Genomic DNA, 72,089 nt, shown 5'->3' with positions numbered 1-72,089 from the left:
TAAACAACAACAATTCTCTGAATACCTAAATCATCACTAAGAACATTCCCACTGGAAAAGTGCCGGCCAGAGCTCTGATTTTGTTGTGCAAAAATTATACCCTTCATGAATACATTTGCATTCAGTTAGAGAGCTATTTCATTTGCCTCACAATCTTGCCTATGGCATTATTTTATACTTACGCTTCCAGAGTGATATTCAGACTTTAGAAGTGAATTGGTTTTACATCCTAGGGACAGCAAAGCAACAGTTTGCAGTTAAGTAGATTTGAATGGCAAAGTAATTGCCAAGCATTCTTAAAAAAATTACTCTGCCTGAAAATTACCTTCATTATTCAACTGTGAGGAAAGGATATAATGTAGGGTAAATGAAAATACATACATATTCACCTTTGTGTGTAATATAAACAGAGAATCAGAATCACAGCAATAATATTACATTTCATGAATACTACTTCCCTGACTTTGAGCAAGAACTCATAAATGGAGAAATATATGTATGTATTATTAAAAAACAAAACAAAACCTGAGACAAAAAAAAAAAAAAAAAAAAACCTTATTATAAATCAGTTGTCTTCTTGCTAAACTTTCAATGTAAGAAAATGCCCTGGTGTCTTGAGTCTAAAGGAAAGGGCACTGTGACTCACAAAGGCAGTGCTTATGGACAGCAGGAAAAGAGTGAATCAGAAAATCAAAATCAGAAGTGGGGTAGAGTTGCTCTGGCTTCCTTTTCCTAGTAACCATGAATGGTACCTTCCTTCCTTCAATGGCATTAACTCACCATATGACAAAGTGACAGTCAAACTAAATGGTACCAGAAATAATGAATTTCAGGAAATTTGTGATAAAATATAAACTACTTGGGGGCTTCCCTGATGGCTCAGCAGGTAAAGAATCCACCTGCAATGTAGAAGACACAGGAGATAAGGATTTAATCCCTAAGTCAGGGAGATCCCCTGGAGGAAGGCAAGGTAACTCACTCCAGTATTCTCGCCTGAAAAATTCCTTGGACAGAGGAGCTGGTGGGCTACAGTCCATTTCAGTTCAGTTGCTCAGTCGTGTTCTACTCTTTGTGACCCCATGGACTGCAGCACACCAGGCTTCTCTGTCCATCACCAACTCCCAGAGTTTGCTCAAACTCATGTCCGTCGAGTAGGTGATGCCATCCAACCATTTCATCTTCTGTCATCCCCTTCTCCTCCTGCCTTCAATCATTCCCAGCATCAAGGATTTTTCAAATGAGTCAGTTCTTCCCATCAGGTGGCCAAAGTATTGGAGTTTCAGCTTCAGCATCAGGCCTTCCAGTGAATATTCAAGACTGATCTCCTTTAGGATGGACTGGTTGGATCTCCTTGCAGTCCAAGGGACTCTCAAGAGTCTTCTCCAACACCACAGTTCAAAAGCATCAATTCTTTGGTGCTCAGCTTCTTTACAGTCCAACCCTCATATCCATAAATGACCACTGGGCTACAGTCCAGAGGGTCACAAAGAGTTGGACACAACTGAGCATGATCACAAGACAAGATGAACTACTTGGCTTCTCTCTGGAAGAGAGGAAAGTTTTAATGATGGATAACTTCAGTCTCTTTATTCATTTTTCTGCTATCCGTAAAGCCTCCCCAAATAGCCACTTTGCCTTCTTGCTTTTCTTTTCCTTTGGGATGGTTTTGTTCACCATCTCCTATACAATATTATGGAAGAGAAGCAGAAAGCAAGGGAGAGAGGGAAAGGTACATCCAATTAAATGCAGAGCTTCAAAGAATAGCTAGAAGAGACAAGAAGGTCTTCTTCAATGAACAATATTTAATAATAGAAGAAAAGACTAGAGATCTCTTCAGGAAAATTGGAAACATCAAGGGAGCATTCTGCCCAAGCCAAGGATGGGCATAATAAAGGATTAAAATCATAGAGACCTAGTAAATGCTGAAGAGATCAAGAAGTGGTGAAAAGAATATACAGAAGAACTGTATAAAAAAAAAAAGATCTTAATGAACTGGATTACTGAGTTGGTGTGGTTAGTCACCCAGAGCCAGATACTCTGGAGTGTGAAGTCAAGTGGGCCTTCTTTAGAAGCACTGCTGGTGGATGTGATGAAATTCCAGCAGAACTATTCAAATTCCTAAAGGAGGAAGCCATCGAGGTTTTGCATTCATCATGCCTGCACATCTGGAAGACTGAGCAGTGGCCACAGGACTGGAAAAGATTAATCCTTATCCCAATTCCCAAGAAGGGTAGTACCAAAGAATGCGCTAACCGTCAGACAGTTATACTGATCTCCCATTCTAGTAAGGTCATACTTAAAATCTTGTATGCTAGGCTTCAACATTATGTGAAGCAAGAACTTCCAGATGTCCAAGCGGAGTTCAGAAAAGGAAGAGGAACCAGAGATCAAATTGTCAACATTTGCTGGATTATAGAAAAAGCAAGGGAATTTCAGGAAAACATCTATCTCTGTTTCATCGACTACATTAAAGCCTTTGACTGTGTAGATCATGACAAACTGTGGAAAGCTCTTACAGAGATGGAAATACCAGACCATCTTACCTGTCTCTTGAGAAACCTGTGTGTGGGTCAAGAAGCAACAGTTACAACCATGTATGGAACAACTGATTGGTTCAGGATTGAGAAAGGAGAGCAGTAGGGCTATCTGCTGTCACTCTGTTTAATCTATACACTGAGCACATCGTAAGAAATGCCGGGGCTGGATGAGTTTAAGCTGGAATCAAGAGAAGCAGGAGAAACATCAACAACCTCAGATATGTTGATTGTGCTTAGACACTCAGTAGTGTCTAACTCTTTGAGACCCTATGGACTGTAGCCTGCCAGGCTTCCCTGTCCATGGGATTCTCCAGTCAAGAATACTGGAGTGGGTAGCCATTCCCTTCTCCAGGGGATCTTCCCAACCCAGAGATTAAACCCAGGTCTCCCACACTGCAGGCAGATTTTTTACTGTCTGAACCACCAGGGAAGCCCAATATGCGGATGATACCATTCTAATGGCAGAAAGCGAAGAGGAACTAAAGAGCCTCTTGATGAGGGTAAAAGAGGAGAGGGAAAGAGCCGACTTAAGACTAAATATTAAAAAAGCTAAGACTATGGCATCTGGCCCCATTACTGCATGGCAAATAGAAGGGGAAAATGTGGAAGTAGTGACAGATTTCCTCTTCTTGGCTCCAAAATCACCACAGACAGTGATTGCAGCCATGAAATCAGAAGATGATTGCCTCTTGTCAGGAAAGTGATGACAAACCTAGATAGTGTGTTGAAAAGCAGAAACGTTACTCTGCTGACAAAGGTCTGTACAGTTAAGGCTATGGTCTTCCCAGTGGTCAGGTACAGCTGTGAGAACTCAACCATAAAGAAGGCTGAGTGCCAAAGAATCGATGCCTTCCAACTGTGGTGCTGAAGACTCCTGAAAGTCCCTTGGATAGCAAGGAGATCAAATCAGTCAACCTTAAGGGAGATCAACCCTGAATACTCGCTGGAAGGGCTGATGCTGAAGCTCCAGTATTTTGGCCATCTGATGAGAAGAGATGACTCATTGCAAAAGTCCCTGATGCTTGGAAAGTTTGAGGGCAGAAGGAGAAGAGGGCGTCAGAGCCTTAAGTGACTGAACAGCATCACCAATACAATGAACATGAACTTGGGCAAATTCTGGGAGATGGTGGACAGGGATGCCCGGTGTGCTGCAGTCCATGGGGTTGCAAAGAGAGAGAAATAACTGGGCAACTGAACAACGAACAACAACAAACTTGGAGTCCCAATAATGATGTTGTTAGTTTTTTGATGAATTTTGAGTTACATTCAAGTCCAAAAGAAAAGTAAAATGACCTAGAAGGTATTTGTATGTGTTTATAAAACTATCTTCAGATAAAGAATGCTGGTGACTTGAGTTAGCATTTGAATTGGGTACTTGGACATTAGAAACTAATAAATTAATATTTTACCTGTTTTAGCTTGTACCATTACAGTTGACCCTTGAACAATATGAGTTTGAACTACATGGGTCTACTTACATGGGGATTTTTTTTCAGTAAGCATATGCCACTGCACTACACTATCTGTAGTTGGTTGAATCTGTGGGTTTGGAACCTCAGTATAGACGACTGACTATAAAGTTACACACTAGTTTTTGAGGAGATGATGGGTTTGGCACCCATAACCCCCATGTTGTTCAAGGGTCAACTGTATTTTAGTATTATTTTACATAATAGTCTATGAGTAATTGAATAAATGGGTGGTTGTATGAGATGAATTGAATCCCTCCCAAAATTTGTATGCTGAAGTCCTAACTCCCAAGACCTCAGAATACGCGAATATTTGCACATAACGTCTTTAAAGAGGTAATTAGGTTAAAATGAGGTCATTAGGGTGGGCTCTAATCCAATATGACTAGTGTCCTCATTAGAAGAGGAAATTTGGACACAGAAATGTAGATAGAGATAATAATATGAAAATACAGGGGAAAGAGCTATCTATAAGCCAAGGAGAGAGAATTCAGAATAAATAATCCTGCCAACACATTGATCTAAGACTTTTAGCCTCCAGAATTGTAAAAAAGTTAATTTCTGTTCTTAAACTATCTAGTCTCTAGTACTTTGCTGTGGCAGCCCTAGCCTCCAAATGATGACTTTTAAAATAAATTTTTTTTTAAAAAGTTACAAATGAACTTATTTACAAAACAGATAGTGACCTACAGACACAGAAAACAAATTTATGGTTACCAAAGGGGGAAAAGAGTTGAGGGATAAGTTAGGAGCTTGGAATTAACATATACACACTTCTATATGAAATAGATGGGCTTCCCAGGTGACACTAGTGCTAAAGAACCTGCCTGACGATGCAGGAGACATTAGAGATGCCGGTTCAATCCCTCAGCCAAGAAGATCCCCTAGAAGAGGGCATGGCAATCCACTCCAGTATTATTGCCTGCAGAATCCCATGAATAGTGGAAACTGGTAGGCTATAGTCCATAGTGTCACAAAGAGTTGGACACAGTGGAAGCAATTTAGCACAGTTCACACATAAAAAACAAAAAACCAACAAGCACCTACTGTATAGCATGCTGCTGCTGCTGCTGTTGCTAAGTCGCTTCAGTCGTGTCCAACTCTGTACGACCCCATAGACAGCAGCCCACCAGGCTCCACCATCCCTGGGATTCTCCAGACAGGAACACTGGAGTGGGTTGCCATTTCCTTCTCCAATGCATGAAAGTGAAAAGTGAAAGTGAAGTTGCTCAGTCCTCTCTGACTCTTAGCAACCCCATGGACTGCAGTCCACCAGGCTCCTCCATCCATGGGATTTTCCAGGCAAGAGTACTAGAGTGGGGTGCCCTCGCCTTCTCCAACTGTATAGCATAGGGAACTACAATCAATAATTTGTAATAACCTGTAAGGGAAAAGAACCTGGAAAAGAACTGAATCACTGTGCTGTACACCTGGAACTAACACAATATTTTAAATCAATTATAGTGCAATAAAAAGTGTCATAAAATTTCAATTAACACAGTGCATTTATTCTCAAAAACTTAAAAAATTTCTCAATTGTTATTTTTGAATCCAGAGGGCCAGGTGAGTTTAAATTAAGATTTACATTTATACATAGTCAATTTTATTTTTGCAGTGTACAGTTCCATGAGTTGTGATTGGTTTAATTCCAGAAACTGGGCAAGGGAATAGAGCTTTTTATCAGGATGGCTGCCTTTTGACCTTTTGAGCATCCATGATGATTTCTTTTAGTTTATAAATTAAACTCCACATTTGTTGGACTTCATTGTATAATTTGCTCCTGGTTTCATTCTATTAACTACCTGAATAGTCTCCGTAGGTCAGACCTCTTTGATCTACTACTTGCCAATGATAATAATTGCACCCACGTTGCTTCTGGTAGTTAAAAGCTGTAACTTGACTTTATTTTCTACTTTCCTGGTGCCTCAGATGGTAAAGAATCTGCCTGCAATGAGGGAGACTTGGGTTCAATCCCTGGGTTGGGAAGATCCCCTGAGGAGGGCATGGCAACCCACTCCCGTATTCTTGCCTGAAGAATCTCCATGGACAGAGGAGCCTGGTGGGCTGTATTCCATGGGTACTTTATGTTCCTATCTTCATAATTATTATCAGGGAGTCTATTACTACCACTAGTCCTGAACACAAGAGGACAACCCACCTCAACGATAAAGGCAATCCTCTTGCCAGTGCCTTTCTTATGGCTTTAGTTAAAAGAGTCTTACCATCAGTTCTCTCACAGAACATAGGTGGCTCCTCCTACTATGATAATTTTATGAGCTTTTCTATCTTCCACCATCTGCCATAGTAATTCTGGTAAATAGACTTTACTTAATGTGAGCTATTGACTTTTCATTTTTTTCTAATAATTATAAGAGGCATTGCAACAGCCAAGGACAATCCCTTCTATGTGTTATCTCATCCCAATTTGTACTCAGTAAAGATTTCAGCAATTGTACCACTATAGCATTCCAGGAGCTGTCAGCTACAATAAGTGATGAATCTTTATTTCCAACTGGCATTCCATTTATAAAATCTCATTTTATAGCCTGTTTTAGGAGCATTCCTGATATAATATATTTTACATTTCCTGGAATCAGATCTGAGATGGATATTTGAGGAATTCACCCAGAAACATAATACAAATGGATGAGGGAGGTAGGGTTAGGCAGAAGAAGTTGAACCACAATACCACTGCATCAGAGGCATTGTTTGATACCATAAGGAACTCTAAACCTGAGATGACCTTTAGAATTAAGGAAAGGCTGCCAAGTCTTTGTATCCCATGGTCAATTAGCTATTGGATATAGATTAGCTCCAAGAAGGGGCATAAGCTTGGGCAAGGCAGCTCCTTTGAGTGTAGGTCCTGAAGAGGGTCTTGGCTTTTAAGCCATCTGTAGTGAACACTTTTTTCACTACTCGGGATATCAGTGCCTCTGAACTGAAAATATTGTGGGCAGCTCATCACAACATCCATTTAGAATATAGTTTTTTTTTTTTTTTTTTTTTTTAACTTTACAATACTGTATTAGTTTTGCCAAATATCGAAATGAATCCGCCACAGGTATACCCGCATTCCCCATCCTGAACACTCCACCCTCCTCCCTCCCCTACCCTCCCTCTGGGTCATCCCAGTGCACCAGCCCCAAGCATCCAGTACCGTGCATCGAACCTGGACTGGCGACTCGTTTCATACATGATATTATACATGTTTCAATGCCATTCTCCCAAATCTCCCCACCCTCTCCCTCTCCCACAGAGTCCATAAGACTGATCTATACATCGGTGTCTCTTTTGCTGTCTCGTACACAGGGTTATTGTTACCATCTTTCTAAATTCCATATATATGCGTTAGTATACTGTATTGGTGTTTTTCTTTCTGGCTTACTTCACTCTGTATAATAGGTTCCAGTTTCATCCATCTCATTAGAACTGATTCAAATGTATTATTTTTAATGGCTGAGTAATACTCCATTGTGTATATGTACCACTGATTTCTTATCCATTCATCTGCTGAGGGACATCTAGGTTGCTTCCATGTCCTGGCTATTATAAACAGTGCTGCAATGAACATTGGGGTACACGTGTCTCTTTCCCTTCTGGTTTCCTCAGTGTGTATGCCCAGCAGTGGGATTGCTGGATCATAAGGCAGTTCTATTTCCAGTTTTTTTAAGGAATCTCCACACTGTTCTCCATAGTGGCTGTACTAGTTTGCATTCCCACCAACAGTGTAAGAGAGTTCCCTTTTCTCCACACCCTCACCAGCATTTATTGCTTGTAGACTTATGGATCGCAGCCATTCTGACTGGTGTGAAATGGTACCTCATAGTGGTTTTGATTTGCATTTCTCTGATAATGAGTGATGTTGAGCATCTTTTCATGTGTTTGTTAGCCATCTATATGCCTTCTTTGGAGAAATGTCTATTTAGTTCTTTGGCCCATTTTTTGATTGGGTCATTTATTTTTCTGGAGTTGAGCTGTAGGAGTTGCTTGTATATTTTTGAGATTAGTTGTTTGTCCATTGCTTCATTTGCTATTATTTTCTCCCATTCTGAAGGCTGCCTTTTCACCTTGCTAATAGTTTCCTTTGTTGTGCAGAAGCTTTTAAGTTTAATTAGGTCCCATTTGTTTATTTTTGCTTTTATTTCCAATATTCTGGGAGGTGGGTCATAGAGGATCATGCTATGATGTATGTCGGAGAGTGTTTTGCCTATGTTCTCCTCTAGGAGTTTTATAGTTTCTGGTCTTATGTTGAGATCTTTAATCCATTTTGAGTTTATTTTTGTGTATGGTGTTAGAAAGTGTTCTAGTTTCATTCTTTTACAAGTGGTTGACCAGTTTTCCCAGCACCACTTGTTAAAAGCAGCAAGGGAAAAACAACAAATAACACACAAGGGAATTCCCATTAGGATAACAGCTGATCTTTCAATAGAAACTCTTCAAGCCAGGAGGGAATGGCAAAACATACTTAAAGTGATGAAAGAAAGTAACCTAGAATATAGTTTAAAATGATGTGAACCATCATCACAGAATCCCTAAAGTTTTCAATGAAATAGAATACAGTTGTATCTCTTAATTTATTTAATGAAAATGTGGCAATTCATTATTTGTTTACTAATTACTATGCCAGATACTACAAATATTTTAGCTTTGATATGAGAATTAGATTTCACATAGAGATTCATTTTCACAGAGTGAAAGTAATTAAGATAAAGCATCTTTATTTTCTAAAAAACAAAGTTAAAATTGTTTCTAGAAACAGAAATTAATATTTTTAAATTGATGCTATTTAAATCATTTTTAAAATGCCCCAAACCATTATTTATTAACTATGAGTATGAACATTGTTGTTGTTGTTTCATCATTCAGTCATGTTCAACTCTTTGTGACCCCGTGAACTGCAGCATGCCAGGCTTCCCTGTCCTTCACCATCTCCCATAGCTTGTCATGTATAAACATTACAACCCTCTTATTAAGATTGCTGTAATCATTAGTAATATAATACAAATCTAACAATTCAAACAGAGAAGGCAATGGCAACCCACTCCAGTACTCTTGCCTGGAAAACCCCATGGATGGAGGAGCCTGGAAGGCTGCAGTCCATGGGGTCACTGAGGGTCGGACAAGACTGAGCAACTTCACTTTCACTTTTCACTTTCATGCATTGGAGAAGGAAATGGCAACCCACTCCAGTGTTCTTGCCTGGAGAATCCCAGGGACAGCAGAGCCTGGTGGGCTGCCATCTATGGGGTCACACAGAGTCGGACATGACTGAAGTGACTTAGCAGCAGTAGCAGCAGCCACAATTCAAAAGGCCTGAGGTTTGGTACCAGTTAAATTTATGGTGATTCTAACATTTATATCAATATAATCTTTGGTCCATGATTAATTAGCTGTGCAAAAGTTATTTAAGCATTCAGGCACTGTGGTAAAATCACCTTTTTAGATCAGAGAGATTTGATTTTGAGGAGAAGGGTTGTTGATGTCTATATTTTTACTTGAAAATGATTATTTTTATGACATTTTATAATCAATATCAAACTCATCTTGTTCAATTAACCTTTGAATATTATAGACTATGGACTAGATTGTCTGTCATAAGTAAAATTCATGATCTTTCATCTATTATAATGGTGAACATGCATTCCTTTCATTCAAAGATGTTTATAATCCTCACGGTTTCATCACCTGTGATAGATATGCCTTTCAAATGGCAACATTTCTGTGTGCTTCTGTATCTATTTATAGACTATGAGGAACCATTGAAAGCACGCTTTATCCACTCATTAACCCTACCACTATCAAAATAAAGCAAAAGAAAATGACATAAGCTAAAATATTAAAAGCCAAAATTGTTCTGATCATTATGCACACATTGGTTTCCCTGGTGGCTCAGCTGGTAAAGAATCCATCTGCAATGCAAGAGACCTGGGTTCAATTCCTGGGTTGGGAAGATATTCTGAAGAAGGAAATGGCAACCACTCCAGTATCCTTGCTGGAGAATTCCATGGACAGAGGAGCCTGGTGGGCTACAGCCCATGGGATTGCAAATAGTTAGACATGACTGAACAACTGAGCACAATGAGCATTCACACATTAAAGATAATTTTTATTACTCAACTGTGGTTTAAATTATGGTCAGCAACTGAACATTTGATAAAAAAAACTTGCTTACTTTAGGTCTGTTAGTTCCACTGCTAGCTAATCTGTAATGGCAAACCTACATTCAAACTGCAAACATTTCTTATGCTTATTACAATTTGTCTTGGAACTAATGGTATTTATATTGAGTATTTATATATTTTGCATATTTACAATACAATAGGCAGTTTCAATACATGGTATATGGTGTGTGACATACGATATGACATGGCATAGTATATGTTTTTTTTTTTTTTCAGTTGCTAAGTCAGTTCTGACTCTTTTTGACCCCATGAACTTCAGCATGACAGGTTTCCCTGTCCTTCACTGTCTTCCAGAGTTTGCTCAAACTCATGCCCGTTAGGTCAGTACATAGTATACACCATATTGTAAATTAATTACATATAATGATAAATAATAATAGATTAGATATTTATATATGAATATATATGGGCTTCCCTGATATCTCAGTTGGTGAAGAATCTGCCTGTAAGCATGAGACCCCAGTTTGATTCCTAGGTCAGGAAGATCTGCTGGAGAAGTGTTAGGCTACCCACTCCAGTCTTCTTGGGCTTCGCTTGTGGCTCAGCTGGTAAAGAATCCACCTGCAATGTGGGATCTTGGGTTCAATAATTAGTCATAGATTATATATGATTATATATATTAAATTCAGTAATCACAAAGCTATAGCTGGTTAGCACTGTTTTACAAGATTGTATAGTTCTCAGAGAGGCTTTTTAAATTGCCTTAATCATAAGTGATAGAACAAGAATTTGAACCAACATGTGTCCAACTTGAAAGCTTTTGTTATGGTGTATGATTCACAAGTAAGTTCTACTTCCTTGGTATTTGAGCCTTGTCATCTTCCCTTGGACATAAATCTTTCTAGTCATCTACAATGTGCTTAAAATTTCTGATACATATGGCATCAGTTCAGTTCAGTTCAGTTGCTCAGTCATGTCCAACTCTTTGCGACCTCATGGACTGCAGCACGCCAGGCCTCCCTGTCCATCATCAGCTCCCGGAGTTCACTCAAACTCATGTCCCTTGAGTTAGTGATGCCATCTAACCATCTCATCCTCTGTCGTCCCCTTCTCCTCTTGCCTTCAATCTTTCCCAGCATCAAGGTCTTTTCAAATGCATCAGCTCTTCTCATCAGGGGGCCAAAGTATTGGAGTTTCAGCTTCAACATCAGTCCTTCCAATGAATATTCAGGACTGATATCCTTTAGGATGGACTGGTTGGATCTCCTTGCAGTCCAAGGGACTCTCAAGAGTCTACTCCAATACCACAGTTCAAAAGCATCAATTCTTTGGCATTCAGCTTTCTTTATAGTTCAACTCTCACATCCATACATGACTACTGGAAAGTATTTATCATTTTTTGGAAATTTATCATTTTTGGAAAACAGATCATTGGAAGAAAAAGAGAAGTTTGACAACTTTGATCCTCCCATTAAATGCTCCAGGGCAATGGTGAAATATTAATATAAAACTTCATTTCATCCAAAGAGGATAGCTAGAGAAGGATGATAAACAGAAAAATTATATACATAGTGAGAGATTCTTATGGATATATACAAAATTAAGAAAGTATGTGATATGAACTCTCAAGAATTATTTTCTGAAGCTAAAACCAGTAAATGCAAGTAATTGGATAGAAAGTAAGTCAAATAATCACTGACTCTATTAAAACAAAATTCCCACAGCATCTTCCCTGATATGTAAGCTATTAAGTTGATGATTGGTTGACTGACAAGCATCCAGTTTAGTTTTTTGTACACACTGCTGTATCAGAGTCAAGAGAAATATAATGTATATTTCTGTTTTTATACACCCCATACAAAACCATTTCTGCATTTGAGAAAGTAATGCATTATTTGCACAGGAAAAACAATCTTAGAATTTAAAGCAATATGCAGTTTGGCATCCATTTGCCAGAGTAATGTTTTGTCTATAAACATTTATTAATATTGTGCTAACTTTCAAAGAAGAAGCCTCCCCACTTGTTATAAATAGCAAATAAATGTATTTGGTGACATAGGAAAAAATGAGTGAATATAAATAACCTCATAGCATTTATATCAATATAAACATTCCTCATAAAGTTATTTTCCCTTGGTAAAATTTTATAACACTTTTAATTTAAGAACATATTTGAACTATATATATATAAATCATTATAAGAAGGTTTGCTGCTGCTAAGTCGCTTCAGTCGTGTCTGACTCTGTGCAACCCCATAGATGGCAGCCCACCAGGCTCCCCCGTCCCTGGGATTCTCCAAGCAAGAACACTGGAGTGGGTTTCCATTTTCTTCTCCAATGCATGAAAGTGAAAAGTGAAAGTGAAGTCCTTCAGTCGTGTCCAACTCTTCGAGACCCCATGGACTGCAGCCTAGCAGGCTCCTCTGTCCATGGGATTTCTAGGCAAGAATACTGGAGTGGGGTGCCGTTGCCTTCTCCAATAAGAAGGTTTGCTTCCCCATAATTCAATCAATCAGATCAGATCAGATCAGTTGCTCAGTCGTGTCCGACTCTTTGCGACCCCATGAATCTCAGCACGCCAGGCCTCCCTGTCCATCACCAACTCCCGGAGTTCACTCAGACTCATGTCCATCGAGTCAGTGAGGCCATCCAGCCATCTCATCCTCTGTCGTCCCCTTCTCCTCCTGCCCCCAATCCCTCCCAGCATCAGAGTCTTTTCCAATGAGTCAACTCTTCACATGAGGTGGCCAAAGTACTGGAGTTTCAGCTTTAGCATCATTCCTTCCAAGGAAATCCCAGGGCTGATCTCCTTCAGAATGGACTGGTTGGATCTCCTTGCAGTCCAAGGGACTCTCAAGAGTCTTCTCCAACACCACAGTTCAAAAGCATCAATTCTTTGGTGCTCAGCCTTCTTCACAGTCCAACTCTCACATCCATTCATGACCACAGGAAAAACCACAGCTTTGACTAGACAGACCTTTGTTGGCAAAGTAATGTCTCTGCTTTTGAATATGCTATCTAGGCTGGCCATAACTTTCCTTCCAAGGAGCAATGAAACCCATCAAAATGAGATTTGTTTATTCATGTTTTTAAAGGCCTTCCAAAGTGAACTTTACTCATTTAATTGACAATTATTGAGCATTACTATACATTTCAGCATGACTATGAGGGTGGGTTCAACCTGAAATCCATTGCTTATTAACATTGGCAACTTGGGTAAATTACTCATCATCTTGGAGGATCTTACACTTATTTTCATAAAACCTAGACAATATATTTACCTGATAGCATTGTTATGAGGGTTAAATGAGAACACATAGAAAGACCTGAGAACAGTAAAAGCTATTTCTTGGCAAAGTGAGGGGAAAGAGAAAACTTTTCAGAAATGTTAACTACCATCTTCCAGCCATTGTACTAAATGCTAGGCTGCACATATGTGGGCCATAGAAAGGAGGAATGTGGCATCTTCCCCCAGGGAGCTTGTGGGATAGCAGGGTGTTCAGAAAAGGAACAGAGTGACAAGTAGCCTGACAGAGATGCTCTTAAAGTAGTTGAAAGGCTGTCTGACTCTATATATGAGAAATATCTGAGTTAGACCCACAGCTTCAAGAATTGTGCATGCTAGTGTCATTTTTAAAGTAGCACAGCATCCGTGTCTTTTTTGCTGTCTCGCATACAGGGTTATTGTTACCATCTTTTTAAATTCCATATATATGCACTAGCATACTGTATTGGTCTATGGGAGATGGGGGATGATTTAGGAGAATGGCATTAAAACATGTATAATATCATATAAGAAATGAATCGCCAGCCTGGTTTTGATGCAGGATACAGGAAGCTTGGGGCTGGTGCATTGGGATGACCCAGAGGGATGGTATGGGGAGGGAAGTGGGAGGGGGGTTCAGGATGGGGAACACATGTACACTCATGGCGGATGCATGTTGATGTATGGCAAAACCAATACAATATTGTAAAGTAAAAAAAAAAATAATAATAATAATAAAATAGCACATAATAATAAATATAATAATAATAAAATAAAAAATAATAATAAAGTAAAAAAATATAAAAAAGTAAAAAAAGCACAGCTATTTTTTTAAAAAAGTTAAAAAAAAGCACAGCATAATAATAATAAATATAATAATAAATAGTAATAAATTAATAATAATAATAAAGCACAGCATACTGGGAAGAAGTCAGTCTTAGCTCTCTCAATAATTAAATGAGTATAAGTCATTTAAACTTTCCAGATTTTCTGAACTTGCCTCTAAACTATGATTTTCCATTAATTGAGAAGTTTTGTTTTTAAAGTTCTGACACACACTGTTCTTCCTTACTCTCCAGGGTTTGTGTTTAGGTCATGGCATGGCATCTGAAAATGCTTGCTATTTAATTGCATTTCTCATATGTTGGTGGTATTAATAATTATTACAGTTGGAAAAGACTCTGATGCTGGGAGGGATTGGGGGCAGGAGGAGAAGGGGACGACAGAGGATGAGATGGCTGGATGGCATCACTGACTCGATGGACGTGAGTCTGAGTGAACTCCGGGAGTTGGTGATGGACAGGGAGGCCTGGCGTGCTGAGATTCATGGGGTCGCAAAGAGTCGGACACGACTGAGCGACTGAACTGAATTGAACTGAAGCTTCTTATGTTTATATTGTCATATTTATTCTGATTTTCCAAAGCACTTCAGATATTAGTTCTCAAACTGTGGTTCTCAGAGCCTTTCAGGTTCCAGAGAAATTTTCAGAGGATCCACAAAGTCAAAGCTATTTTTAACATTATTAAGACACTGTTCTTTCTTAACATTATTAAGAAAGAAAAAAGTGAAAAATAAAGTATTTTAAGTTTTAAAAACTGTTGATGTATCAAAAGTACAATGGCTAAGAATTAGTTTTTGGATTGAATAATGATCAGTGGTGATGCTGGTTATTGTAGTTCTGATCTAGTACTAGGGGTAAAGACCTGAAGTAGTCCAAGAAGAAATGGAAGAGGATGAACTGGTGGTAAGTGTAGAAAAATGCCTTTATGGAAGTGTTACTTTAAAGACCAGGAGGAAAATGGGGTGGTATTTACAAAGAGAAATGGGAGTAATATAAGTTTTGTACTTTTTGAGAAGACAGAGATATAACAACACACTAATAAGTTGATGTAAAAGATCAAGTAGGGATGGAAAAATTTCTATGCAAGGAATTATTTACCATTCACCATGGAATTTAAGCCTGGTAAAAAGGAGATGGGACTTCCTGGTGATACAGTGGTAAAGAATCTGCCTTCCAGTGTAGGAAATGTGGGTCTCCTCCAACAAGAATGTAAACTAGGTTTCTGAATTAGAAAGCAGCAAGTAAAACATGGCCCTGGTACTGACCTGCTGCACACTTTCAATTTATTGTAACTCAAACTCCTCAGCTATAGAATAAGTAATAATAAATCTAGGTCCTAGTGGTTTTTGAATAATAACTGAATAAAGCATACAAACTGTTTTGTCCAGTACATGTAACCTGGTATACACTTAATTAAGAAGGGCTATTAATATTGTTATGCTACTCTTACATTTTGGCACCTTAACTGATATGGATACACTATGGAAAAGAGTGAAACTCACTGAGATTAAATTTCTTTCTTTTGACAGACTTTCCCATTCTTCTTATCTGTATTTTATGTAGAAAGATAAAACTTAAAAAGCATGATATTCACCAGAGAATGAAAGAATTTGGGTCATAATGACAGCAACAGACTTCTTAGTCCAAAAATGATCATTATCAGTAATGGATGCTATAATATTTCTGGTTCTGGCAAGTGGACTGGCATGCAGTCAAACCATTTATTGCTAACAAAACTGTACTGTTTAGTAATTTTTGCATGTTTGTTCAGTGAGGTTTATATTTGTTGAATCAAACGTCTCTAAACGACCTGATAATAAATGCAAGTGTGTGGTAAGGATGAAATACAAAGCAAAATAAATGCAAAGGACTGAAAGGTCATATGTTGAATTCCTAATCTTCAATGTGATGGTGTAGGCAGTGGGAGGGGATTAGGTCATGAGGGTGAGGCTCCGTGAATGATATTAGTGTCCTTTCTAAAAGAGACTCGCAGAAGACTGCCTTCTCCCTTCCCCCATGTGAGGACACAGAGGAGACCATCTATGAACCAGGAAGCAGGCTCTTACCAGATAGTGAATCTGCCAGCTCCTTGAACCTGAACTTTCTAGCCTCCAGAAATTTAAGAAATAAATGCTTGTGTTTAGGCCACATTCTATGGTGTTTTTGTTGCAGTAGACCAAATAGGCTTAGACGGTAAGATATTTACACAGATTACCAAGTAACAGAAAACTAAGTGGTCAATAAAGAATCATTTAACAATGTCTATACAATAGATACTGCTGGACTAAAAGCCATCAGGGCACAAATTACATGGGCCAGTTGGGCAGTGTCCTCAAGATACTTTAGGTGTATAGCCAGCAAGCGTCCATACTGGGACTTACTCAGTTTGACAGATTTGGGGCTAGGTTGCTAGTTAGGAGGAGAAACCCCGAGTTGGCTAGTTTATATATAATTAGGATATGAAAATGAACTTGGGCAAGAGAAAACTTAGAATTGACTTTTTTTTATTCAGTTATCATCTGAAAAACATCTTTAAGGGTTATTCAAAAGGGAGGGGATGTTATACTTATGGCTGATTCACATTGTTGTATGGCAGAAATCAACATAATATTGTACAACAATTATCCTCCAATTGAAAAAATACAAAAAAGGCACAAAAAATTAAGCACTGATGCCAATTAAAAAAAAATCATCTTGTGCATCAGTTAAATGATTTTAACAGTATTTGCCTAAAGTTATTGCAAATATTATAAGTCACTGTAAATGGTCTAGCAAAATATTTGGCACATAGGGGACTCGATGGATACTTGTTGTTTTTGTAGAGCAGTACTCTAATACAATTCATATATAATAAGGGAATTCAAGGGAAGTGGGGACCAAGTGTCTCCAACAATGAAAAAACTAAATTGGAGCAATATCATTTTTCTTCTCAGCTCCTGGTAATTAGAAGCTGTTCAGGTGAGCCAGGTATAACTAAGTGGATGCCCCTGTTCCATATTTGAATTTTGAAAGAGGTAAGCAAAGGTGTAAGTCAGAGATACTTGCAAAACAGTGTTTCTCAACTAAGCCTTTTAAAAAGGTTTGGAGAAATTTTTGATGTCAAAACTGAGGAAGTGCTCAGTTCAGTTCAGTTCAGTCCCTCGGTCACGTCCGACTCTTTGCGACCCCATGAATCGCAGCTCAGCAGGCCTCCCTGTCCATCACCAACTCCCGGAGTTCACCCAAACTCATGTTCATTGAGTCAGTGATGCCATCTAACCATCTCATCCTCTGTCGTCCACTTCTCCTCTGGCCCCCAATCCCTCCTAGCATCAAAGTCTTTTCCAGGGAGTCAACTCTTCACATGAGGTGGCCAAAGTTTTGGAGTTTCAGCTTCAGCATCAGTCCTTCCAATTAACACCCAGGACTGATCTCCTTTAGGATGGACTGGTTGGATCTCCTTGCAGTCCAGGGACTCTCAAGAGTCTTCTCCAACACCACAGTTCAAAAGCATCAATTCTTCTGTGCTCAGCTGAAGATAAGGCAATGGCAACCCACTCCAGTACTCTTGCCTGGAGAATCCCAGGGAAAGGGGAGCCTGGTGGGCTGCCGTCCATGGGGTCGCACAGAGTTGGAAATGACTGAAGCAACTTAGCAGCTTTCTTCACAGTCCAAAACTCACATCCATACATAGCCTTGACTAGACGGACCTTTGTTGGCAAAGTAATGTCTCTGCTTTTCAATATGCTATCTAGGTTAGTCATAGCTTTCCTTCCAAGGAGTAAGTGTCTTTTAATTTCATGGCTACAGTCACCATCTGCAGTGATTTTGGAGCCCCAAAAAATTAAGTCTGACACTGTTTCCACTGTTTCCCCATCTATTTCCCATGAAGTGATGGGACCAGATGCCATGATCTTCGTTTTCTGAATGTTGAGCTTTAAGCCAACTTTTTCACTCTCCTCTTTCACTTTCATCAAGAGGCTTTTTAGTTCCTCTTCACTTTCTGCCCTAAGGGTGGTGTCATCTGCATATCTGAGGTGATTGATATTTCTCCCGGCAATCTTGATTCCAGCTTGTGTTTCTTCCAGTCCAGCGTTTCTCATGATGTAATCTGCATATAAGTTAAATAAGCAGGGTGACAATATACAGCCTTGACGTACTCCTTTTCCTATTTGGAACCAGTCTGTTGTTCCATGTCCAGTTCTAACTGTTGCTTCTTGACCTTCATATAGGTTTCTCAAGAGGCAGATCAGGTGGTCTGGTATTCCCATCTCTTTCAGAATTTTCCACAGTTTATTGTGATCCACACAGCCAAAGGCTTTGGTATAGTCAATAAAGCAGAAATAGATGTTTTTCTGGAACGCTCTTGCTTTTTCCATGATATAGCGGATGTTGGTAATTTGATCTCTGGTTCCTCTGCCTTTTCTAAAACCAGCTTGAACATCAGGAAGTTCACGGTTCACGTATTGCTGAAGCCTGGCTTGGAGAATTTGGGGCATTACTTTACTAGCGTGTGAGATGAGTGCAATTGTGCAGTAGTTTGAGCATTCTTTGGCATTGCCTTTCTTTGGGATTGGAATGAAAACTGACCTTTTGCAGTCCTGTGGCTACTGCTGAGTTTTCCAAATTTGCTGGCATAATGAGTGCAGCACTTTCACAGCATAATCTTTCAGGATTTGGAATAGCTCAACTGGAATTCCATCACCTCCACTAGCTTTGCTCGTAGATGCTTTCTAAGGCCCACTTGACTTCACATTCCTGGATGTCTGGCTCTAGGTGAGTGATCACACCATTGTGATTATCTGGGTTGTGAGGATCTTTTTTGTACAGTTCTTCTGTGTATTCTTGCCACCTCTTCTTAATAGCCTCTGCTTCTGTTATGTCCCTATCATTTCTATCCTTTATTGAGCCCATCTTTGCATGAAATGTTCCCTTGGTATCTCTAAGTTTCTACTTGCATCTAATGGGCAGAAGCCAAAGTTGTTGCTAAGATTCCTACAGGTTACCAGGAAGACCAAAACCCAAAGTCTGGTCCAAAATGTCAGTCATGCTGAGGTTGAGTAGCCCTGTGGCAGAGTGGACAACCTGTATCTTAGCAACGGGTTTCAGGAGGTGGCAGGGAACATCTACCAGTCTAGCCAAGGTGCAGTGTCCTGAGCAGATGGCTTCTGTGACAATCTTTTGTCATCTTGACTATGCCTTGTCTCCTGCAATGCGTGCCTGTTCTCAGCATCTTTGTTTTACTTAATTTTGTAAAGTACATGACACATGCTTCCAATAAATTCCCTTAGTGCTTAAGTTAATTATATTTCATATTGTACATCAAGAAAACCTGATTAGTAGACATTCTGTCAGCATCATTTAGCATTATATTATGATCATGAGTAATACCATTGTTAATAATAAAGTCATTAGAAAGAGGGAAGATCTAAGCTCTGTTTTAACAGTATCAATAGCTACCATTACTTAGTACTTAAAATTGGCTAGTGAGTATACACATGCTATTTAGTTTATTCCTTAAAGACACCTTAAGCATTAATGTCTTTATTTAAAAAAGGATGACACTGAGGCAATACAAAGTCATCCAGCTATTAAGTATTAAACCCAAGTTACAAATTCAGATCTTTTCAACTCTAAAGCAGTTTTTCATTCGACTATTTTGCTTTTCATACACACACACACACACACACAAATATTATATAACATTGCATCACACTGTCTTCATAGATCACCAGCGGTATTCCAGATGTCAGTATGGCCACTTTGACTACTTTCTCCTTTTGTTTGCTCTACTTTCCATCTGCTCCTTCCCTGCCTAGTTAGCAAGCTCTATCTAATTCTTGAAATTCGGTATTCATGTATTCTTCATATTTGTCCCTTCTCCTCTCATCCACATACTCTCTGGATAATTTCATCTACACTCTATGTGGTATCATGATGCTTTAAAAGTTTAATTTACATTAATACTCATTTGGGCTTTCCTGGTGGCTCAGATGGTAAAGAATCTTCCCCAAAAGCAGGAGACCTGGGTTTGATACATGGGTTTGATCCTTGAGTTGGAGAGTCCCTGGAGAAGGGCATACTAACCCATTTCAATATTCTTGCCTGGAGAATTCCATAGGCAGAGGAGCCTGGCAGGCTATAGTCCATGTGGTCACAAAGAGTCAGTCACGATTGAGCGACTAACACTTTCACTTATAGAACTAATTTAAATATCACAATTAAACATAAAAACTTTCAAAATTCATTTGGCTCCTTATCAAGTAACTTAAGAATTCTAGTAAATTTTAGAAATAAAGTTATGTGAAATAATACTTAGTCTTGAGGGTTCTACTTTCCCAATTGCAACTGTATTATTCATTTCCTCCAAGGTTGACTACTGGGAAGCCCCAGTAGACCTGTAGAGAACTATATATTTTTTTCTATGGAATATTTGCTAGTTTGCAACAGTCCTGGAGGAAGGCATGGAAACTCACTCCAGTATTCTTGCCTGGAGAACCCCCATGAATAGAGGAGCCTGGAGGGTTACAGTCCATAGAGTTGCCAAGAGTAGGACATGACTGTAGTAACATAGCACACATACACAGAAGTTTCTCAGAGAGTAGATAGCATTAGAGTAGAAAACCTCTCTTCCCCCATACTATGATTAGCAATAGTTACACTCTGATAAGGGCTTCCCTTGTGGCTCAGTGGTAAAGAATACACCTTCACTGAGGAGAGGCAGGAGACATGGGTTCAATCCCTGAGTTGGGAAGATCCACTGGAGTAGGAAGTGACAACCCACTCCAGTATTCTTGCCTGGAGAATCCCCAAGGACAGAGGAGCCTGGTGGGCTACATTGCAGTGACTGAGCATGCATTAACACCACGATAAAGAACAGGCAGGATTCTATAACAGTTCTATATCACATTTATAAATTTGAACTTACAAGTTGCATTTACCTGAAGGGCACCATATTAGTATGAGTATGGCTAGGTCAGAAGGGGAATATTGTCTCAACCACACAGTATTCTGGAAATTGGTTTTGAGCCCAGGTCCTGAATACATAGTTTTTGATCCTTTCAGTAAATTCCACTTTATGAGTACCTGCTGTCCACATCTACAAGATGACGTCAGTCAAGCAAGCCTTCTCATTTCATCAAAGATATTTTAATGATGTTGAACTTCAAAAGGAAAGGGGCCAGACTCTATATTGCTTTGAACTAAAAGGATCTGTTCAAATTAATTCTGGTATATCAGAAACTGAAATGGCTATCAATTTTTGAATCAGTTTATCTCACTTGGCAATCAATCATAATATGAAACATCCTTTTGTAGAAAATAGTTCTGTTTAAGGTTTAATACATAGTGGTGGATAGAATCATGATCCTTGGTTGATATTTTCCATGAGCTTTGGTTATATGAAAGAGATTGGCCTGTGAATAATATATTTAAAAATAAACTCTACCTTCATAAATATTTAAATTTGCTTTCACCGAATTATTAAAAATAGGTCAAAATATGCTATTTACATGGATTCCATCTGGATTCTGGTACTATTTAGGGACTAAAAAAGAATGACATTTGTGCTTAATATCTATAGTACCACATGTTGTGAAAAGATGTCACATTGTAGCATTTTTAATTTTATACTTTATCTGAATGCAAGTTGGATTTTTCAGATTCACCTGGCATTGTGAAATCCAGGGCTGGACATAATCACAGTATGGTCACATTATTTCTTACATACTTAGAACTGTAATTATAAGTTATAAATGCAATGTGTTTTCCTTTGTATGGAAATACACAAGCTACATTTAACCAGAATTCCTATATTTGTAGGACATAAACACTACTACAAATGGTGAATTCATCTGTGTGTGAACTCACATGTTTTATGTATTACAATTTATCTTGGTATAGCTGATGTATAATATGCTTAAAATTTCATACATCCTATTATATTGATCTTGCCTTGATCACATTTCAGTTCTGATAGTAGTCACAGGCGTATTTTTGGATCTCTATAAAGAGCAATTGAGTTGAATTGACAGTTAATTGGCTTCACGCTGATATTATTCTTTGATTTATAGTCATTTCCTGCCAGAATTAAGGTCTTGCTTGTCACAGTTAGAATAGCCTCAGAAAGACTTCCAATCACTTCACCACACTGACTGACTTAGTAGGTGCAACACATGGACTCATGAAGGTGACAGTCAGAAGCATGTGGGTGGCAGAGGAGAAGCAAGTTTTGAAATATACAGAACCAGAATCATAGCTACTCTGTAGAAAATTGTTCTAGTCATTATATGTGCAAAATATTAAGCAGTAGACTTTAGTTGTTCCCATGCCTAGCAAACACAGAAGTTCTGTTTTGTATATTCACTTAAGCAGTAAATTATATGTGCAAATTCTTTTCTTTAATGAGAATTGTACAAAATAGAAATGATCAGTTATTATATTGGTAGGATGGGTACTGCTGAGAGCAGTATGACAAATCCCAAGTATGTCTGGACATGAATTCTCATGTTTTATGTATAGGGATCAAGTCTTAGCCTATCTAACACATTTTGTCTTGATAGAGTCTAGCAGGTTCAGGTAGAATGATGTGTAAAACTGACACCAATGTAGCAAACAGCCTGAAGAAACAAGTGTTCCAGTGATGTCTCCTACACATTTGTCAATAATCTAAACTATGTACTGTGAGAGTCATTTGTTTACAGAATTGAATGGCTCAATACAACACAGAGACAATTAGATATGCATCTGAAGTGCTCCTGAGTAGGCCAAAATTTCAGATTAGGTTTTTACATTTTTTTCCTACTAATCTTGCCCAAATTTATATATGACAAAAAGTATTCTGGTGAAAGCCAGACACAAAAACTGAAAAAAAAAAAAAAAAAAAAAAGAACCAGCAGAGTTTCACAATGTTAACTACTTTATTATATCACAGGGCAACTTAAAACCTCTAATGGTTAAAAATTACCAAAAAAATTGTTCAAATTCTCAATTATAAAAAATGATATTTGGGTGACTAATTAAAGAAAGCCTACATTATCTTTATACTGACTCGACAGAAAAAGGTGTTTCAAAACTGTGGTTATATGAAGAGATGTATGTGTGCTAAGTTGCTTCAGTTGTGTTCAAGTCTTTGCTATGAGTTGTGTTCAACTCTTTGCTATGGTCCTGTGGACCATAGACTGCCAGTCTCCTCTGTCCATGGAATTCTCTAGGCAAGAATACTAAAGTGGTTTGTCATGCCCTCCTCCAGGGGATCTTCCCAACCCAGGGATTGAACCCATGTTTCTTATATCTCCTGCATCAGCAGGTGGGTTCTTTACCACTAGCACCACTTGGAAAGCCCATATGAAGAGATAATAAAACACAATGCTAGAAAGATTAAAAAAAGCAAAGTAGATACAAATGAATATTCTATAACATTATGTAATAATATATAATATAACAAAATGCCTTGCATTATTTTTCCATTTGTAATTTGTAATATTTTTGCATGTACATACCTTAATGTGGTCCCTTGTGAATGCAAATTATTATTAATAACATTTCTATCCATAGCCAAAGCAACAAAGGCCAGGTAGTGATCTGTTTATTATGTCACATTTAAAACAGGGAAAGTTCAGTTAGAGGCATCCGTAGCCTATTCTCTACCCAGATCTCATTACTCTTTCCTTGTCAATAATAATCTCCCCATCCGAATAATTCTGTTTAATAGGTATAGCTTAATAATTTCAGTACAGTTTTCAGAAATATTTGCTTGATTCTTGCATTACAAAGGATATACATTTATAGTGGGCTGAATGAAAGCCTCCAGTTCTTGACTTCCAACTGCCTAACCCAATACCCTTGGCAAAATTCTTTGCTGATTTCTTTTCCTCACTCCTTTTTCTGGTCCATCTGCAAGTCCTACTAACTCTAGCTTCAAAATATATTCAGAATCTCATCATTTCTTACCACCTCATTGCTATCTTCCTGGTCTAATCCATCATTGTCCCTCACCTGGATTATTCCAAGAGCTCCCTAATTGATGAGCCTTTTTCCACCTTTCTCCTCCTTTCCTTCCACCAGTCTATTGTCAATATAATAGCCAGAGTAATTTTATTAAAAATAAGTCAGATCATATCATGCTTATGTTCAAATGATTCAATGCTTCCCCCTCTAATTCTGAATACAAACCTAAATCTTGCCATTATTTACAAGACCCTGTGTGATCTGTCCCCTGCAAACCCTGTACATCTCTAATTTCATCTTCTACTCTTTCACTTACTTTACTCTTCTTCAGTTATGCTGACATCTCAGGGAATACCATTTCCTTGCCTAGAAGAAAGAGTCAGTGTGTTCTTGCCTGAAAACAAATCTGGCCATGTCCCCCTCTACTGAATATACTTCAGTCATTTTAATCCTATGTTCTCATTATAAGGCACTAGCTTCCCTCTCATTCAAGGAGGAATATTGAAAAGATGTTAATAAGAATAATGTGTTATGGTATGGGATGAACTTGGAGCTACATAAAATTACTTAAGAGTTATTTAGTTTAATACTATAGTTCTTGTTGGTACAAAATGTTTATGATATGCACCATAATTCATAGCAAGTTACAAATGCGTAGAGAAAATGACATTGAGAACTACAGTCTTAAGTCGACAGGATGAAAATGCTTTTATTGCTTTTCTTGTGGTGGAGTTGAACAATGTGATTCATTTCTGTCTTCTATGTATGATGTTTTGACCAGTTGCAGGAGTTAGAGGTATAACCTGTGGTCCTGGATCAACTTAAAAGTAATTAACTTTTTAAATACCTGCAATTTTAATTTTATTTCATTTTGAAATACCTGCAAGCTAAGCAACAGAGCTGATTCATATTTTTGACTGATTATGTGGTTTATACCTAGTCCTTTTTCTGGTCCATCTGCAAGTTCTACTAACTCTAGCTTCAAAAGATATTCAGAATCATACCATTTCTTACCACCGTGCTTTGGGACTTGAATAAAGGATGGTACAAAGATCTTAATAGAATGCTCATAGAAACCTTATTTGTAATAAATAAAAACTGAAGGCATCCCAAATATTCTTCAGCTTGGACATAGCCAAATTAGGATGTAGTCATAGAGTGGAACAAAACTGAGCAATAAAGATGACTGAACTGCTGTTATGTGCAACAGTATGGATAAACCACGTGAACATAACTTTGAATAAAAACAAAACAGACTCAAAAGAGTACATACTCTGTAATCACACATATATATACATATACTGTTCAAGAACAATGAAGACCCTTCTGTGGTGAGAGAAGCCATGGTAGGCTCAGTGCTGGGATTAGGGAGACCTGACTGGAAACCAGCATGAGGGAACTCTTTCTTAATTGAGGAGCTGACTTGTTATTTCATTGCTAAGTTATGTCCCACTCTTTGCAACCCCATGGACTGCAGCACGCCAGGCCTCCCTGTCCCTCATCATCTCCTGGAGTTCACCCAAGTTCATGTCCATTAATTTGATGATGCCGTCCAACAATCTCATCCTCTGCTACCCTATTCTCCTTTTGCCTTCAATCTTTCCTAGCATCAGGGTCTTTTCCAACAAGTCAACTGTTCGCTTCAGGTGGCCCTTGGCATCACTGTTTCAATGGACAAGAACTTGGGTGAACAAGGGCTTCCCAGGTGGCACTAGAGATGCAGAACAGTGCAGGAGACACAAGAGACGTGGTTCCCATCCCTAGGTTGGGAAGATCCCCTGGAGAAGAGAATGGCTATCCACTCCAGTATTCTTTCCTGGAGGACCTGTAGGACAGAGGAGCCTGGTAGGTTACAGTCTACGGGCTCACAAATAGTTAGACATGACTGAGTGACTAACATTTTCACATGGGTACATATATTCATCTAAATTCATCCCACAAAAGATATGTGGTATTACTGTTATTTAAATTATAAATCAATAAAAAATTGAAGACAAAAATTTCTCAAATACTGATGACTTCCTGAGTCATTGCACATTCAATACATATCTTTAGACAGACTGAGATTTGAATTTTTGCTTGTCCACATTGGATACCATTCTTATTTCTATCACTATCAGATAGGATACTAAAAAAGGAACTCCCCAGGTTGGTAGGTGCCCAATATGCTACTGGAGATCAATGGAGAAATAACTACAGAAAGAATGAAGGGATGGAGCCAAAGCAAAAACAATACCAGGTTGTGGATGTGACTGGTGATAGAAGCAAGGTCCAATGCTATAAGGAGCAACATTGCATAGGAACCTGGAATGTTAGGTCCATGAATCAAGGCAAATTGGAAGTGTCAAACAGGAGATGGCAAGAGTGAATGTTGACATTCTAGGAATCAGCGAACTGCAGATTCATGCTGATGTATAGCAAAACCAATACAATATTGTAAAGTAATTAGCCTCCAATTAAAATAAATACATTTACATTAAAAATAAATAAATAAAATGGATTGGAATGGGTAAATTTGACTCAGATGACCATTATATCTAGTACTGTGGGCAGTGGTCCCTAAGAAGAAATGGAGTAGCCATCATGGTCAACAAAAGAGTCCAAGATGCAGTACTTGGATGCAATCTCAAAAACGACAGAATTATCTCTTCATTTCCAAGGCAAACCATTCAGTATCACCGTGATCCAAGCCTATGCCCCAACCAGTAACGCTGAAGAAGCTGAAGTTGAATGGTTCTATGAAGACCTACAAGATCTTTTAGAAATAACACCCAAAAAAGATGTCTTTTTCATTACAGGGGACAGGAATGCAAAAGTAGGAAGTCAAGAAACACCTGGACTAACAGGCAAATTTGGCCTTGGAGTATGGAATGAAGCAGGGCAAAGACTAATAAAGTTTTGCCAAGAAAATGCACTTGTCATAGCAAACACCCTCTTCCAACAACACAAGAGAAGACTCTATACATGGACATCACCAGATGGGCAACACTGAAATCAGATTGATTATATTCTTTGCAGCCAAAGATGGAGAAGCTCTATACAGTCAGCAAAAACAAGACTGGGAGCTGACTGTGGCTCAGATCATGAACTCCTTATTGCCAAATTCAGACTGAAATTGAAGAAAGTAGGGAAAACCACTAGACCATTTAGGTATGACCTATATCAAATCCCTTATGATTATACAGTGGAAGTGAGAAATAGATTTAAGGGACTAGATCTGATAGATAGAGTGCCTGATGAACTATGGACAGAGGTTCATGACATTGTACAGGAGACAGGGATCAAAACCATCCCCATGGAAAAGAAATGCAAAAACGCAAAATGGCTGTCTGAGGAGGCCTTACAAATACCTGTGAAAAGAAGAGAAGTGAAAAGCAAAGGAAAAAAGGAAAGATATAAGCATCTGAATGCAGAGTTCCAAAGAATACCAAGAAGAGATAAGAAAACCTTACTCAGAGATCAATGCAAAGAAATAGAGGAAAACAACAGAATGGGAAAGACTAGAGATCTCTTCAAGAAAATTAGAGATACCAAGAGAATATTGCATGCAAAGATGGGCTCGATAAAGGACAGAAATGGCATGAACCTAACAGAAGCAGAAGATATTAAGAAGAGGTGGCAAGAATACACAGAAGAACTGTACAAAACAGATGTTCATGACCCAGATAATCACGATGGTGTGATCACTGACCTAGAGCCAGACATCCTGGAATGTGAAGTCAAGTAGGCCTTGGAAAGCATCACTATGAACAAAGCTAATGGAGGTGATGGAATTCCAGTGGAGCTATTTCAAATCCTGAAAGATGATGCTGTGAAAGTGCTACACTCAATATGCCAGCAAAGTTGGAAAACTCAGCAGTGTCAACAGGATTGGAAAAGGTCAGTTTTCATTCCAATCCCAAAGAAAGGCAATGACAAAGAATGCTCAAACTACCGCACAAATGCACTCATCTCACACGCTAGTAAAGTAATGCTCAAAATTCTCCAAGCCATGCTTCAGCAATATGTGAACTGTGAACTTCCTGATGTTCAAGCTGGTTTTAGAAAAGGCAGAGGAACCAGAGATCAAATTGCCAACATCCACTGGATCATGGGAAAAGCAAGAGAGTTCCAGAAAAACATCTATTTCTGCTTTATTGACTATGCCAAAGCCTTTGGCTGTGTGGATCACAATAAACTGTGGAAAATTCTGAAAGAGATGGGAATACCAGACCACCTGATCTGCCTCTTGAGAAATCTGTATGCAGGTCAGGAAGCAACAGTTAGAACTGGACATGAAACAACAGACTGGTTTCAAATAGAGAAAGGAGTACGTCAAGGCTGTATATTGTCACCCTGCTTATTTAACTTATATGCAGAGTACATCATGAGAAACCCTGGACTGGAAGAAGCACAAGCTGGAATCAAGATTGCTGGGGAAAAATATCAATAACTTCAGACATGCAGATGACACCACGCTTATGGCAGAAAGTGAGGAGGACCAAAAAGCCTCTTGATGAAAGTGAAAGAGGAGAGTGAAAAAGTTGCCTTAAAGCTCAACATTCAGAAAATGAAGATCATGGCATCCGGTCCCATCACTTCATGGGAAATAGATGGGGAAACAGTGGAAACAATGTCAGACTTAATTTTTCTGGGCTCAAAAATCACTGCAGATGGTGAGTGCAGCCATGAAATTAAAAGACGCTTACTCCTTGGAAGGAAAGTTATGACCAACCTAGATAGCATATTGAAAAGCAGAGACATTACTTTGCCAACAAAGGTTCGTCTAGTCAAGGCTATGGTTTTTCCTGTGGTCATGTATGGACGTGAGAGTTGGACTGTGAAGAAGGCTGAGTGCCAAAGAATTGATGCTTTTGAACTGTGGTGTTTGAAAAGACTCTTGAGAGTCCCTTGGACTGCAAGGAGATCCAACCATTCCATTCTGAAGGAGATCAGCCCTGGGATTTCTTTGGAAGGGATGATGCTAAAGCTGAAACTCCAGTACTTTGGCCACCTCATGTGAAGAGTTGACTCATTGGAAAAGACTCTGATGCTGGGAGGGATTAGGGGCAGGAGGAGAAGGGAATGACAGAGGATGAGATGGCTGGATGGCATCACTGACTCGATGGACGTGAGTTGGAGTGAACTCCGGGAGTTGGTGATGGACAGGGAGGCCTGGCATGCTGCAATTCATGGGGTCGCAAAGAGCCGGACACAACTGTGTGACTGAACTGAACTGAACTGAATCAGACTATACACAGATATGTAAACTATGAAATGATTTACTTCTAAAATTATTTGGTTCATAATTGTGTTTATTTTCTATCTTTATGCAGAAACATTAAGATTATCTTGACATACAACCAATCATGCAGAAAGATATGTCAATGGATATGAACCAGTCATTAAATCAAATGGACAAATGAGTTAGTACAAAGTAAACAGCACATATGTTGAGGTACATAAACAAGTCTGTGAGTCAGAAAGGACATCACCAAAGTAGTCTATACCCTGAAACCAGAAGATGGATAGGAACTATGTCACCCACTTCTACAACATGTTACTTGCCCAAGCATCTTCTAATCAACAGGCAAATCAAGACTGTATTTCTCTAATGCTGTGTTAAATACTGAGCTAGAAATCTCATTTCAGCTAGGGACTGGAGAACCTGAAGGTACAAGATGAATTTCATTCCAAATAACCCACTTAAGTCTCAAATATCTTTCTTTTGAGAAAATTGTGGTTTTGTCTCTTCTTCACAATATTTGATGTTCTAACTTTTTTTTAATGTCCCCTCAGTTTATCGTCTGGTCTTCCTTGGTGGCTCAGAAGGTTAAGAATCTGCCTGCAATGCAGGAGACCTGGGTTCGGTCCCTAGGTCAGGAAGATCTCCTGGAGAAGGAAATGGCAACCTACTGCATTATTCTTGCCTGGAGAATTCCATGGACAGGCTACGGTCCATAGCTAGTTCAAAGAGTCAGACGTGACTGAAGTGATTTAGCACCACGCACTGGATTTAAATCTCCTAATTTTGAATCTTGTATTTAAATATATATTTCCCTAGGAAACTGTCTGGACATTAATTGATTAATAGATCAAATTTGTATTTTTCTTTCCCTACCTGGTGGTAATTTTTTATCTGACAAGTAAATTACATTTTTCAAGAGGGGAGGGAGAAGAAGATAAAATTATAGAAAACACAGCAGAGTTTGAAACACTTAGCTTATTTTGATGAAATCAATAATGAGATCTACTCAGCAGACTTTTTAATGTCAACTACATTCATTTCTCATTTGTTCAGCTTTCAAAATACTATCAGTATTTTAACTCAGCCATTTAGTGAGGACTGGAAGCATATTTCAGAGAAGGCAATGGCACCCCAGTCCAGTACTCTTGCCTGGAAAATCCCATGGATGGAGGAGCCTGGTAGGCTGCAGTCCATGGGGTCGCTAAGAGTCAGACATGACTGAGCGACTTCACTTTCACTTTTCACTTTCACGCATTGGAGAAGGAAATGGCAACCCACTCCAGTGTTCTTGCCTGGAGAATCCCAGGGACGGGGGAGCCTGGTGGGCTGCCATCTATGGGGTGGCACGGAGTCGGACACAACTGAAGCGGCTTAGCAGCAGTAGCAGCAGCAGGAAGCATATTTTGATCATAAGGCCTAATTTTAAACTGTTTCTGCCTTTTTATCTGTGTTATTAATTTTGAGAGAATTTGGAAACAAATTATAAAGTTAAACTTTTAAAAACAATTAACACAGTTTAGAAAGTCTTGGGTTTCATGTTTATTGCTGAACTTGCAAAAACATTTAATTTTTTTAAATGATGAATTAACTCTTTGATCAATAAAAGGTTGCAGAGTATCAGTTTGTAGGTTGCATAAATAGGACACAGATAGAAATTTCAACTCAGTGTGAATATTTTAAACACAGCACTATTTTTCAGAGACCAAGAAACATGAGGAGACAAATAGTGCCGGCTGACTGAAGAATTAGCTGCCCAACACCTTTTGGATGGCTTTCAATAGCTTTTTTGGGAGAGCAGAAGAAAGTTAAACTGAGCTCTTTATTAGTTTTCATCAATAAGTCTTTGTTACCAATTGGTATAGCATTTCAAGTGATTCTATTGGAAAAGGTATCAGTAGAGATTGAATATATACCAGTTCCATACTAGCAGAATTTTATTATTGTAATGACCCACACATTTTCTTCCCAAAGTATTTCCTGATTCAAATACATTTAGTATTTAATAGCTGAAGTGATTTACTTTGGAGAATTTAGGAAAACATTTCTGAAATAAGATCTTCGTTGAAGAAAGCAACATTTACATAAAACAGATATTAATATTTTATAGCAACTGAGTTATTCAAATCATATTGCATATTCAGATACAATAACTAGAGGACAATAAAATTCCCTCAAGTTTTCATTTTAATTTCAATCAAAAGACTGAAAAAAAATTTCAGTAATCTGATAATTTTATTTGAGATAATCATTCATCAACATAATTGAGTAATGAAGTGTATTAGTTCCATCAGAATTACTCAGCATTTCTTTCTAGTCTAAAACCTACATAACTTGGCCTTTAATATGACTTCTGTTTAATATAATTATCACCTGGACCAAAGATATATAACACAATTACATGAATTCATTTAAAATTTCTCTGACAATAAACACATTTACATTCACATATATGTTTTTGGGGGATGGGGGGACTAATGTCTGAAGGATCACCTAAAATAGACTGCCATTTTGTGTGAGACATTCTTCATATCTGCATTTCCTAAGAAAATAGATGTCAGACTGAGTCATTTGGAGTACAGGCATAAAACCCCTGTATTAATATGATCACTTTCTTTAATAGATTTAAGTGTCATGAACTGTTAAAAAAAATCAGTATATCATTCCATTCTTCACCTAATTAAAAAATGTCTATGGCAATAAATCACAAACTTAAACTGCAACTATATTTTACATTGAGATAAAAGCATAAACTGTCCTGAGAATACAATATCCAGATACAATATCTGATATTTATGATATCAGAGGTATCTAAAACCCTAAAGCACTTTGACTACCATCTCCCTTGATGAATACATAGGAAATCACTTCCCAATATTTTTGTGCAATACTCATGTATAAGCAAAAGATAAGTAAATCTTTCCAAAATAAAATTATTAGCACTAGTTATGAACAGGTTGTTCACTGGGGAAGGAAATTAGATAATTAGAGGGTTACTTGGAGGTATGTTAAGGGAAAAGCAAATAAAAGCTTTTTCATCATTCAGAAGAATTCTTTGGTGTGAGAACTCCGCAAGTAGAAAAGACTTGGCAAGACTAGTAAAGTGAAAATGTAATGACCTTGATTTAGACTGGTTTCTGTCATGAATTCCCCACCTTCAAGAGCAAAGGAACTGAAACAGCATGATAACATTGCCCCTTTCTAAAACCATGTTGATAAGTTTCTTCCAAAGTGCCAGTGAAAGTCCAGTCTAGGCCACTGAGCAACTGATGGAACTGCCCCAAGTCCAGCTTCACAGAGCATAACAGCATTAGGGAAACACAGAAGGGAGTTGGCCTTTTACGAGGCTATCACAAAAGAAAGCTACATGCTTCAGAAGCAAGTTTATCTGAAAGTGAACAGACAATATTCTTCAAACATTTCAATTGTGGTAATCTTGGTGTATTTATTTCAAAAGCATAAAATAACTTAGGATTTCAGTAACTGTAAAAAGCATTTTAAACATCCATAACCTTGATTACTAATGTTCTCATTAAAAAAAAAATGTGTTGATTACTCACATGTGAATGTGTATTTTCAAAAGGACTGGCTTATTTCCAATAGAGTAAGATACAGAGGGGAAATTTATAAGCATCAAAGTAGGCGGTTTCCTATAGGAACATAAACACAGATGTTAATATATTTCAATTGAATCTTTCCATAATGAAAAGTAAAATGTAAGCACATTATTACCAATTCTACTTCTTTACATGTGCCCTCAATCCCTGGGTCAGGAAGATCCCCTGGAGAAGGAAATGGTAACCCACTCCAGTATTCTTGCGTGGGAAATCCCATGGACAGAGAAGCCTGGCTGGCTACAGTCAATGGGGTGGCAAAGAGTCGGACACGACTGAAGCAATATGGTTCAACTCTGTATTTCTTGGGAGGTTATTGAAATAAATTGCAATAACTTAGACTTTGTGGGAAAATACTATTAAAAGGAAAATATGCTAAATAAGGTGGTAATTCAAATTATTAAAAGACAATCTCTATTGTTTAATGCTATGCTAAGTCACTTCAGTCGTGTCCGTCACTTCAGTCATGTCCTACTCTGTGCGACCCCATAGATGGCAGCCCACCAGGCTCCCCCATCCCTGGGATTCTCCAGGCAAGAACACTGGAGTGGGTTGCCATTTCCTTCTCCAATGCATGAAAGTGAAAAGTGAAAGTGAAGTCGCTCAGTCATGTCCGACTCTTCGCGACCCCATGGATTGCAGCCTACCAGGCTCCTCCGTCCATGGGATTTTCCAGGCAAGAGTACTGGAGTGGGGTGCCATTGCCTTCTCTGCTATTGTTTAATAGGGGTAGATAAATTTATTCATAAAGCTTATTTACTTCATTGTACAGCAGACACAGCACTATAAAGCAAGAATTCTCCAATAAAGAAGAATTAACATATTTGATTAATATAGCCAATATCTATAACAATCACCTCTCCTTGTTATCTACATACCATACTAGAACCCTCATTAAGGAAATACTCTTTTTGTACATGTTACCAAGGATCTAATTGAGATTAGGAATTTTGCTTGAATGTTTCTTAGATAATGCATTGTATTGAACTATGTATCTATTTATTTTAATAGTTAACAAAATCTATATTTTATTTTGTTTTTTAATTCTGTTTTGCTTTCATTTTTGTGTTCTTATATGCATAAAACAAGAGGACAATTAGTAACTTTATTGCTGATTATATATGATTCCAAGAAATTTTCAGTCAAATTCCTTTCGTAGTTATAATTTCCACTGACCTAATGATTTCCCTGAGGAAGAGGGATATAACAAATTGTGAAGAAGGCTTGACCAAGATGGTGACATAGAGGGCCCTGAACTCCCATCATTCTATGGACACATCAAATAGGCAACAAGGAGCAATTGTTTCTGAAAGAAATTCTGAAACTAGCTGAGTGACTCCTACACCTTCAGCAAATAAACAAATGTCCACCTTGGAAGGGATAGGAAAGGCTGAGACACACTGTCACCACAAACCCTACCCCTCCCCACCCCACCCCACACCCCCACACACACAGTTCCATACAGTCAGGAAGGAACTTCTAACTCTCAGCTTCTCCCTGAGGAGTGAAGGGCTTGGAGCCCACATTTAGTACCCCAACCTTTAAGACTCCCACCCATGGTATAGGTCCTCAAAACAACTAGCTCCTTAAGCCAGAAGCTGTGCTTATGATACCTATAAAAAGCAGTGAAGGTAAAAGTCACTCAGTCCTGTCCAACTCTTTATGACCCCATGGACAGTAACTCACCAGGCCTTCTGTCCATGAAATTCTCCAGGCAAGAATACTGGAGTGGGTAGCCATTCATTTCTCCAGGGGATCTTCCCAACCCATGGATTGAACCCAGGTCTCCTGCACTGCAGGCAGATTCTTTACCATCTGAGCCACCAGGAAAGCCCCATGACATGTATAAGTATAGCCAATAATGCAGCAGTTGTTGACAGATATAAAAGCACTTGCTACATATATCCCCTCAGGGCTTAACACAGAGATAACAGGCAAAAATGCACAGGTCTCAGTCTTTCTCAGAAAGAAGTCCATTGGCGGATTTTGAAACCTGCAAGCTGAGGGTCAGACTTCTAGTTTAGCACATGTATAGGGGCTGGCTATGATCCTCCCCAGAGACCAGGGAAACAGTGGACACCTTACCTGTGGTCCCCCATTAGTTTGCTCCCAGTTGCCAGCATCTCCCTAGAAGGAGTTCAAACACATGTTTGCATCCCAGTGTATGGACTGCTGCCTGAGGTTAGATCCCCAGATCATATGGCTCTGATAATCAGTGGTGCTTGCTTTCATGATTCCCACAGGACTGTAGCAAACAGAGCAACAATTCTTAACAGGTACAGGAGGATTTGCCTCCCCTTTCCCCCAGCTATATACCCAGGCCCAGTACAGAGCTAACAGGCAAAAACCCTCATCTCCCAGCTACTCTTCTCTACCAGATATTGCTTGAGATTTCAGCTTCTTAGCAGCATTATCTAGGTGCTGAATGTGATCCTCCACTTTGGGACACAAATTCATATACCATGATCAAGAGGGGTTTATTTTAAAGATGCATGGATGGTTCAATATTCACAAATCAATAAAGAAATGTGATATATCACTTTATCAAAATTAAGAGTAAATTATCTACTGATTAAAATGGATCTGACAAAACTGAAGATACTTTTATGATGAAAATTCTGAACAATATGGGTATAAAATGAATTTATCTCAACATAATAAAGGCCATATGTGAAAAGCCCTCAACTAATATCATACTTAATAATGACAAACTCACAGGTTTTCCTCTAAGAACAGAAATAAAACAAGGATGCCCACTCTTGCCACTTTTATTCAATATAGTACTGAAAGTTATAGCCAGAGTAATTAATCAAGAAAAAGAAATTAAATGTGTACAAGTCAGAAAAAAAGAAATACATTTTTTTCTATTTGCAGATATCATGGTATTACATGTAGAAAAGCTAAATACCCCATCAAAAACTAGCTGGAACTAAAAAACAGATTCAATAAATTACAAAAGATCTCAGATAGCCAAAACAAATCTTAAGAAAGAAGACTAGAGCTGAAGGAACTATGCCCCTTCTGACTTCAGACTATACTACAAAGCTACAGTAGTCAAACCAGTACGGTACTGGCACATAAACAGACACATAGATCAGTGAAACAGACTACAGAGCCCAGAAATAAGCCCACATACCTATGGTCAATTAATCTGTGACCAAGGAGGCAAGAATATACAAAAAAGAAAAGACAGTCTCTCAGTAAGCTGGGAAAACAGGACAGCTATATGTCCAAGAATGAAATTAGAACATTATCTAACACCATATACAAAAATAAACTAAAAATGCATTAAAGACCTAAATGTAAGAGTGGAAGCCATAAAACTTCTAGAGGAAAACATAAACAGAACAGTTTTTGTTATAAATTGTAGCAATTTTTTTATGTCTTGTAAACCAAAGGAAATTAAAGCAAAAATAAACAAGTGGGACCTAATTACACTTAAAAGTTTTTTCACAGCATAGAAAACCACTGACAAAACAAAAAGACAAACTACTGAATGCAAGAAAATGTTAGCAAATGATCTGACAGTAAGGAATTAATATCCAACATGTATAAACAGCTCATACAACTCTACATCATAGGATTAGCAGATGCAAACTGGTATATATAGAATGGATATACAACAAAGTCCTACTGTATAGCACAGGGAACTATATTCAATATCCTGTGATAAACCATGATGGAAAAGAATATGAAAAAGAATAACTGAGTCATTGTGCTATAGAGCAGTAATTAATACAACATTGTAATTCAACTATACTTCAATAAACTTTTTAGAAAAATTAAGGAAAGAGTAGAAACTCCCAATCCATCATAGGTAATCAAAATTTTGAAACTTGTAGGTATCCTTCTCTTTTACATATCCATAATGTTACCTCACGTATAATATGACAGAAAATTGAAATCATAACAAAGTAATCATAGTTCAGGCATACAAATGAGTTGATTGGCTACTGAGGATTCAGTCTTACACATGTCCCTGCACCACTGAGAACATGATTCTTTCATTTCGACAAATCTTACTGAAAATTTCAAAGTGATCTTCATTAACCTAAGTAATAGTTCTTACAAAAGAAGGCAGTTTAGTTGCTCAGTCGTGTCTGACTCTTTGCAACCCCATGGACTGCAGCACACCAGGCTTCCCTGTCCATCACCAACTCCTGGAGCTTGCTCAAACTCATGTCTATCAAATTGGTGATACCATCCAACCATCTCATCCTCTGTCATCCCCTTCTCCACCTGCCCTAAATCTTTCCCAGCATCAGGGTCTTTTCTAATGAGATGGCTCTTTGCAGCAGGTGGCCAAAGTATCAGAGCTTCAGCTTCAGCATCAGTCCTTCCAATGAATATTCAGGGCTGACTTCCTTTAGGATGGACTGGTTGGATCTCCTTGCAGTCCAAGGGACTCTCAAGAGTCTTCTCCAACACCACAGTTCAAAAGCATGAATTCTTCGGTGTTCAGCTTTCTTTATGGTCCAACTCTCATATCCATACGTTATTGCATAGCACAGGGAACTATAGTCAATGGGAACTATAGCAATATCTTATAGTAAGCTATAATGGAAAATAATTTCAAAATCAATATATGTGTATGCGTATAATTGAATCATCTTGCTGTACACCTGAAACATTGTAAGTCAACTATACTCAACTATGCTATACTTTTTACTTCAATATATACAAATTATATATGCATTTTATATATATTTATAAATAAAATGAGAAAAATAATATTATCTGCACAGTGTTGACTTCCCAAGTAAATGAAATGACATCTCTAAAGGGATTAGGAACTTTTTTCTTCCTTCTTTTTGTTTGTGAGTTTTGAACTTATTTGTTATGGGTCAGTAATTTAAATCTTCCTCTTAGGATCCAGCCATTTAATATGCAGTGAAACATTAAGCCTACATTGCTTGTAGAAGTTTTAGACATTTTGAAAAGTTTTAGAGATCCAGTAGATTCTAAACTACATGATCCCTTCATTTTCCCTCTGAACTATTCTTTGTATTCTTCCCTCTCCCATCTCTCCCAGGACTCCCTGAAGTAAAATTTTATTATCCTTACTAATTATCAGTTTCAAATTATTTTTTCAATTGAGAGGTAACACAGGATATGTACAAATGTCAAAAAATAACATTTCCCTAATGGGGACACATATATCTTTTCACTGTAGTTACTCTGGTTTAGGCATTGTTCATATCATGTTTTTGATGGTTTGCCTTATTCCACCTCAGGGAAACCACACATGTAATAAAATAATCATATAATTTATTGTGGCAAATGTTACTTAACTAGATTACAACATTCTATACTAAGACTTTAAAACATTCTTAAATTAAGGCTGACCATTATTTTATTTGCCTAAGGTCATAAGAATTCTTGCCAGAACTCTAAAACCCTTGGTTTGGGTGAGTCTCTTCTTTAGATGTGATTTAGCTCACCGTTTCAGTAGAGTAAAAAATGGGTCTTTTTCTTAAGATCATAGACTTCTGCTTATTTTCTGAACCTTTTTCTAAAACTATCACACAAGTAAAGCCAACAGTATTCGTGCCTGGAGAATTCCTTGGTCAGAGGAACCTGGTGGGCTACAGTCCATAGTTTTGCAAAGAGTCAGACACGACTGCTTAGCACTGCACAGCACAAAGCCAACAGAGCAGTGCTGTACCTATCACAATTTATATTACATTTTATTTTTAAATCTTATAGTACTGAAATCGTAAGATAGAATTATTTTACTTTTTTTGAATTCACTGAATTACTTTTGAATTTTTGAATTCATTCCTGGAATAAAATATTGAGAGGAATAATTTTCTAAACTAAACGCCTTGTTTTTTAATTATCAGTGATTATTTTGTTACTTGCTGTTAAAAAAATACTTGTTTTTAAAGTATCAGTGGTAATTCTGTTGCCTGCCTACGACTTTTAAAGCATTATACTTTATTAGAGCCAAGAATAAGCAATCGTCAAGAAAGTATATTTTCACAAACTGTAAAATAAACCTTAAAGTACCAACCAAAGGGTCTACAATTTTCAAAAACATAGACCCAAGTTTATTGCTATAGCAGCAGTAAATTATTGTAATTTTAGAACAATTTCCATAATAACATACTTGCCTTTTCAGGCAAAATGTACGTAATTATATAACCTATGAAATGAAATCATTATGTTGTTAGATATTAAATATAAGGTTTCCCATAAGCTGATTTGGAGAAGGCAATGGTACCCCACTCCAGTGCTCTTGCCTGGAAAATCCCATGGACGGAGGAGCCTGGAAGGCTGCAGTCCATGGAATCGCTGAGGGTCGGACACGACTGAACGACTTCACTTTCAGTTTTCACTTTCATGCATTGGAGAAGGAAATGGCAACCCACCCCAGTGTGCTTGCCTGGAGAATCCCAGGGACAGGGGAGCCTGGTGGGCTGCCGTCTATGGGGTCACACAGAGTCGCACACGATTGAAGTGACTTAGCAGCAGCAGCAGCATAAGCTGATTAGTTACTATTCAGAAGATATCATCTTTTAAAAATGTTTGAAGTTTAATTATTTGGCTGTGCTGTGTCTTAGTTGAGGCACAGGGCATCTCTGATCTTCCTTATGGTATCTGGGATCTTTAGCTGCGGCCTGTGAACTCTCAGTTGTGGCGTGAGGACACTTAGCTGTGCAGCATGTGGTATCTAATTCCTTGACCAGGGATTGAACCTAGGCCCCCTGCACTGGACCACCAGGGAAGTCCCAAAAAGGTACCATCTCTTTTATCTTAACATGTGTAAGTCAGTATCATCATAGTCTTTATTTATTATCTAACATGGCAGTAAATAAATGAATTACTTATAAAAAATATTGGGCAGGAAAATAATTTAGCTGTTAAACTCAATTAGTTTTTCTTGTGGGTCCTTCTGCTTTTGTGGCTTTAGCACATAAAACTTCATTTACCATTTTGTCATTGGACTTTCCCCCCTTTCTTTAGGTCATTTCCACATCTCATTCTGCTTAGAGGGCATCTTGACTCAAGTGTCAGTCTTCTTTCTGGATTGTAGGCTCACCTTGCCTCTAACCATATAATTCTTCCATCTCTTTATTCTCTGAGCTGGAAATTCTGGTTATCATAGACTTTGCTCCATTTTCTATTTAGTCAGCTTTAGTCGTCTTTATAATTTGGTGCCAGAAAAATGTAAATACTGGGTTTTTTTTTTTACTGTAGAATTTGCAGTAGGGAGGAAGTTCATAGATCTGATTTCTAATTCTTCCTTAAACTCTGGTTGGAAGATTATATTCTTGTTCAGGACATAGAATTGTCTCTGTTAAATGAAGGATCTGAAATAGGTTATCTTTAAAATCTTTGGAACTTTATAAATATGCTCAGTCTACAGATACTAAAAGGTTTCATTGTATTCCTGCTTCCTCTAAGTGAACGTAATAGAGTGAAAACAATTTATTTTTCAGATTACCTTGACTCTATCAAACATGAGTCCTTTAGGAAAATTCTTTAAATAGCGCATGGAAACTGCTTCCCAGTTGCCACTTTGAGACTGTATTTCCTTTCTACCAGGTATAGATTTTGCTAATATTTTTTCTCCACTGAATCAGTTCAGTTCAGTTCAGTTACTCAGTCATGTCCAACTCTTTGCAATCCCATGACCACAGCACGCCAGGCCTCCCTGTCCATCACCAACTCCTGAAGCTTCCTCAAACTCATGTCCATCAAGTTGGTGATGTCATCCAACCATCTCATCCTCTGTCATCCCCTTTTCCTACTGCCTTCAATCTTTCCCAGCTTCGGATCTCTTCTAATGAGTCAGTTTTTCACATCAGGTGGCCAAAGTATTGGAGTTTCAGCTTCAGCATCAGTGCTTCCAATGAATATTTGGGACTGATTTCCTTTAGGATGGACTGGTTGAGTCTCCTTGCAGTCCAAGGGACTCTCAAGAGTCTTCAAAGCATTAATTCTTTGGTGCTCAAGTTTCTTTATAGTCCAACTCTCACATCCATACATGACTACTGGAAAAACCATAGCTTTGCTAGATGGACATTTGTTGGAAAAGTAATGTCTCTGCTTTTTCATATGCTATCTAGGTTGGTCATAGCTTTTCTTCCAAGGAGCAAGCGTCTTTTAATTTCGTGGCTGCAGTCACCATCTGCAGTGATTTTGAAGCCAAAAAAAATTAAAATCTCTCACTGTTTCCACTGTTTTCCCATCTATTTCCCATGAAGTGATGGGACCAGTGCCATGATCTTAGTTTTCTGAATGTTGAGTTCTAAGCCAACTTTTTCACTCTCCTCTTTCACTTTCATCAAGAGGCTCTTTAGTTCTTTTATGCTTTCTGCCATAAGGATGATGTCATCTGCATATCTGAGGTTATTGATATTTCTCTGGCAATCTTGATTCCAGCTTGTGCTTCATCCAGCCTGGCATTTTGCATGATACACTGAATGAAGCTAGTGTATTTCCTTCCTTCTTTCTATTCTTTTTCAATTCTTTTCTCATTTAGTTTATTACAAAGTTCCCTGTGCTACAGAGTAGGTCCTTGTTGGTTATCTATTTTAATTATAGCAGTGTATGCATGTCAATTGAGTTAGACAAGGCTGTGGTCTGTGTGATCAGTTTGATTAGTTTTCTGTGAATGTGGTTTTCATTCTGTCTCCCTCTGGTAAGGATAAGGATAAGAGGCTTATGGAAGCTACTTGATGGGAGAGACTGACTGTGGGGGAAACTGGGTCTTGTTCTGATAGGTGGGGCCATGCTCAGTTCAGTTCAGTTGCTCAGTCATGTCTGACTCTTTGCGACCCCATGGACTGCAGCGTGCCAGGCTTCCCTGTCCATCATCAGATCCCAGAGTTTACTCAAACTCATGTCCATTGAGTCGGTGATGCCATCCAACCATCTCATCCTCTGTCATCCCTTTCTCCTTCCACCTTCAGTCTTTCCCAGCAACAGGGTGTTTTCCAATGAGTCAGTTCTTTGCATCAGGTGGCCAAAGTATTGGAGCTTCAGCTTCAGCATCAGTCCTTCCAATGAATATTCAGGGTTGATTTCCCTTAGGATTTAGTTTGATCACCTTGCTGTCCAAGGGAATCTCAAGAGTTTTCTCCAGAATCACAATAAAAAGCATCAATTCTTTGGCAATCAGCATTCTTTATGATTCAGCTCACATCTGTACATGACTACTGGAAAAACCATAGCTTTGACTAGATGGGCCTCTATCAGTAAAGTGATGTCTCTGTTTTTTAATATGCTGTCTAGGTTTGTCATAGCTTTTCTTCCAAGGAGCAAGTGTCTTTTAATTTTATGGCTGCAGTCACTGTCTGTAGTGATTTTGGAACTTAAGAAAATAAAGTCTGTCACTTTTTCCTTTGTTTCTCCCTCTATTTGCCATGAAGTGATGGGACCAGATGGCATGATCTTCGTTTTTTTAATGTTGAGTTTTAAACCAGCTTTTTCATTCTCTTTTACCTTCATCAAGAGGCTCTTTAGTTCCTCTTAGCTTTCTGCCATAAGGGTGGTGTCATCTGCATATCTGAGGTTATTGATATTTCACCCAGAAACCCTGTTTCCAGCCTGAGATTCATCAACCCTGGCATCTCGCATAAAGTACTCTGTATATAAGTTAAATCAGCAGGGTGACAATATACATCCTTGACATAATCCTTTTCCAATTTGGAACCAGTCTGTTGTTCCATGTCCTGTTCTAACTGTTGCTTCTTGATCTGCGTACTGGTTTATCAGGAGGCAAATAAGCTCTTCTGGTATTCCCATCTCTTTAAGAATTTCCCACAGTTTGTTGTGATTCACACAAAGACTTTAGCATAATCAATGAAGCAGAAGTAGATGTTTTCTGGAATTCCCTTGTTTGTCTATGATCAGGCAGATGTTGGCAATTTGATACCTGGTTCCTCTGCCTTTTCTAAATGCAACTTGTACATCTAGAAATCCTCGGTTTACATACTATTGAAGCCTAGCTTGAAGGATTTTGAACATTACTTTGCTAGCATGTGAGATGAATGCTATTGTCCAGTAGTTTGAACATTCTTTGGCATTTCCCTTCTTTGGGATTGGAATGAAAACTGAGCTTTTCCATCCTGTGGCCACTGCTGAATTTTCCAAAATTGCTGGCATATTGAGTGTAACACTTTAACAGCATCACCTTTAGGATCTGAAATAGATCAGCTGGATTCCATCACCTCCGCTAGCTTTGTTCATAATAATACTTTCTAAGGTCCACTTGACTTCACACTCCAGGATGCCTGGCTCTAGGTGTTTGATCTCACCATCGTCGTTATCTGGGTCATTAAGACCTTTTTTTCAACATTCCTTTGTGTATTCTTGCCACCTCGTCTTAATACCTTCTGTTTCTGTTAGGCCCATATATTTGTACTCAGAATTCTTATTTAATTCTACATATATTAATTTCTAGATTGAATTTTACATATCTAACTCAGTTGAGTAGGTCTGCTTTTAGTTTTGTTATGTTTTTGTTTGTTTGTTTTTGTTTTCATTCCCTAAATGTGATGTACCTCTATTAATATTTACTTGGGGAACGTCTTGATCTCTATTTTAGAAAGCCATAAACTGCACATGTAACAGGGGAAGAAACATTGTCCAGCTGAATAAATGTTTTCAAGGATTAATGATATTTTTACAAGCACACGTATGTTCTCTAACACAGGGAAGAAAACAAATTTGAAGCAAACACCTCCTGCTTCCAACTGGTAGCACCCTATAACCCAGTTCAGCTTGTTAATTGGCTGCCCTTGCAATAAAGAACTCCATAAAACACCTATATAATCTCAGAAAATAATAACACTGTCAGCCTGAATGAAAATGCCAGCAGCAGACTCAGTGTGCTTAAAATAAGACGAAAAAGTAAATATAAGGATCAGGGCCAGTTTGGGGGGAATACTGAACTTTCACCATCTGGGCTATTGCATGCATGAATGCTCAGTTGCCCAGTGGTGTCTGACTCTTTGCTACCCCATGGACAGGCTCCTCTGTCCATGATATTTTCCAAGCAAGAATACTGGAGAGGGTTGCCATTTCCTCCTCTAGGGGATCTTGCCCACCCAGGGATCAAGCCAGTATCTCCTGAGTGCCCTGCATTGGCAGGCAGATTCTTTTACCACTGAGCTACTAGGTAAGCCCCTGCTACTTTTAATAGTAGGAAACAATTTTAAAATCTAAGGTGTATAAGAGTATACATATTCAGGGGTACATTATAGAGCAACAAAATTTGCTACCCCCAAATGTGTGGATTATTTGGAACTAGAAATAATCAAGGCCCAAAAAACTCACAAATAAAGTTTGACCTTCTCCCTAATTGTCTCTGAAAAATTTTAGCTAGAGGGCATGTTCCTGAAATAGAGCTATCACCAGAGTTTTCTGCAAAGAATATGAGCTCAGTGTGGTGGGGAGCAGAAGCAAGGTTCCCTAGAGATCAAAGTTCCCTCAGTGTCCCATTGTCTTGGTATGGCCAGCAACATATACTTATCAAATATTTGTCTAACTCCATGTTCACTGTCTTCCTCTTCTTTGAAGTCCCAAACCCCTTCCCCCAACATCCTCTTTTGTCTTTAGCTAAAGACGATATTTAAGTGAGATTTTCAGCCTCTTGGATAAGTTACTCAGCTTTCCTGGATCTCTTCCAAGTATACATGTTATTAAATCTTGTTTGATTTTCTTCTGTTAAATCTGCCTCATGTCAATTTAATTCTTAGACCAACCGGAAGAACCTACAAGGGTAGAGGAAAATTATTTTTCCCCCTAATAACACCATGACCTTTTGTTAATTGAAATACTTTTCTGTTTAGCACAGTTCTTAAAGACTATAATTTAGGAATTCAATCATGACAATTTAGATTTCAGCCTAAGTGTATTTAACACTTATTTGGATTCAAGAAGAAATGTTTATTTGTGAAAATGATGTTGTAAAATACCAATATCTTATTGGCATGTCCAAAAGATATAATTGATATAGGTTAACAAACCATTCTAGTTATACTTATAGCCATATTACATTTAAAAAGTACTGTCAGAGCATTCTAAAGTTTCCACAAATTAGTATATAACTACCTAAAGGCATATAAGACAATTTAATAGACTGTTTATAATAAAATACAATTCATTTATTTCAAATATGCAGTATGCAAATCTAATTTCTTTCAGACTCTAATTAGATAATGATTATTGGCATTAAAAATTGAGCATGATAAAAGAGTTTTTTGTTGTTGTGTTGTGTTAGTCATTCAGTAGTGTCTAACTCTTTGAGACCCTATGGACTATAGCCCCCAGGCTCCTCGGTCCATGGGTTTTCCCAGGCAAGAATACTGGAGTGGGTTGCCATACCCTTTTCCAGGGGATTTTCCCAACCCAGGGATTGAACTCAGGTCTAAAAGAATTTAATGATGGCTAAAAAACAAATATACTATTGCTGGGCAAGAAAAGTTGTATCTAATTATGTTAGGAAAAATCAGAATGATAACATTTGAGTTGCCTGAGTAAATTACATTTAACTTTCAAAAACTACTTTGAGCATAATTGTTTATAGAGGCACGTACCTTTTCAGAGATGCTTATTATAGTCATCATTATGAAAAGAAACTTTTAAGATGACATGCCTATAAATAGCTAAGCCTTTCAAGAGAGTACTATTCTAGTTTTTCTAAATAATATCACTGCTAGAAAAAAATATGATCCCCAAGATTCAACAACACTTTTCATGAAGTAGTATGTGTTTATTTCAAGGGCTGTCATTCGTGAGAGATATGAGTCCAAGCCTGCTTTGTTTGTGACAGCTAATAATACCGCAGAACTGAAAAGAAGTATTATTTTCATTCTAATCATACTCTGTCCCTGTTCAGTGAATTAAGTCTCAAGCTTTGAGAGTCTTCATGTGCAAGCTTCAACTTTTGGACATCAAAGGCAGTTGAACTGTAGAGCAACTAAAGTTGCGTGAAAGTGAAAGTCGCTCGGTCTTGTCTGACTCTGCGACCTCATGGACCATATAGTTCGTGGAATTCTCCAGCCAGAATACTGGAGTGGTGGGTAGCTGCTCCCTTCTCTGTGGGATCTTCCCAACCCAGGGATCAAACCCAGGTCTCCCTCATTGCAGGCAGATTCTTTACCAGCTGAGCCACCAGGGAAGCCCAGAAAAGAGTAGTCTGGTTACATGTAAATCCATTGAAGTCTGAGGAAAGGAGAGTGAGAGTTTCTAATTTGAATGAGACATGAGTGGTGGGCAGCCACGCTAGTGTAAAAGGATGAGGCTTAGCAGAGGTCTTGCGAAAATTTCATGTATACAAAGGAGCCTTAGTAAGAGATTTATTTGAGAAGGTATAGACTTCACTTGAAGGAGGGGCCAAATCACACCTGTAGTGGTAAGGCCACCTGCTAGTAGTAATTCTTCTTCACAGGAAAGGATAAGAGAACTGACCTTCAAGGAAAGCCCAGCTGGGCAAGGTTTCTGGGAATGGTGTTGGCAGTAGTCGAAGTATCAAGGCACCCATGTTACAGAGCCCTGCCTGAATCAGTGAGACAGTTTCAATTGAATAGAAACACAAATCAAGTGATGATCTTGTCCCAGGTGGCTGCATAGGCAATATTATTTGTTCAAAAGCTTTAAAAAATTCATTGACATTGTAAAACACCAAAGGCAAATTCACTTGTTCATCTTGAACTTGAAAAGAAATATGGGGGGTGGCAATAATTTGAGCACCTTCATGTCAATGGGGAGTCGTAAATCACTCTGATACTTAAAACATGAAAGGACCTTATTTCATTCCAGAATGTCTCTTAATTTTGTAGTTCTAAGGATGAAAGGCCTCTCATAGAAACTGAAAGGAATATTGTAATAGGGCTGCTAGCATAAAAACATATAAATTTAATTCTTTCATATGGCTTTTTTAATGTACTAATAAAATTGGGTAGTTTCAACCACCTTGTAAGCAAGAATTGCAGAGTAATTTTAAAGTTTTCATTATCCAGTCCTTATGATACTTAAAGACAAGGAAGGAGTAGGATTTAGTTAGGGGGGTGGGAATCTTATTAGACCAGGCTTGAAAATTGCAATAAACATGATGGGACTACATAAATGGCAAAGAATTCTTAGCAAGATGTAACAGGGTAGAATTAATGTTGGAGCAATTATTTTAGCAGAATGCTCATTTTCTGTGTGTAATTTATGGCCTTAATCACTGGTATGCAGATTTAATCGCGAGGCAGTGCTCTCAGTACTTAAGAACATGCACAGTGCACAGTGAATGAAAATTTTTCACACATGGTTTCTCCCTCCACAAAGAAAATTTCCTATACTTTTTTGTTGTTGTTCTTGATTTTTCAGCTCAACAAAAGAATGGAGATCTGGCTTTGGAAAGTAAGCGCTTGGAAAGAAGCCACAGATGTCAACAAGCCTAGGCCTGCTTTCTCATCCACAAAGCAATGAATTTATTTTCTTTAACTTTGTGCTAAGCAATATGTGTGGAGAAACAGACCCTGGGTTCGTGTGAAATAGGAACTGAAATGGATTGCTAATCAGCATTGTGAGTTATGCTCAGGGATACTCTGAGTGTATTTTACTGACCCCAAGGAGAAAACAACAACAAAAATGTACATCTAAGAGAGCTGGTGGATGAACATAGGTGTGGGCAGCCCTTCAATGTCGGTGGACCAAGACTGGTCCGACAAAATGCCTCCTTCAAGTGTTTGCCTCAAAACAGAATGTTTCAGGTAATGAGAAAAGTTTCAGACAAAACTCTATATAAATGGTACTAATTTGAGAACACTATGAAATTTTTTAGACTTAGGTTCCAGCAGGTACCTGTTTCAACTCTTATATATTCTCATATTATTTACACTTGTTACCATGAAGTGTCTATTTAAATATCTATTTCTGTCATTAGACTATGAGCTCCTTAAAGATAAAAACTAAATTGTATTCACCTGTGGATTTCCAATATTTGCCAGGGCCTGGTACATATAATATTCAACAAAAGTGACTTCAATATAAATAGGACAGTGGTGAGTCTGCTGATGAATAAATAACTTGATTGAGCCTTGAGGGACAGAAAGATATTATTTATTTATAAGCTATTTATAAGTTGGAGCACTAGTTTCTATTATTATCCAAGATCTTCCACTGGAGAGCTCTCCTCTCTCCAGTCAGAGATGATTCGAGAAACTTTGTATTAAAATCTTTAGTTAAACTATTTGTCTCAGAGGGCTTCCCTGGTGGTTCATCGATTAAGACTCCATGCTTCCACTGCAAGGGCCGCAGGTTCTACCTCCTACTTGGGAAACCAAGATCCTACATGGCACACAGTGCCATCAAAACAAAACAAAAAACAAACTTGTCTCAGAAAACTAACTGGTTTAGAGTTTTGAGAAGTATCAAGGAGAATTGGGGGAATAGGAAAACAAGAGCAAAAGCCTTCAGAGGATGGATTTCTCAAGATACTTTCACCACACCACATAAATTCTAGGAAGTGCTGATTTATGGAATTTTTGGTGTCAAGTAAAGAGACTGTAGGGCTTCTTGGGAAGCTCAGCTGGTAAAGAATCCGCCTGCAATGCAGGAGACCCTGGTTCAATTCCTGGGTCAGTAAGTTCCCCTGGAGAAGGGATAGGCTACCCACTCCAGTATTCTTAGGCTTCCCTAGTGGCTCAGACAGTAAAGAATCTACCTGCAATGTGGGAGACCTGGTTTGACCCCTCTGTTGGGAAGATCCCCTAGAGGAGAGCATGGCAACCCACTCCAGCATTCTTGCCTGGAGAATTCCCATGGACTGAGGACCCTGGTAGCTATGGTCCATGGGGTCACAAACAGTTGGACACGACTGAGCAACAAACACACACAAAGAGACTGCACAGTGCTAATTACGCTGCCTGCAACATTTTCCATGGTATGCTTATTAATACTACACAAATGTAGAAAAGATGATAATAGTTTATGGGTGAGTGGCTTTTAGGTGAACAAACCACGACACGTGAAGGATGTCAACCTGAAAAGAGATCTTTAATATCATGCCACAGGCTGTATCTTTGGGCCTTATTTCATATTTGTAATCAACATTGGTGATTCCAACTTACTAAAATTTTCAAACCACCATACTGGGAAGGAAAATCAGTACATTGAAATCATGATGTTAAATAATAATTACAGTCTGAGCAAATCTAAAATATATATATATATCATATTGAAAGAGAAAAGTATTGGGTTATATTGGAAGTTGCTTTTTAACAATATTACAATAGTGTCCAGTGAGCTAACACAGTATTCCCTTGCATTTACACTCATGTGTGCATTGGGAGTATCTTAGTTCTCTTCTGTGTTTAGGTCAGAACATAAGTGTATACACTATTTCTGGGTACCACATTAAGAACACTGAGGAAGCCATAGCTTGCTCAAAAGAGGATAAAAAGGGAAATCTTGCCATTTGAAGATGTTTAGTGGGGCAATGAGGAACATCCCAAAATTGTCCATAAAGGCAGACACTGTGCTCTAGTTTAGACCCCAACTCCAACAACTCTCACTCCAAAAGCCTTAGGCTTCCATGTGAGTATCCCTTTCTGAAACACCAGGAAGCTGTGGCCAAGTTGACATTACAGTTCCAAACTCTATGGCCAGATCATTAGAGTACCCTTTACAACTTTGCTCCTTACATCTTGCTCAACATTCACTATGGAAATCTCTCTTTTATATATTACTACCTGATCGCCTCTCATACACAACTGTTCTTCTCACCCTCTGTTCTGCACTTAAAAATAGATCTAACGAATTACTAGTCCAGTATTTTAAAATATTCATAAAATAGAAAAGAATTCTTTCTTAACAACATTAATACTTGCTTTCCACCTCCCTTATCTTTTCCCTTCAATTTTTCACAAAAAGTAAATATTTGTTTTTCCTATAAACCATAAGGCCTTGTGTGGGTGATTTCTACTACTAATTTCCAAACTTTTACTCTCTACTTTCATGCAATATTTCCTTTTTATTTGAAATTCACAACTTCTGAATACATCATTCTCTATTTTTCCTTTTTACAGTAATCTAAAAACATTTAGTCACTATCTCATATTGATGAAAGGTTTTGGTATCTGAATCAGTATTTTTCCTTATTCAGTGTTCTATAATTAATTGTGGTGATTTCAAAGTCCAAAAGAAGCACCTATTTATAGGCCTAATTTCACAGATTCTTATTGCTTTAAACTCAGTTAACTTTGAGTCAATTTCACTTCTCTAATCATAAATCTCAAATTTCTCAATCTCCTAAAATTCCTGTTTTCTCAAACCCTCATTTCCAGAAGCTATTCTTTGACTTCTGGTCCTTTTTTTCCCAGTATATTATTCTCAGTTGAACTTTCTTCTCTGATGTACCTAGATGTTTGGTTAATCACTGAACCTGATTCGAACAAGTATTCTCAACTTCTTAATACACAGATCTGCCATTACTGAAGAAAATCATGGAGTTCCCTAGATTTAGTGTGTTATAGTGTTACTTAAACCACTATAAATTAATGGAATCATATTTCAGCTGGACTACAGAAACACTCAATCATCCCTATATTTTTCTTGGTCAGTTACTTTTTTTTCCTTTCTTTTTAATACCTTTCATATACTTATCTTTCTCTTTAGAATTAACAAAAATTATTGGGGTGTAGTTTATTTACAATGTTGTATTTAGTTCAGGTACACAGCAAAGTGAATCTTTGCTGGTATACATATAGTTGCTCTTCTTTAGATTCTTTTAAAAAGCCTACTCTGACACATTTAACAAGTTTACCTGCATTTTTAAAATAAAATTGAGGTCATCAGGCATGAATCATATCAACTACCTGCCTATTTTGTACAAAATAATTTATATCTTCAGATGCTTTTATATTCTCCTTCCAGGATCTTTGTCCAACAAGTTTATCTTCTTTCTCCTAAATATTTAACTTCTCCTGATTTCTATTGGTCTATGCCCTCAGGATGGATAGGTACAGCTATAGATATAAATGTGTGAATATATGTATATGTTCAAGGCTTTCAATTCTCCCAATAATCTAATTGACACCAACTTAATCCACAGTTTTTCAACAAATTCTTGACTTAACTTTCTTAGTTTCCTTTTTGGTTCGATTATCAGGTTTCATTCTCTTAATGATCAGTCTTTTCTTTCCATGCACACACTCTCTTTGGCAATATCATGACTTGTGGGTTAACTAAAGCCTATAAACACAATAACCTCAGTTGTGTATTTCCAGTTTCCAGATCCTGAACTACTTTCCAAAACAGTTAATAGAATTTCAAACTCAACATCATCAATGTCAAATGTCACAGCATCTCTTATTTCCTGCTGCTGCTGCTAAGTCACTTCAGTCATGTCCGACTCTGTGTGACCCCATAGACGACAGCCCACCAGGCTCCCTCGTTCCTGGGATTCTCCAGGCAATAACACTGCAGTGGGTTGCCATTTCCTTCTCCAACATCTACTATTTAGGTAATAAACCTCAATTAATGAATTCTCTGTTTATGGAAATGTTGATTCTCAACATGGGTTATGGGAGCAACAAGAAAACAAAGCACCTGCAGCTCAGTGGCTTCTAGAAGTTTCCAGTCCATGAAGTGCTACTGATGTGCAATGAATCTTATTGTACTGAGAGGACACTATGTCTCCTCCAAGAACCACAAAGCCATTGTGGAAAGAGCAGCCCAGCTGGCCACCAGAGTCTCCAGTTCCAATGCCCGTCTGTGCAGCAAAGGAAATGAATAGATAGTTTGCGTGCATATTGTATTTGTGCTAATAAATCTCTGAGAAAAAATGAAGCCAATTTATAGCCTACATTTTCCCTCACACTTGGTTCACCAAATTCTGATAATTATGCTTTTGAACCACCTCCTTTCCTATAGCAACTACCCTCATTTCAGTCTATCATTAAATCTTACTTGAACCGTTGAAATGTCCATTTAACCGGGCTCCTTGTCTTTATTGTTACCTATCATTAATTCACCTTTGATAGCACTGCTAAGTAATAGAACATGAAAGCATACTTGATTTATAAAAATGAAGTTTGGTTTGACTATTTAAAGATGGTTCATCGCACACTGTTTATAATAGCCAGGACATGGAAGCAACCTAGATGTCCATCAGCAGATGAATGGATAAGAAAGCTGTGGTACATATACAGAATGGAGTATTACTCAGCCATTAAAAAGAATACATTTGAATCAGTTCTAATGAGGTGGATGAAACTGGAGCCTATTATACAGAGTGAAGTAAGCCAGAAAGAAAAACACCAATACAGTATACTAACGCATATATATGGAATTTAGAAAGATGGTAACAATAACCCTGTATACGAGACAGCAAAATAGACATTGATGTATAGAACAGTTTTTTGGACTCTGTGGGAGAGGGAGAGGGTGGGATGATTTGGGAGAATGGCACTGAAATATGTATAATATCATATATGAAACGAGTCGCCAGTCCAGGTTTGATGCACGATACTGGATGCTTGGGGCTGGTGCACTGGGATGACCCAGAGGGATGGTATGGGGAGGGAGGAGGGAGGAGGGTTCAGGATGGGGAACACATGTATACCTGTGGCAGATTCATGTCGATATATGGCAGAACCAATACAATATTGTAAAGTTTAAAAATAAAATTAAATTTAAAAAAAAAGAATAAAAAAAGATGGTTTCAAAGAGTGAAACGATGTTCTTATACTTGGCAAATGATTTGGCATGTCATTCTTCAGGTCACCAAGTATAGAATATGATTAGTTTCTAAAATAACAAATTCATCACCTGCATAGCTCTTCTCCCACAAACTGATTCCTTGGAAATCTAACTCTTTGAAAATGCTCCCTATGACTTGAAATGGAAAGGTGCTTTCTGAAGAGTTTTGCTTTTTTTAAAGTGTTATCACTCTGTCTTTGGCTAAGATGTGGTTCTAAGGCATTTATTTAGCCCTCACCACTACCCCAACAAGTAGAATTACTCTTGTCTTTCATCAAAGAAAAAGTGATCCATTGACACACCCTGGTAGAGAAAATCTGAAACCCCCTTCTTCTCCACTCAGCCCTATTTGACAGCAAACAAAACTTATCCTGGCCTGAGAACAATAGGACTCAAAAAACTTCTGGATATGAAAATTAAGAAGAAAATAGAATGAGTTTCTGATCTTGGGGACTGGAAATAGCTTTGAACTTAATTTGGATCTGTAGTTTAAATCAGACCACAAACACTTAGAAGCTAGAGAAGCAGAGAAAATAATGTAAAGCTTAAACTTAAGAGGGTTGAGCTCAAAATAGTCACAGAATGAGAAATTCCTGAGTCATCGCCTATATTAAATAATTCTGGTATCTAGCTAAATTCTGAACCAGTCTGTTGCCATGAAAAGTTTATATCCTTAAAAGAAAATTAATCATATTGTTGAATAACATTAAAACAAACTGTAATAGGCTCCACTACTGAGAAAAATCCTAGAAAAGATTAAATATCAAGATCACCTTCCAAAATTAGATATTCTTTCATAAAAAAAAAAAAATGCCCAAATTTACAAAGGAGAGTATTGGATACACTTTTATCTTCTGGGTTTTATCTGATTCTTTAAAGGTGTGCTTCCCCAGTAACTCAGTAGTAAAGAATCTGCCTGCAATGCTGGAGCCGCAGGAGTCACAGATTTGATCCCTGGGTCTGGAACATGCCTGGAGCATCCACTCTAGTATTCTTGCCTGGAGAATCCCATGGATAGCAGAGCCTGGTGGACTACAGACCATGGTGCTGCAAAGAATTGGACATGACTGAAGCGACTTAGCACATAAAGGTGTGTTGATATTACTGTCTTTCTCTCAATTAGGTCATTTTAAATCACTGTAAGAGTAGATGATAACTTATTCAAAAAAGGATCATAGGGCAAATAAATATGGCCCAGGGAAGGAAAAAACTTGATTTTTGCCCCATGGAAAAGATGACATCAAATATGACCTAACATTGCATGGAAGATTAAAGAATTTTAAATCTATTAGTGAATTAATTTGAAGAATTAATTTCAATCAGGCCTTCTGAAGGCCTGATTGTCAAATTCTCCTTTGAACTGATTATAACATCTTACTGATTTCCCCGTTAATTAATGAATTAAATAAAATTTTGGCCCATGTTTATTTTATATGTCATAATTTTATCTTTCTGAAAATTATAATTTAGTAATGTTATAGTCAAAAGAATACCCTAAGAAGACCAATTAATTCAATGAATCCTCTGATAATAAGAGTACAAAGGTTTTTTCACATAACCAATAAGTGGTGACTGAATTATTTCACATAAATATCTATACATCAAAAAATTGAAGTGAGAAAATCTTGCCAAACAAAATTTTACACTTTTGCTCTCTAGATGTGTAGTATTTCTAAACATGGAAAACTTTAATTTAGAACTTGCCTAAAGGCAGCAGGTGCTGAATATTTTTTATCATTTTATTTCTACATGAACATCTCATTTCTTAACAGCAATGAGACTTGACATTTTTGATGAGAGGTGGGATTTTGGTAGAGGAATTTTTGTGATAAAGATTAACATTGATTGCAGTACACATTTTTAAATTTAAATTGTTTGAACCTTTTATTGAATGTTGCCATGTACAATCACAAAACAACAACATACGTAAATAGACCTCCCCTCTCCTCAAAATAACTATCGTGTAATTGTGCTCCATGCTCAGTCACACAGTCATGTCTGACTCTTTGTGACCCCATAGACTCGAGACTGCCAGGCTTCTCCATCCATGGAATTTTCCGAGCAAGAATACTTGAGTGGGTTTCCATTTCTTACTCCAGGGGATCTTTCCAATCCAGTAATTAGACTTAATCAAATGTAGTTTGATTCAACATTTTTAATGCACTTATTCTTCTTGACAAGGCAATGTATTTGACTTTCTCAGTGCTAAATGAAATAGAGAAGGTAGGCATTTTACCTTCAGGAGTTTCAAATCAAGGAGAGAATGAAATGCATAATTATAAATAGAATGCATGGTAGAATATAATAATCTGATATACCTTCCTCTCACTAAGGATGATTAATTGATATGCTTTTGGAAATAATGTAGTGATGATATTTATTTCTTTCTTTAAAATGTGCGTTCAAATTAATAAGAGAAATTCAGAAAATAAGAGACTCCACCAATATCTTGTGAATTAAACATCAGTACTTTTTAGGAACTCATTCCAGCGCTCCAGTAAATGAAGGGGCAAAATAAATACCCAAAGCAAGAGGACAGGTACTTTCCTAAGTGGGATTGACCTTGTCAGATGACATTGCTTTGTTTGGTAATATAGGTTTAGAATTTAGAATTATTTCTTTTAATTTTTAAGTCAAAACTAAAAACAAATATTATTTTAAAAATTCATTTAAAAGGAAGACTCTGATGATAACTGTTAAAAGGTAATTACAATGAAGGAAAAATAGAGTTCATCAGACGCAGGGCAAACAAGAATGTACTGTTGCTATAAACTTGCTTCACCATAGTGGAAACACAATGAGAGCAACTCATGACAATGCCAGTGCAATCTGAGAAAGAGCTAAATCTGGAAAATCCTTCAGCATGACAGATACTGGATGCAAAACTTTCTATAATGGAGAAGCAAAATAATAAGTTCATGACTATAGGCTAAAGCCATCTGAAGTTTTACTTTTCTTTAAAAATGTGTTATTCAGTTTCATGTGATATGAGAAAAATAATACAAACGTCTTTTCTCTTATTTTCTACCCTTTTTGAGAAAATTCAACTAGATTTTATTTGTAATCACCTTTCAATTTTTAACACTGTCTATCATATAAAATTAAGAGGTGAGTCTATGAGATATACAAATTAAATATAATGGTAAGAAAAAGTAGGGTAGAGATGAAGGCAAAGGACATTCTAGAAGGAAGTTAGAGGATACACAATATGGGCTATATCAGAAAATGACAAGTCATTAGTTTTTGTTCATGTTTTTCTGTTAAAGAATATACTGGATTCACATTGGGTCTATGTGACTATAAAGCTTGTGCTGACTCTTGCCTATAGAATCCCATCAGTGGAAAAGATAGTTGAGTGGAAAAGTGTAACATTTTTTATGGTTATGAACACAAGATGGATTTCATCAAGAAAGTAGTACTTGGGCTGAACCTGATGCCTAAAGACATTTTCTTCTAATCAGGATATAGTTTCAGTCATTTCAGGAAGCAGCAGGAGCACACTGGGTGTGGGATAATGTATAGAGTTTCTAGAAACTTTATAGAGCAACTCAGACTTAGATGTGAGGAGCTGTTTATATCAAATGTTGAGCTCAGAAGATGAACAGCAGTCAGAAGCTTCATATTTTGTTCAAGGAAATTTTAGCTTTATAGCAGGGGGCCTGGAAGGGCTCTGAGCAGGGAGTTATAATAAATTGACAACATCCATACCCAGACAGAGGATGTTATGGATGTGGGGATGCATGTGACAAAGACGGAAAAATGATGAATGATGTGTTTGTGACATATTAATAAGTGTGGGTTAGTGTTCTTCACACTGAGTATGTACATCAGGGCTTGAGAGGATGCATAGAAAGAGTTGATGGAGGTCAAGCATGGCTACTAAGGACAGGTTTCCTATAAAAGCCTTGCTTAGATCTCAGATTTGATATGAGAGACATGAGTAGATAAAATAAGGACAGAATGAACCATGACAAGTCAAAGCAATAAAACCAAGAAGCAAGAAAGACCAAGTTTTATGTGAGAAGAGGAGTGGAGTTGTTAAAATAAGAGTTAGAAAATAAAAATGAGAGATGAAATTATTTTGGGGTGTCTAATTCACTTGGGAATGATGGATAAAACTTTCTTGTTGCTGTTATTATTTCAATAAAGAAATAGCCATGTTTTTCAGTTCAGTTCAGTTCAGTCTCTCAGTTGTGTCCGACTCTTTGAGACCCCATGAACCGCAGCATGCCAGGCCTCCCTGTCCATCACCTGGAGTTTACCCAAACTCATGTCCATTGAGTCGGTGATGCTATCCAACCATCTCATCCTCTGTCATCCCCTTCTCCACCTGCCCTCAATCTTTCCCAGCATCAGGGTCTTTTCCATGAGTCAGCTCTTCACATGAGGTGGCCAAAGTATTGGAGTTTCAGCTTCAACATCAGTCCTTCCAATGAACACCCAAGACTGATCTCCTTTAGGATGGACTGGTTGGATCTCCTTGCAGTCCAAGGGACTCTCAAGAGTCTTCTCCAACACCACAGTTCAAAAGCATCAATTCTTTAGCACTCAGCTTTCTTCACAATCCAACTCCCACATCCATACATGACCACTGGAAAAACCATAGCCTTGACTAGACGGACCTTTGTTGGCAAAGTAATGTCTCTGCTTTTGAATATGCTATCTAGGTTGGTCATAACTTTCCTTCCAAGGGGTAAGCGTCTTTTAATTTCATGGCTGCAATCATCTGCAGTGATTTTGGAGCCCAGAAAAATAAAGTCAGCCACTGTTTCCACTCTTTCCCCATCTATTTGCCATGAAGTGATGGGACCAGATGCCATGATCTTAGTTTTCTGAATGTTGAGCTTTAAGTCAACTTTTTCACTCTCCTCTTTCACTTTTATCTTAAATTTTAATCAATCTTACAGTCATATTACTACATTAGTTAGTCCTTTGAGAAAATTCTCACTTAAGACACATAGCAAGCATATTAATAAAAATTATTAAGCAATTTCAGTGCCTTGTGAGATGTAAATTAATTAAAACAGATGCTGATTTTAAGAAGTGATATAAACAGTAAGCTTACAATATATAGGGGTATATGACAACATAGGCTGATACAATGATATACTCACATTGATATATGCAAAATAAATAGATTGTATAAATAAGCACAGAGAGAACGGTATCATTTCCTGGAGGAAAGATGTACAGTAAGCACCGATGATTTTCTCTTGAAGTATATAGAGTTGGTTATATAAAGATTCCCCATAGCTAATTGAACTTCCCAGGTGGCTCAGTGGGAAAGAATCTGTCTGCAATGCAGGAGATGTGAGCTTGATCTCTGGCTCAAGAAGATCCCCTGGAGTAGGAAATGGCAAACCATTCCAGTATACTTGCCTGGGAAATCTCAGGGACAGAGGGGCCCGGCAGGTCACTAGAGTGGGACAGGACTGAGCAACTGAGCATGCACATAGATAATTGGGAAAGATGTTATCTTCCAAGAAATTCTTATTTAAGATAAGAAGGAATTTGCCAAAATCTCTAAAAAGCCCAAATAACTTTCTTCTCCTGCTGAGTCTTGAGTAAGTAAGTGAAATACCAGAAAGGAACATGAATGTTATCTTTAGTTACTTTGAAGTCTTAGGTTGAAATCTGAAGGTTTGGGAGCAGGAGATTTGGATTGTACAGTTGAAGTTGTCATCCTTTTATCTAACTGAACACTGCATTTGAATACAAATAAGCATTTGGAATTGAGACCATGCAGATGATACAAAAATTTTGATGGTATTTTCTGGGCTAAAGCTCCTCATTTGAGAATGAGGGATGTCAGAGAAGGAAAAGAGACCATCTCAGGAGAAAAATGAAAAGATGTAAAGTTCAGGCTTTTCTCATATGCTGCTTCCCATAGGAAGGCTCTCCATCCACTCTTGCCACTTTATCATTTAGATTATTTTGTATTTGGATGCAAACAGTGAACGTATACTTTTATATCTAAAAATATCACAAACATAAAGATAGGGGAAGCTGACAGACTATGAATTCGATTGCATTGTTGTTTGAAAAGAAAAGCTGAATTAATAGGATCAAATGCCAGAGGTATTAATGTAATTTCCTACACCTATTTTCAGAAATTAGCTGTGCAAGTACAGGATGATTCGATTAAAAAACAAAACAAAACAAAACAAAACTCACACACACTGGCTTAACTGCATTTTAGTTTAAAAAATATATATATACTTATCTGGATAAAGTCAGTTTTAGAATTCTGTGAAGCCAACTGTGTGATTCGGCAACCAAAATTATCTAATGAATTTTCAAACTGCATTAGCAAAATTTTAATACCCAGGGAAAGCAAAGTAATAATTCTCTGTCTCTTTGCTTTGCCCAGACCACATCTGGAGCTATTTGTTAATTTTCAGACTCAGTTGACAGTTAATTATAGTACACCCCAGGAACATAAGTGGTTGTTAAGGGCTATGGAAACTATGGATATGAGAAAGAGTTAGAAAAAAATGTCACGGTTAATCTGGGAAAGAAGACATTAATAGAAGTAGAAGCTGCCTTAAAGTCTTTGACTGACTGTCATATGGCAAAAAGTTTCTTTTTATATTGTGTAGCTTTTGAATTGTGATTAATGCCAAGTCAGAGGTAAATTTCACAGCAAAGCATTTTGAGTATATATAAGGGAGATCTCTTTAAAACTTGAAGTCTGTCAGTACATGGGCTTCTTCGTGAAGTAGTTGCAGGTCACAAAAAATATTCTAAATAGAGAGAGTTGAACACTAACAACATGTGCTTGAATTATCTCCTACCAGTTATGAAAGACAAATGTTAAATATTTAGGAATTTTTCCAGTTGGCTTGGTATCTTAAAATCAGTAAACTTTGGGAATATTTACAGTAGAGATACTGGCAAACACTATAAATCAGGATTTTTATTTTTTCCTTCTGAGAGCTAGTTTACCTGCATACTACAGGGTTTTTATAGGTGATGTCAGTGCAATGATTGAGAGTTTTCGGTCTTTCAAATCTAAAACCCTATGGATTTATTAATATGTAAAAGAATATAACCCCACTCCAGTACTTTTGCCTAGAAAATCCAATGGATGCAGGAGCCTGGTAGGCTACAGTCCATGGGGTCACTAGAGTCAGACATGACTGAGCGGCTTCACTTTCACTTTTCACTTTCATGCATTGGAGAAGGAAATGGCAACCCACTCCAGTGTTCTTGCCTGGAGAATCCCAGGGACGGGGGAGCCTGGTGGGCTGCCGTCTATGGAGTCGCACAGAGTCGGACACGACTGAAGCAATTTAGCAGCAGCAGCAGCAGCAGAATATAAACTGAGTTTAAAAAGAAACAGGGGGAATAAATATGGTTATCAAAGTCAGGGAAATTTGTGAAGGAACTTAGAAGTGAAATGATACGAGTAAATACTAGGGGAATGGATTATATTCTGTGGGAATAAGAAAATATAGAATTTTAGGGAGAATTTTCTGAATATTTTGAATTTGTGAGATTTCCCTTTGTTGAGAGAAAAGCATAACATCCTAGAAATATCTGCTCTTTTCTTTCCTTTAGAGATGGATATATTAAGGAGTAAATGAATAAAATTTAAACCCAGAAACTGCAGAATGGAGTAACTACAAATTTTGAGTTTAAAAAATCAGACTATCTTTCAAAAATGCAAAAATATTTTCACTGTCTACTTCATAGCTAAAAGTAAATGCTACAGGAGTTTGTTGTTTCTAACACAAATTTATATTCTTCATTCCATAATTTATGAGTGGACTAATTATTCCTACATTTAATCATAAACATAAATTATCTTAATTCCAGGGGTATTTAAGATTTTTTTTATATGGGTGATCCTTTTGATATATACTTAATTAGTGCCTAACTTGGATGTTTGTGCTGAAATAGCTATATTACAATGTTCCATAAAAACAAAACTCTTGTAGTCTTTCATGTTATAAAAATTTAACTATCCCACATTTCAAAGTGTAAGAGTTTTGAAATTTTAAAAAGATAATACTTTCAAAATGTCTTTAATTGCTGCATGATATTTTAATAAGCTTTTGTAGATATTTCATTTCAAAGAGGAAGGGAAGTTCTCCAACTTGAAAAGTTTCCTTGCTGTTCTCTATGACATCAATACAATAAGGAAATAAAACCACAAAACTTCATATTTAGTTCTTCTTTCTTTGAGTGCCTATAACACTATGTGTATGCTCCTGGCATGATAATAATTATATTATTACTCACATGTTATAATTAGTTTAATATTAAATAAAACTCTAAACTTATTAGATTCCTAAGAGCAATGCCCAGGTCTCATTCACTTTAGTGCTTTAAAAAAAAAAAAAAAAACACTATTTACAATAATAGATATGCTGCTACTGCTAAGTCACTTCAGTCGTGTCCAACTCTGTGCGACCCCATAGACGGCAGCCCACCAGGCTTCCCTGTCCCTGGAATTCTCCAGGCAAGAACACTGGAGTGGGTTGCCATTTCCTTCTCCAATGCAGGAAAGTGAAAAGTGAAAGTGAAGTCACTCAGTCGTGTCCGACTCTTAGTGACCCATGGACTGCAGCCTAGCAGGCTCCTCCATCCATGGGATTTTCCAGGCAAGAGTACTATATACTAAATAAATATTTTTAAGTGAAGAGTTCAGCCATTTTTCTGTCAAATAAGACATGCAACATGCTGTTTAGATACATCCATAAATACATCCATAAATGACATAAACCCATTTCTCTAATATCTTCTCTATGGTTTGTTTGAGGAACTCCATTCCTCATTCAAAATGTTGATTTAAACTTTATAGAACAAGTTAAGTCATAATCTTTGTGTGGAATGGAATTTTGAAAAAAAAAAATGTGTTTAGTAAGATCCAAAATAAATATATTTGCATTCTTTCCACCAGAATAATAAATTTTCTATCCAAATTATATGGATATAATATTTTCTATACAGATACATGAATGTGTGTATATACATATGTGTGGATAACACATATAATATATATAGTATATACACACATACATGTAAAAATAGAGATATTATCCAAGTATATCTGTCAGGCCAAATACTTATTCACTCAAAAAGTGCTTAAGGGCCTATTGCATGCCAGGTACTGTATAAAGTGTCCTTGATACATCGGTGGACACATAACAGAGAAAAATGCCTGCCCTAGTGGAGCTCACATTGTAATAGGGAATAGAGCAATTAAATAATTAAAAGTGATTAATATTTTTTTAAAGGAAGTAATGTTCACTGTAAGAGAAAAGGGACATGATATAAATAGGAATATCAGCTTATGATCATTTCAGATGACAGTTTGGATCAACAAAATGAGTCATATTCCATATATTTTTGGAAGTTAAGTTAGCAGGATTCCTGACAAGTGTAGAGTATGAGAAAAAGAAAAGGGTCATAGACGATGCTAAGGTTTTTTGACCAGAACAATTATAAGCTGATAGAGCTACTTTCAAACAAACAATGGGAAGCTGTGCATGTAACAAGTTTGAGAGGAAAATACAACAAGAGTGCAAATTAGGAAATTCCAAAATAAATATGATTGAGAATAAGCCCATTACATAGGTGAGATGATACATACATTTCAGACCACAGAAAGAGCTGTGAACAAGAGCTAACAGATTTTGTTCCAATGAATTAGAAAAGGATGGTGTTCTTCTTTACGTTAATTCACATAAATTTATAGGATGTCTAATATTTCTCTTTTTTAACTACAATATTACACACGCAATTAAGAAGTTATTCTTTTTATGGCACAAAATTCCAAAGGGAAGACATTCATCAAAAGAGTTAGATACTTTTATGGTGTTGGTGTTAAAGATTCACTATGTCCACCATTTAACTGTGCTCTTTCCAGCGTCTGCTGATTCTTCAGGTTTGTAGGCACTGTGAATCCTGCCCGCTGGATGATAAAATACCATTAATTTCCATTTTAGTTGAGTGGAGTATACCATTTTATTGACCAAAATTGGGATTAAATTGATCATTACATTTTGGATAAAAAATGACTTGTTGAGAAAATTAATTCCATACAAAGAACAAAGAATATTTTTAATCTACTAAAGGAAACACATGTTTACCAAGTACATGATGGCACACAGCTATGGACAGGTGAAAAAGTGTACTGTGTTCTATGCAGTGCAGGAAAACAGTACTTGGTTCCAACCACCAAGTATTCACAGTCAGAGGACATTCAGTAGTCAAGAGAAAATAAAAGAAAGATTGTGCTAAGAACTTTATGGGAAGAATAACCTTCACTGGGGTTTAAAAAGTGTGATTAATTTTAATAATGTGACTATAATAGCAGGGGCTACAGCTGTGGAAAATTCTGAAAGAGATGGGAATACCAGACCACCTGACCTGCCTCTTGAGAAACCTATGTTCAGGTCAGGAAGCAACAGTTAGAACTGGACATGGAACAACAGACTGGTTCCAAATAGGAAAAGGAATACGTCAAAGGTGTATATTGTCACCCTGCTTCTTTAACTTATATGCAGAGTACATCATGAGAAACACTGGGCTGGAAGAAGCACAGCTGGGATCAAGATTGCCAGGAGAAATGTCAATAACCTCAGATATGCAGATGACACCACCCTTATGGCAGAAAGTGAAGAGGAACTAAAGAGCCTCTTGATGAAAGTGAAAGAGGAGAGTGAAAAAGTTGGCTTAAAGCTCAACATTCAGAAAACTAAGATCATGGCATCTGGTCCCATCACTTCATGGGAAATAGATGGGGAAACAGTGGAAACAGTGTCAGACTTTATTTTTCTGGGCTCCAAAATCACTGCAGATGATGACTGTAGGCATGAAATTAAAAGAGACATTACTTTGCCAACAAAAGTCCGTCTAGTCAAGGCTATGGTTTTTCCAGTGGTCATGTATGAATGTGAGAGTTGGACTGTAAAGAAAGCTGAGCACTGAAGAATTGGTGCTTTTGAACTGTGGTGTTGGAGAAGGCTCTTGAGAGTCCCTTGGACTGCAAGGAGATCCAACCAGTCCATTCTGAAAGAGATCAGTCCTAGGTGTTCACTGGAAGGACTGATGCTAAAGCTGAAACTCCAGTACTTTGGCCACCTCATGCGAAGAGTTGACTCATTGGAAAAGACTCTGAAGCTGGGACGGATTGTGGGCAGGAGGAGAAGGGGACGACAGAGGATGAGATGGCTGGATAGCATCACCGACTCTATGGACATGAGATTGAGTGAACTCCAGGAGTTGATGATGGACAGGGAGGCCTGGCATGCTGGGATTCATGGGGTCACAATGAGTCGGACACGACTGAGTGACTGAACTGAACTGAATAGCATGGGCTTCACTGTGACCATTCAGTTCAGTTCAATGAAGAGGAACTAAAAAGCCTCTTGATGAAAGTGAAAGTGGAGAGTGAAGAATTTGGCTTAAAGCTCAACATTCAGAAAATGAAGATCATGGCATCTGGTCCCATCACTTCATGGGAAATAGATGGGGAAACAGTGGAAACAGTCTCAGACTTTATTTTTTTGGGCTCCAAAAGCACTGCAGATGGTGACTGCAGCCATGAAATTAAAAGATACTTACTCCTTGGAAGGAAACTTCTTTATTAAAATTATGTCTTTATGAAGCATTTATTCTCGATTGACTTCTATATTACTTATGCGTGCTCAGTCGTTTCAGTCATGTCCAACTCTTTTGTGACCCTATGAACTAGCCTGCCAGGCTCCTCTGTCCATGGAGATTCTCCAGGCAAGAATACTGGAGTGAGTTGCTCTGCACTCTGCACTCTTCCAGGGAAGCCTGGCATACTGCAGTCCATGGGGTTGCAAAGAGTTGGACATGATTGAGCAACTGAATTGAACTGGGTCACTGGATTTTTTCTTTTTTTCACCTCTATCTTTTGGATTTTGTCTGAAGATTTGTTGTTGTCATTTCCTTTTCCCAGAAGAAGTTCAGTAGACTCCATAGTTTTTAGAAAAGTTTAAAATAACACAAAAGAATCTACGTTTTTCCCATAAAAATATAGACCATTATTCAATTTAAAACGTCTCTCCAACATCTGCTCAAGACTGCTACAGGCTGTACTGGGGGAAAATGTCATAGTTGACTTCACTTTTTTTCTCTTGATGTATTTCCTACCTCATGCTCTGTCACTTCTTATCTCACATTTCTCTTCTCTACAGTGTAAGGCTAACAGACCTGAAGCAGATAGACTGCCAGATATTTCTCCAGCATATATGGGTTTATTCAGGATTAACTGAGAATTGCAATGTGGAGTCTGCAACCATGGTGAGCCATGTGCAGATCCCCCTGCACAGCAAGAGAAGGGACACGCTCTTACAGAGAGGAAAAGGAAGTTGGGAGGGCTTAGTAAATAAGGAGTTCTTGGTTTTTCATTGCCTGGCTCCCTCCCAGGAAAGAGAAGTGTTAAAGTCTTTCTTCTCTGCTGGCCTCTGCTACTGTCACAGGATGTAAGAGCTCCTCCTCCAGGTCTCTCAGTTTATTTGAGGTTTCTGCTTGTTGCCTGTGTGCTAAGTCGCTTCAGTCCTGTCAGACTCTGTGATCCCATTGAACTGTAGCCTGCCAGGCTCCCCTGTCTGTGGGATTCTCCAGGAAAGAATACCAGAGTGGGTTGCCAGGCCCTCTTCCAGGGAATCTTCCCGAATCAAGGATCAAACTCACAACTCTTACGTTTCTTGCATTGGCAAATGGATTCTTTACTGCTGGTGCCACCGTCCAATGTCAACAAGGTGTAGGGGAATAGAGAAGTGGTGAAAGGGTAAAAAAGACTTTACATGATTGGTTCAGTTGTAACTTAACGTTGGGTCTTTGTATTGGTTACGATGGTGGCTTTGTTTTTCTTGTAGGATGCTTCAACAGTTTCTTCTGATAGCCTCACCTGCTAGAACTTTAACTGTTAAAGATAATGCTTTCTGTAGGAATGTAGCTTGCTCCTACGGCTCATGAAAGCTGATAGCATCAATTTCCAATTCAGTGTTCAGTAACTTCATGGTGGTAACTTGAAATTCACCATAGTGCCCATACTTATATGATGGTAATCAGCAAGTCCTACAAATCAGGGTTTTTAAATATATATACATACATATGTATGTATGTATATATTTTTTCCCCTCCTGGAGGGTCTGACAATTGGTAAACATATACCAGCACATTACTCCATATATTGCTTCCTCAGGATTCTTTGGCTGGCCTTTTCTTTGAAAATGCTTTGGGGAAGTGATTTTGCGTACCATTATTTATTCCCTTAAGTTCAGGAACATAATGTAAATGTTTAGAGTTTGTCTCTTAGAGTCCCTTGCTTTGGGGGAATGGGAAGGGAAATAGAATATAAACATAATGGCAAACTTACCACAAAATCCCTTACTGTCAGCATCCAAGGTCATTTTCTTAGGCCTTTCTTATAAGAATAGACTCCTGACCCTTCTTGTGCCTCCTTAGCACCTTGCCTGAACTTGTGTAAGACTAGTTGAAAAATGAATAATTTAAAAGCCAGACTTTGGAAAATATAATAATTGTTATTTGTTTTAGTTGTGACTAATACTACTGTTTCTGGGGGCAAATAATATCACAGTAATTATTATTATTGTTTTATTATTATCACACAAATAGCTCCCATTGATTCCAGGACTACTCCAAGGGCCTTCTACACACTATAAATTTTCACTCCATTAATCTTCACAACACTTATGGTTACAATAATAATAAGGTACTATTATTAACCTCACTTTATAGATAAGAAAACAGAAGCACACAGAGACTGAGTTACTTGCCCTAGATCAATCTAGAATATATGTATTGTTAATCAGTCTGTTCAGTCCTCAGAGGAAATAAGAAGAATTAGTACTCTCTAAATTCATCCTGCCTCTGTATGCAGAGTATAGCACATGTAAGACTCATTTATACCATACAGCAACTTCTGATTTAGGTATTATTACTGTATTTCACAAACTGAAAGTGCTATCTGTGGAATATCATGAGTATGAGCTTGCATTAGTAAAATATGAGTCTAATATTTCACATGGTTATGCGTGACCTCAAAATTCACATTTTTAGAGTTCATCACAGTTCTTTGGTAGGAACTGACTGTAAGTCTTTTTACCCTCTTCATCGAGTGTCATATTCTCAGTACTATTATATGAAAAATTATGTACTTAATATTGAAACTGAGACTACTTGAGAAATTAATATACAAAGCATAAAAATAATATTAAAAGAAAGGGAAATGTACACCATTAAGAATCCTAATATTTCAGAAATAAGACTTAATATGTATTGAGTGTTATGGTATGTTGGGTATTGTTCTAAACACATCCTATTTCATATTTATAAAGAATTCTAATACAGAGTTTCAAATAGTCTTACACCACTAGCTTCTGATCTGTATATTTTAGAATTACCTATTTGCTTAACAACTGTTTAGATTTCTTACTCCTCCCTCCTCATGCCATGCACTTAGCTCCTGTCCCACATACACTACACTCTGAGAGCATCTGCAATGGTTAGTTTGATGTGTCAACTTGACTGGGCAATAGGGCACACAGATAGTTGGTGAAACATTATTCTAGGTATTTCTATAAATGTATTTTGGGAGTGAGTAACATTCAACTTGGTAGATGGCATAAAGCGGATGGTTTTCCTAATGTTGGTATGCCTCATCTAATCAATTAAGGGTCTGTATAGAACAAAAAGGCTGACCCTTTCAAGTAGGACTCTCTGATGGCTTTCATGCTTTTAAACTGTGGTGTTGGAGAAGACTCTTGAGAGTCCTTTGGACTGCAAGGTGATCCAACCAGTCCCTCCTAAAGGAAATCAGTCCTGAATATTCATTGGAAAGACTGAGGCTGAAACTGAAATTCCAATACTTTGGCCACCTGATGTGAAAAACTAGCTCATTGGAAAACACCCTGATATTGGGAAAAATTGAAGGCAGGAGGAGAAGGGGACGACAGAGGATGAGATGGTTGGATGGCATTACCAACTCAGTGGACATGAGTTTGAGTTAGCTCCAGGAGTTGGTGAAGGACAGGGAGGCCTGGCATACTGCAGTCCATGGGGTTGCAAAGAGTTGGACATGATTGAGCAACTGAATTGAACTGGGTCACTGGATTTTTTCTGCTTTCATATTTGAGTTGAGTATTGACTCCTCCTGGGTCTTCAATCAGGTAGCTTTTTGACTAGAACTAAACCACTGGGGCTCCTAGTTCTCGAGCTTGCCAACTCACTCTGCAAATCTTGAGACACACCAGTCTCCATAATTGTGTGAATTAATTCCTGGATGCTTGGGGCTGGTGCATTGGGACGACCCAGAGGGATGGTACGGGGAGGGAGGAGGGAGGAGGGTTCAGAATGGGGAACACGTGTATACCTGTGGCAGATTCATGTTGATATATGGCAAAACCAATACAATATTGTAAAGTTAAAAAATGAAATAAAAATATTTCTTTCAGTTCAGTTCAGTTCAGTCACTCAGTCATGTCCTACTCTTTGCAACCCCATGAACTGCGGCACACCAGGCCTCCCTGTCCACTATCTTCCAGAGTTTACCCAAACTCATGTCCATTGAGTTGGTGATGCCATCCAATCATCTCATCCTCTGTCAACCCCTTCTCCTCCTGCCCTCAATCTTTCCCAGCATCAGGGTCTTTTCCAATGAGTCAACTCTTTGCATCAGGTGGCCAAAGTATTGGAGTTTCAGCTTCAACATCAGTCCTTCCAATGAACACACAGGACTGATCTCCTTTAGGATGGACTGGTTGGATCTCTTTGCAGTCCAAGAGACTCTCAAGAGTCTTCTCCAACACCACAGTTCAAAAGCATCAATTCTTCATTGCTCAGCTGTCTTTATAGTCCAACTCTCTCATCCATACAGGACCACTGGAAAAACCATACCCTTGACTAGATGGACCTTTGTTGACAAAGTAATGTCTCTGCTTTTGAATATGCTATCTAAGTTGGTCGTAACTTTCCTTCCAAGGAGTAAGTGTCTTTTAATTTCATGGCTGCAATCACCATCTGCAGTGATTTTGGAGCCCCCAAAAATAAAGCCTGACACTGTTTCCAGTGTTTCCCCATCTATTTCCCATGAACCAATGGGACCAGATGCCATGATCTTAGTTTTCTGAATGTTGAGCTTTAAGCCAACTTTTTCACTCTCCTCTTTCACTTTGATTAGAGGCTCTTTAGTTGTTCTTCACTTTCTGCCATAAGTGTGGAGTCATCTGCATATCTGAGGTATTGATACTTCTCCCAGTAATCTTGATTTCAGTTTGTGCTTCTTCCAGCCCAGCATTTCTCATGATGTACTCTGCATATAAGTTAAATAAGCAGGGTGACAATATACAACCTTGACATACTCCTTTTCCTATCTGAACCAGTCTATTGTTTCATGTTCAGTTCTAACTGTTGCTTCCTGGATAGATATAACTGTTTATATTTATCTATCTACATCTGTATCTATAACTGGGTTTCCCTGGTGGCTCAGATGGTAAAGAATCTACCTGCAATGCAGAAGACCTGGGTTCAGTCCCTGAGTTGGGAAAATCCCCTAGAGAAGGGAATAGCTACCCACTCCAGTATTTTTACCTGGAAAAGTCCATGGACAGAGGATCCTGGGGGGTTATTGTCCATGGGGTCACAAAGAGTTGGACACGACAAAGCACAGCACAGAACATCCGTATTGGTAACTATGTACAGATAGATATCTATCCTATTGATTCTGTTTCTGTAGAGGACCCTGATTAATACAGATTTCAATGTAGTCCTAGCACAATTTTTTAAATCAACATCCAGCATTTGCATTATTATGACTATTGTAACTATTATTTCCTGCTGTCAGAGTAGTTTGTAATTTCCTCAGTTCTGTCTTACCACAGCAAAAATTTGAAGTGATGGACAGACCAGCTGTCTGTCCATCAGATTACACCTGTTTTATTTGACAAGCAAAGGAAAATACACCTTCAAGGCTTGAGGGCAGGCTGACCCAAAGGACACAAAGAGAAGCCCCCAGCTCAATTTTGGCTCCTCTCTGTGTATGTTTTTTCTCCTCCCCTGAGCCTGCCTAATGTAAATTGGACAGCCAGGAGGGCTGTCTGTTTTCCCTGAGGTTCTCACACAGGTCCTTGGACCTTCCTTTGTTCTGTTTGCAGGCTTTTCCTTTCTTTCTCTTTTAGCCACCACCATTATGGACTCCTTTTTCCTATTCTATCTACCTAACATTCCCCCCTCAAGAGATGGGAGGCCCAATTCTTTGGAAACAGGAGCATAGATGTCTCTCTGGCTATTTCCTGCTGACCTGGGACAACGAGGGGAACTGAGCCTCCCCTTCTTAGTCTCAAGCCTCACTCAGAGTCCTTAAAGTGGTGTCCAACTAAGGGTGAGTGATATTTTCCATGGTTGGGTGTAGTTTTATATATCCTTGTTGAACTGGCACTGCATGTTGTAGCTTGTTAACCTGAGAAGAAACAAAACGGGTTAGACAATTGATAATACATGGAGCAATCATAAGCAGCATCAATATGTTTATGACACGGATTAATAGGGGCATTTAGTTCAGTTCAGTTCAGTCGCTAAGTCATGTCTGACTCTTTGCGACCCCATGAACTGCAGCACGCCAGGCCTCCCTGTCCATCACCAACTCCCGGAGTTCACCTAAACTCACGCCCATCGAGTCAGTGATGCCATTCAGCCATCTCATCATCTGTCGTCCCCTTCTCCTCCTGCCCCCAATCCCTCCCAGCATCAGAGTCTTTCTCAATGAGTCAAGTCTTCGCATGAGGTGGCCAAAGTACTGGAGTTTCAGCTTTAGCATCATTCCTTCCAAAGAAATCCCAGGGCTGATCTCCTTCAGAATGGACTGGTTGGATCTCCTTGCAGTCCAAGGGACTCTCAAGAGTCTTCTCCAACACCACAGTTCAAAAGAATCAATTCTTCAGTGCTCAGCCTCCTTCACAGTCCAACTCTCACATCCATACATGACCACAGGAAAAACCATAGCCTTGACTAGCCGGACCTTTGTTGGCAAAGTAATGTCTCTGCTTTTCAATATGCTATCTAGTTTGGTCATAACTTTCCTTCCAAGGAGTAAGCGTTTTTTAATTTCTTGGCTGCAGTCACCATCTGTAGTGATTTTGGAGCCCAGAAAAATTAAGTCTGACACTGTTACCATTGTTTCCCTATCTATTTCCCATGAAGTGATGGGACCAGATGCCATGATCTTCGTTTTCTGAATGTTGAGCTTTAAGCCAAATTTTTCACTCTCCACTTTCACTTTCATCAAGAGGCTTTTGAGTTCCTCTTCACTTTCTGCCATAAGGGTGGTGTCATCTGCATATCTGAGGTTATTGATATTTCTCCTGGCAATCTTGATTCCAGCTTGTGTTTCTTCCAGTCCAGAGTTTCTCATGATGTACTCTGCATATAAGTTAAATAAGCAGGGTGACAATATACAGCCTTGACGTACTTCCTTTTCCTATTTGGAACCAGTCAGTTGTTTCATGTCCAGTTCTAACTGTTGCTTCCTGACCTGCATACAAACTTCTCAAGAGGCAGATCAGGTGGTCTGGTATTCCCATCTCTTTCAGAATTTTCCACAGTTTATTGTGATCCACACAGTCAAAGGCTTTGGCATAGTCAATAAAGCAGAAATAGATGCTTTTCTGGAACTCTCTTGCTTTTTCCATGATCCAGCAGTTGTTGGCAATTTGATTTCTGGTTCCTCTGCCTTTTCTAAAACCAGCTTGAACATCAGGAAGTTCACAGTTCACATATTGCTGAAGCCTGGCTTGGAGAATTTTGAGCATTACTTTACTAGCATGTGAGATGAGTGCAATTGTGCGGTAGTTTGAGCATTCTTTGGCATTGCCTTTCTTTAGGATTGGAATGAAAACTGACCTTTTCCAGTCCTGTGGCCATTGCTGAGTTTTCCAAATTTGCTGGCATATTGAGTGTAGCACCTTCACAGCATCATCTTTCAGGATTTGAAATTGCTCAACTGGAATGCCGTCACCTCCACTAGCTTTGTTCGTAGTGATGCTTTCTAAGGCCCGCTTGACTTCACATTCCAGGATATCTGGCTCTAGGTCAGTGATCACACCATCGTGATTATCTGGGTCGTGAAGATCTTTTTTGTACAGTTCTTCTGTGTATTCTTGCCATCTCTTCTTAATATCTTCTGCTTCTGTTAGGTCCATGCCATTTCTGTCCTTTATGAAGCCCATCTTTGCATGAAATGTTCCCTTGATATCTCTAATTTTCTTGAAGAGATCTCTAGTCTTTCCCATTCTGTTGTTTTCCTCTATTTCTTTGCATTGATCACTGAAGAAGGCTTTCTTATCTCTTCTTGCTATTCTTGCCAGGAGAAGGATCTCCAAAACAGAT

The sequence above is a fragment of the Bos grunniens genome, chromosome 5 (assembly GCF_055505025.1).
Source record: "Bos grunniens cultivar Pamir isolate PY7600 chromosome 5, Bosgru_T2T1.0, whole genome shotgun sequence".
NCBI classification, from domain to species: domain Eukaryota; kingdom Metazoa; phylum Chordata; class Mammalia; order Artiodactyla; family Bovidae; genus Bos; species Bos grunniens.
This window is presented reverse-complemented; position numbering follows the sequence as displayed.